The 61,059-nt window shown below is 44.3% G+C and overlaps 2 protein-coding genes and 1 non-coding gene across 3 annotated transcripts; 1 reads left to right on the top strand and 2 right to left on the bottom strand.

Moving 5' to 3' along the window:
• Positions 1–1,865: 1,865 nt before the first annotated feature.
• Positions 1,866–3,458, top strand: LOC141581172 (ret finger protein-like 4A). The gene is made up of 2 exons (XM_074385726.1): positions 1,866–2,233; positions 2,731–3,458. The coding sequence occupies exons 1-2, from the start codon at positions 1,900–1,902 to the stop codon at positions 3,309–3,311; spliced, it is 915 nt and encodes a 304-aa protein (XP_074241827.1). The 5' UTR covers positions 1,866–1,899; the 3' UTR covers positions 3,312–3,458.
• Positions 3,459–21,730: 18,272 nt separating this feature from the next.
• NLRP11 (NLR family pyrin domain containing 11) lies at positions 21,731–54,573 on the bottom strand. The gene is made up of 9 exons (XM_003944051.2): positions 54,297–54,573; positions 39,970–41,542; positions 39,053–39,214; positions 36,330–36,497; positions 33,912–34,082; positions 29,196–29,363; positions 26,333–26,503; positions 25,215–25,385; positions 21,731–21,935 (listed from the first exon to the last, which is right to left on the bottom strand). The coding sequence occupies exons 1-9, from the start codon at positions 54,571–54,573 to the stop codon at positions 21,731–21,733; spliced, it is 3,066 nt and encodes a 1,021-aa protein (XP_003944100.1).
• On the bottom strand, positions 48,701–48,863 carry LOC120362917 (U1 spliceosomal RNA). The gene has a single exon (XR_005578707.2). It is a non-coding gene; the product is annotated as a U1 spliceosomal RNA (small nuclear RNA).
• Positions 54,574–61,059: the final 6,486 nt, after the last annotated feature.

The following is a 61,059-nucleotide window of genomic DNA, read 5'->3' as shown; positions in this document are numbered from 1 at the left end:
TTCTCTCCTAAAAAGCCCCTGGCAGCTGGCTCTCACTCCAGATCTGAGCTGTCAGCAGAAGCAGCTGGAGGCCAGCGGAGGAAACTCTGGAAGGTGAGTTCAGTCGTATGAAATTCATTTTTCCAAAGGTTGTAGGAGAGTCTGGGGGAATGGAATACTTTTTTGATTCCACAGGTGTTGTCTGAGGCCAACTCCATCACAGACACACTGTGGTTTTGGGGGAGAATGGGAACACTGCCCTGGTAGCAGTCAGGTAAGTCTTAGATTTTCTTTCTCTCTTTTTTTTTTTTTTTTTTTTTTTTTTTTTTGAGGCGGAGTTTCGCTCTTGTTACCCAGGCTGGAGTGCAATGGCACGATCTCGGCTCACCGCAACCTCCACCTCCTGGGTTCAGGCAATTCTCCTGCCTCAGCCTCCTGAGTAGCTGGGATTACAGGCACGCGCCACCATGCCCAGCTAATGTTTTTGTATTTTTAGTAGAGACAGGGTTTCACCATGTTGACCAGGATGGTCTCGATCTCTCGACCTCCTGATCCACCCGCCTCAGCCTTCCAAAGTGCTGGGATTACAGGCTTGAGCCACCGCGCCTGGCTAAGTCTTACATTTTCAATACCAAGACTAGACAAATGGCAATCTTCATTTTCTTGAATTTCATCAGAATTTGGCAGACTTATGAAAATGTCAAACAGAGGTTCGGTGGCCGGGTTACTCACCGTCAGGTTTTCCTATGAGTTTTGCTTGGTTTTCCTATTCTCCGCTTCCCACAAACCCTGCCAACCACCATTTTTCTGTGATTTTCTGATTCTACAGGATCAGTCAACTCACATTCCACATAACTGACATCATACATGATTTATTTTGCTTGGCCTCACTTATTTCTTTTCACATAATGCCCTCAGCCTTCATCCACATTCGTGCAAATGCCAGGGTTTCCTTCTTTTTTTATGGTTGAATGTTTATTGTATATAGCGTCATTTCCTTACCCAGTTTTCTCCCACAGACACTGGGGCTGTTTGTGAATAATGCTGCAGTCAGCCTAGGGGTGCAGGTATCTCTTTGCCATGCTGACCTTCTTTCTTTCACGTTGTACTTGGTAAAACGGAATCTTCTGCATAGAAAAGAAAACAAACAAACAACTGTGTATATATATATGTGTGTATATATATATATATATATATATATACATATAAAATGGATTAATATCCAAAATATATAAAGAATTTTTTCAAGGCAATAGCAAAAAGAAAAAACCTCCACTAATCTCATTTTTGATGGGCAAAAACTTGAATAGACAACTTATTTGTATTTTGTGTCTTGTCCTCATGGTGTGCTCTTGGGCTTTTTTCACCACATCCAGTTTGCACAGCTGGGGCAGTCGAAGGTCTTCAAATGTACTCCTGCACTGTCCAATAGAAACATAATATAACCCACACATGTTATCGTAAATTTATTTTTTTGGTAGTCACATAAAGTATAATGAAACAAGCCTAATGTAAAATTCATGACTCAAATGGACTCAAAATGTAATCGTTTCAACATGTGAGCAACTTCTCAAGCACATAGTTCACATTCTCTCTTTCTCTGTCTCTCATTCTCTATGTCTTCAAAAATAAAAGTGTATTTTGCTCACGGCACATCTCCGTTTGGATAAGCCCCGGTGCTACCATATCAAACAGCTCAGGTGGAGACCCCTTTACTATTTCAACTCAAAGTCTTTCAGTGAATCATGCCCTTTGTTTCGATGAGTATTACAGATATTAGAAGTTCAGGGCCTCAAGTCATTTACATTTGTATTTATGTTGTGTGTTCGTCACTAGTCGTAGTGATGGTAAGTGTCATACAATAACTCTCTGCATGTAAACACAAAAGGTCCCGAGCACGATCAGCTGCTCATTCAGCTCATGGAAATTCTAATACCACCCTCGATTTCTTTCCTACAGACATTTGCCATGGCTGAACACTTCAAACAAGTAATTAGATGTCCTGTTTGTCTAAATGATCTTGAAGCGCCGGTGCAACTGAAATGTGGATATGCCTGCTGCCTCCAGTGCGTCAATTCACTGCGGAAGGAGCCCCACGGGGAAGGTGTACTATGCCCCTTATGCACTGTGGTGTCTCAGAAGGATGACATCAAGCCCAAGTACAAGCTGAGGGCACTGATTTCCATCATCAAGGAACTAGAGCCCAAGCTGAAATCTATTCTAAGGATGAACCCAAGGATGAAGAAGTTTCAAGGTAAGGAATCGATACGACCTTCCACAACCCATAGAAAGCACTGGAAAAATAACTTTCAAACATTTCTTTAAATATGTGCGTTAGCAGAAGTCTGTCATCTGCAATTTTTATGCTTCACAAACAGCAGTATGGAACTTCACCTTTGGGTACAGATTTTCATGGAACCTGCCAGTTGTACAGTCATTTGGAGAGATAGCGACTGTCTTTCCCTTCATGTATCTTATGTATTCAATGGAGAAAATGCTTATCCAATTATGCCATGACTTCATTCAAAAGGAATTTCTACTATGAATAAGGTGGATATGTTGTAGTTATTATATTCACGCATTCTATACATAAAATTTGACCTCATCCGGCAGCTAAACAGGAACATTTTGATTTGGGAAAGTAGAGTAAAAGAAGCAAAAGTGAGCAGCATATTTAGGTGTTTGCAGTTAAGGGGCAGAGGGAGTCTGTAGTGTGTGTCTTTGCTGAACTACTGGTTCTTCGTTCCACAGTGGAAATGATCTTGGATGTGGACACAGCCAGCAACTATCTTAGCATTTCTGAAGACCTGAGGAGCGTCCGATGTGGGGATTTCAAGCAGAACAGGAAAGAGCAGGCTGAAAGGTTCAGCTCCGCCCTGTGCGTCCTGGGGACCTCTCGCTTCACTTCTGGCCGCCACTACTGGGAGGTGGATGTGGGCACCAGCAAAATATGGGATGTGGGCATTTGCAAGGAGTCTGTGAATCGACAGGGGGACGTTGTACTTACTTCAAAACGCGGCTTCTGGACTGTGGGTTGCAGAAGAAGACAGATCTTTGCCGCCAGCACCACGCCTTTGACTTTTCTCTGGGTGAGCCCCCAGTTGCACAGAGTGGGGATTTACCTGGATGTGGGTATGCAGTCCGTTTCCTTTTATAATGTTAGCGATGGGTGCCATATCTACACATTCAACGACATTCCTGTTGTCGAGCCTCTGCGTCCATTTTTTTCTCATAAACGTGAAACTCAAGATGATCAGAGCTCCCTGAGTATCTGTCCTGTGATCAATCCAGACACGGCCAGTCCCTCAGTTTCTTCTGGGGAAAGGAAATAAACAATTGGACATAATCATCGACAGCAAGTTTCTGTGCGCCTGTAGCCAGAGCTAAGAACATTTCTGCCAGATACACATAGGTACCAAGGGAGAGAAGGGAAACATCAGTCATTTTGTAAACCACGAACAGAAAGCAATTATATTAATTAGGGGAAAATTACATTTTATGTATACAGTTTGTCATGTGTTCTTTGGGGCTTATGTTTATTCTTTTGTTCAATAAATATTTTGAAATTTCAAATTCATTTGTCAATATTTTCTATTTTCTGCAAGATCAATGTACTATGTGTTATGGAAGTAATTAACTAAATAATAATTCGAATGTGAGCCAACAGAGTATTTTTCAAATGGCAAGAACTTATTTGAATACAGTAAAGTTATATATATATGTCTATATATACAGTTTAACCCAACAAATAAACACTCACATTCAAGTGTACACTGAGTGTTTTTCAGAGTAGATATGTGGGGTCATAGACAAAACTCAATATTAAAATTGAAATAATATACATCCCATTTTCTAATAGCAACAGATAAGTTAGAAATCAGTAATGGGAAGAAATTCATGAATCCTTTAAATCCATGGAAATTAACCCTTTTAAATAAACCCTGATCAAATATTAAATTACACTGGAAATTACAACTATCCTGAACTGAATTAAAGTAAAATTCACAAAATGTGTAGATGCAGTTGAAGCTTAGTGAGAAACTTGCACTAATAAAAACTTTAATCAAATAGAAAGAAAATACCGTAATCAGTGACCTTTACTTCCATTTTGTCACTTAAGAGCAATTCAGCTGCAAAGTAGACAGAAAGAAATAATAAAGACCATGGTGGCAATCGATAAAATAGGAAATGGCCATGTATGATACAAAATCAACGGTATACTAAATAATTTACATATAACTTAAAATTATATACATATATATATGTATTCAATTTAGCCCAACAACTGAACACACACATTCAAAGGCACATTGAGTGTGTCAGAGTGGACATATGTGGTCTTAGAGAAAACCCATTAATTTTAAAATTGAAATAATATACACCCTGTTTCTAATGGCAAAAGAGCTGAATAACAGATCAGTACCAAGAAGCCATAGATACGTAACTTTTCACATCTATGGAAATTAACCACTTCTAAATAAAATTGTGATCAAATATGAAATTACAATGGAAATTACAACTATCCTGAGGTTAAAAAAAAGCACAAAATTTGTAGATGCAGTTGAAGATTTGTGAGAAACTTATACCAATAAAAACTCAAATAGGAAGAAAATATCATAATCAGTGATCTCAACGTGCACTTGAAGTTAAATAAGAGCGATTCAACTGAAAAGTAAATGGAAAGAAACAATACAGACTGTAGTGGCAATCAATAAGATGAAAAATGGCCATATATTATACAAAACCAAAGGCATACAATTTTTTTTCTTTCACATCTTTATTTATACTGAAAGAGAGTAAGAAGTTAAAGGAAAATGAAATGAAACGAGGCAGTAGAGAGGGAGCCAGGGAAAAAGCCAGAGAGGCAGACAGATAAAGAGAATGATGGACACAGAGATAAGAGGGAGGAAGACACGATTTCCTGAAGTATGAGGAAGGTAATAAGCATCGTCACCTCAGAGTGTGCAGATGTGAAAGGCTGGACATCGTGGTCCTCAACAATCATACATTTTCTAGCTCAAAATGTCTATAGAGCTGAGCTCGGGAAACCTCACCTGATGCATGATGTAAACTTTTCTTTCGCTACTTTCAAGATTCTTTCTTCAATTTTGGCCTTGATTAGTTTAGCCATGTAATGTCCAGATATCATTTGCTTAGCATTTATTCTATTTAGCATTTTTTTAGCTCTAAAATCAATAGGTTATTTTTTTTGAGATGTTTTCAGCGCCTTTTCTTTACTTTTTCTGCCCTTTTCCTTTCTCGATTCCTTCTTAGACTCCAATTACATGTAAGTTGTTATACTTGATAATATCCCTCAGACTCCTCTTAACTGCAATCTTTGTGGCTATTTTTAAAAAATTGTGTCCTCATTGTTCAGCACCCGCCTATGAGTGAGAACATGCGGTGTTTGATTTTCTGCTCTTGTGTCAGTTTGCTGAGAATGGTGGTTTCCAGGTTCATCCATGTCCCTACGAAGGACACGAACTCATCGTTTTTTGATGGCAGGGGAGCACTACACACTGGGGTCCGTTGGGGGGAAATGGGGAAGGGATGGGGGGGTGGGGAGGTGGGGAGAGATAGCATGGGGAGAAATGCCAGATGTAGGTGAGGGGAAGGAAGGCAGCAAACCACACTGCCATGTGTGTACCTATGCAACCATCTTGCACGTTCTTCATATGTACCCCAAAACCTAAAATGCAATTAAAAAAAAAAGCTCATAAAAGAAAAAAAAAAAGAAAAACTCAAAAAAAAATTGTGTTAAAATACCTAAAAGTGATCATCTTAATCATTTTCAAGTATGCAAGTCAATGGCATTAATTACACCCTTACTGCTTTGTAACCAGCACCATTTACCTCCAGAAACGTTTTCACCTTGCAAAACTGCAGTGTACACCTATTAAACAAAAACTCCCCATTTCCCAATTCCCCCAACCTTACAACCACCATTGCACTTGACTATCACAGACACCTCACATCAGTGAAATCAAATGTCATTTTCTCTCCTTGCACTGGCTTATTTCACTTAGCATAACCTCCTTAAGATTCACCCATGTTTACAAGTGACATCAGAGAAGTACAAATAATCAGAAGACACAAGTGTGAACCATGAAATGCAAATAAATTGGGTAATCATACTAATTGTAAGAAATGTAATAAATACAGATGTTAAGAAGAATCAGAGCTTTCAATTTTAAGTTAAATCACATGCATTATATGATTCAATTAATTTCATTTTTATATGATGATATATACCGACCTCATAATTTTATCATCTTCTGTATTTATGGCCCAATAATGCCTTCCTGCCAATTCTCCTAAACGGCTGAATTTATGAGCCAAGAGCCATGTCACGTAATCTGCAGATTTTCTGACAGTTACATAGTAATTCTTCAGGAAACTGGTAGATTACTTGCGGCCAAACGGGCTTGGTGGTGTCTTATATTTGGCTTTAGAATTTGGCCTTTCTATTTCCTTCTGCAGAAGTGTAAATTAATTTTTCTTAAATAAACATTTAATTGGTTGCATAAAAAACTGGGTAATCTAGTGGGCCCCCTCTCTGTGACAGAGCTGTTCTTTCCTTTTGCCTATTAAACTCCTGCCCCAATCCCACCGTGTGTGTGTCCACATCCTTGATGTCCTCGGCTGTGAGACCAAGAACCTTGGTATTTACCCCCGACAGCGAGGCCATGTTACGACGGCAAGCCAGGCAGGGTCCTGAAAGCTCAGGGTGGAACAGGGAGAAGTTGTCATGAACGTCAGGATAGGCTGGGAAAGGGGACTGGAGACACAGGTCCTTGGTCAAATAACGTATTTCTCAGATACTAAGAAAAAGGGAAGGAAAAATCAAGGAAGCTACAGAAGAAACAGTATCTTTTTTTTTTTTTAGATGGAGTCTCCTATGTTGCCCAGGCTGGGGTGCAGAGGCGTGATCTAGGCTCACTGCAACCTCCACCTCCCGGGTTGAAGTGCCTCTCCCACCTAGGCCACCTGAGTAGCTGGGCTTACAGACACCCACCATTACGCCCGGCTAATTTTTGTATTTTTAGTAGAAACTGGGTTTCACCGTGGTGGCCAGGCTGACCCTGAGCTCCTGACCTCAGGTGATCTGCCCGCCTCGGCCCTCCCAAGTGTGAGATTACTCCCTGGACAGTCCCCACCAATATTCGTCCCTCCCACAGGGCAGAACAGGGAGCTCAGACCACTGTGCACTTCATGGAGCAGCCCATTGCCTGAGGCAGCAGAGAGCTTCTCCCAGTAAACAAGGATCAAGTGTGCACCCAGCTCCATTGGCCATGGCTGGCTCTTACCCATAAGCACATCAGACGGCACAGCCTGACATAAAACCTGTTGGCAGAACATAGCGCTACAGGAACAAACCCAGAAGACCCTGCCTGGCCAGGCAGGGAGGCTCACGCCTATAATCCCAGGACTTTGGGAGGAGAGCGGGGCGGATCATCTGAGGTCAGGAGTTCGAGACCAGCCTGGTCAACATGGCGAAACCCCATCTGTACTCAAAGTACAAAGAAATTAGCTGGGTATGGTGGCGCACACCTGTAATCCCAGCTACCCAGGAGGCTCACACTGGAGAGTCATTTTCACCCAGGAGGCTGAGGTTGCAAGGCACTGAGCCCAGATCGTGCCACTGCATGCTGCATCCCAGCCTGGGAGACAGAGCAAAGCTGTCTCAAAGCAAAAAGCAAAACAAACAGAAAAAACAAAACATAGGAACGAAATAGCAACACACGTTACCACAAAAACACACTTAAGTGCGTAGGCCACAGGCCCTGTAAAGCTACTAACAATAAAAGTTATGGCACAACCAGCTAGCAACTTTACAATAGGATCAAAACCTCGCATATTGATATTAACCTTAAAGGGTCTAAAAGTTCCACTTAAAAGACATACAGTGGAAAGGTGGACTAAAAAAAAAGACCCATCAATCTGCTGTCTTCAAGAGACCTAAATCACACAATGTCACCCATAGGTTTAAAGTAAAGGATTGGAGGAAGATGTATCATGCAACCAGAAATCACAAAAGAGCAGGAATCACTATTCTTATATCAGGTAAAACAGACTTTAAACCAACAATACTAAGAAAATAAAGGAACAAAGAAGAGCATTCCACAATGACAAGGGCTCAATCCAACGCAGAGACTTAAATATCCTAATATATACGCACCCAACATCAGAGCACCCAGATCCTCAAGTACTTCTAGATCTATGAAAACACTCGGACATCCACACGATAACAGTGAGGGACTTCAACACCCCACTGAGTGTTGGACAGATCATGAGTGCACAAAACTGTTAAATTCTGGACTTAAATTCAGCACTTAATCAATTGGACCTAATAGACATGTACGGGGTACTGCACTCACCAACACAGGAATATACATTCTTCTACCTGTACATGAAACATACCCTAATAGCAACCACATACTTGATGATAAAGCAAGTCTCCATTATTCAAAAACGTAGAAATTATACCAATCGCACTTTCAGACCCCAGTGGGAGGTAAATAGAAATCAATACCAAGAATATTTCTCAAAACCAGACAATTACATGGAATTAAATAACTTGCTCCTGAATGACTTTGGAGCAAATAATGAAATTAGGACAGAAATAAAATTATTTGAAATACATGAAAATGAAGACAGAACATATCAGAATATCTGGGATGCAGCAAAAGCAGTGTCCAGAGGCAAGTTGATAGCACCAACTGCCTACACTAAAAAGGAAGATCTCAAACTCATGATCTAACAGCACACCTGGAAAAACTAGAAAAACAAAAACAAACTAACGCCAATGCTAATTGGAAAAAAAAAAACCTGAAATCAGAGCAGTACTGAATGAAATTGAGGCCCAAAGATCCATACAAGAATCAATGACACCAAAAGCTAGTTCTTAGAAAGGCTAAGCAGAATCAACAGACTGCTAGCTACACTGAAAAGAAAAAGAGAGATGATCCAAATAAGCACAATCAGAAATGATAAAGGTGACGTTACAATCACTCCCACAGAAATACAGAAGATCCTCAGAAAATATCATTAACAACTCTGTGCACACAAACTAGAAAATCCAGAGGAAATGCCTATATTCCATAAACACACAACATACCAAGATTGAATCGGGAAGATACTGAAACCCTGAAGAAACCAATACCGAGTTCTGAAATTAAACGAGTAATTTTTAAAAACCTACCAACCAGAAAGAGCTCTGGATCAGATGGATTCACAGCTGAATTCTACCAGACATACAATCAAAAGCTGGTACCAATTCTACTGAAACTATTCCAGAAAAACAAAGAACAAAAAATGATGGGAAAGAACTCTTTCCTAACTCATTCTACAAAGACAGCATCGCCCTGATTCCAAAGCCTGGCAAGAACACAGTAAAAAAAAAAAAAAAAAAAAGGGAAACTAAAGGGCAATATCACTGATGAATTCACACACAAAAATCCTCAACAAAAGACTAGCAACCGAATCCAGCAGCACATCCAAAAGTTAATTCACCAAGACCAAGTCGGCTGTATTCCTGGGATGCAAGTTTGGTTCAACATGTACAAATCAATAAATGTGCTTCACCACATGAATGGAATTAAAAGCAAAGACCATATGATCGTCTCAATAGATGCAGAAAAAGATTTCAATAGCGTGGTGGCTCATGCCTGTAATCCTAGCACTTTGGGAGGCCGAGGAGGGTGGATCACCTGAGGTCAGGAGTTCAAGACCAGCCTGGCCATCATGGTGAAACCCGTCTCTACTAAAAATACAAAATTAGCCAGGCATGGTGGTGCATGCCTGTAATCCCAGCTACTCAGGAGAATTGCTTGAACCCAGGAGGTACAGGTTGTGGTGAGCCGAGATCGCGCCATTGCACTCCAGCCCGGGCAACAAGAGTGAAACTCCGTCTCAAAAACAACAACAACAACAAAAAAAAAAACAAAACCCAAAACCAAAAACACTAACATCCCTTCATGATAAAACCCTCAACAAACTAGACATAGACATAGAAGGAACACAACTCAAAATAATAAGGTACATCTATGACAAACCCACCCCACATCACACTGAGTGGGCAAAAGCTGAAAGCATTCTTATTAAGAACTGGAATAGGCTGGGCGCAGTGGCTCATTCCTGTAATCTCAACACTTTGGGAGGCTCAGGTAGGCAGATTGCTTGAGTATAGGAGTTCAAGATCAGCCTGGGAAACATGGCAAAACCCCATCTCTACCAAAAATATAAAAATTAGCCAGGCATGGTGCCACAGGCCTGTAGTTCCAGCTACTTGGGGGACGGAGGTGGGGGGACTACTTGAGCCCAGCAAGTTGAGGCTGCAATCAGTCATGTTTGAAGCCTGGGTGACAAAGTGAGACCTCCTCACCAACAAAAAAAGAAAAAAGAAAATGGGAACGAGACAAGGATGCCCAATCTCAGCACTCCTATTCAACGTAGTACTGAAATTCGAGCCACAGCAATCAGGGAAGAGAAAGAAAGAAAAGCGTCCAAATAGGAAAAGAAGTCAGATTCTCTCTCCTCAATGACATAATTCTATACATAGAACACCCTAAAGACTCTGCTAAGAGGTTCGCAAGATTGACAAATGACTTCAGCAGAGTTTCAGGATACAACCTCAATGTACAAAAATCAGTAGCATTTCTACACATAAATAATGTACAAGCCAAGAGCCAGATCAAGAATGCAATCCATTAGAGAAATGCAAATCAAAACCACATTGAGATACCATCTCACACCAGTTAGAATGGCGATCATTAAAAAATTCTGGAGACAACAGATGCTGGAGAGGTTGTGGAGAAATAGGAACACTTTTACACTGTTGGTGGGAGTGTAAATTAATTCAACCATTGTGGAAGACAGTGTGGCGATTCCTCAATGACCTAAAAATAGAAATCCCATTTGATCCAGCAATCCCATTACTGGGTATATATCCAAAGGATTATAAATCATTCTACTGTAAGGACACATGCACACGAATGTTCATTGCAGCACTGTTCACAATAGCAAAGACCTGGAACCAACCCAAATGCCCATCAATGATAGACTGGATAGGGAAAATGTGGTACATATACACCATGGAATATTATGCAGCCATCAAAAATGATGAGTTCATGTCCTTTGTAGGGACATGGATGAACCTGGAAACCATCATTCTCAGCAAACTGACACAAGAGCAGAAAATCAAACACGGCATGTTCTCACTCATAGGCGGGTGTTGAACAATGAGAACACATGGACACGGGGCGGGGAGCACTACACGCTGGGGTCCATTGGGGGGAAATGGGGGAGGGGTGGGGTGGTGGGGAGGTGGGAAGAGATAGCATGGGGAGAAATGACAGATACAGGTGAGGGGAAGGAAGGCAGCAAACCACACTGCCATGTGTGTACCTATGCAACAATCCTGCATGTTCTTCGCATGTACCCCAAAACCTAAAATGCAATAAAAAAAAAAGAAAAAAAAAAGAATGCAATCCCATTTATAATGACCACACATAAAAAATAGAATACCTGGAAATACATCCAGCCAAGGTGAAGGATCTCTACAAAGAAAACTACAACACTCTACTGAAAGAAATCAGAGATGACACAATCAAATGTAAAAACATTCCACGCTCATGGATTGAAAAAAAACAGTATCACTAAAATGGCCAAACTGCTCAAAGCGATTTAGGGATTCAAAGCTATTGCTATCCAACTACCAATGCCGTTTTGCACAGAACTAGAAAAAAACTATTCCAAAATTTATATGCAACCAAAAAGAGCCTGAATAGCCAAAGACATTTTAAGCAAAAACAACAAACTGAAGGCATCACATTACCCAACTTCAAACTATATAATAAGGCTACTATAACCAAAACAGCATGATATTCCTACAAAAAATAGACATATAGACCAATGGAACAGAGAATGCAGAAATAAAGCCACACACCTTCAACTATCTGATCTTCAACAAAATTGACGAAAATAAGCAACAAAGGAAAGGGCACTGTATTCGATAACTAGTGCTGCCATATGCAGAAGAATGAAACCGGACATCTGCCTCTTGACATATATAAATGTTAACTTATGGCAGAATAAAGATTTCAATATAAGATCTCAGAACCCAAGAGGATGAGGCTGCAGTGAGTTATGATAGTGCCACTGCACTCCAGTCTGGGCAACAGAGCAAAACCTTCTCTCGAAAACAAATTAATTGGGCAGGGCATGGTGGCTCACGCCTGTGATCCCAGCACTTTAGGAGGCTAAGGTGGGCAAATCGCTTGAGCCCAGTAGTATGAGACCAGGCTAGGCAACATGGTGAAACCCCGGCTCTAGAAAAAATGTACAAATTAGCGGCGTGTAGTGGCGCACACCTGTAATCCCAGCTACTCGGGAGGCTGAGGCACGAGAATCGCATGAACCTGGAAGGTGGAGGTTGCACTGAGCGAAGATTGTGCCACTGCAGTCCAGCCTTAACAACAGATTGAGACACTGCCTTAAAAAAAGAAAGAAGAAAGAAAGGAAAAAGGAACCAGAACTAACTGCCACAGGGAGCCACCAAGCCACAGAGGTAGACAACGACAGAGAAAGAAAGGAACAAAAGATGTGCGAACAACCAGAAAACAATTAATGAAATCACAGGAGTTAGTCTTTATCTGTCGGTAATAACCTTGAATAGGAATGGACTAAATTCTCTAATTTAAAAAATATAGAGTAGGGCCGGGCGCGGTGGCTCACGCCTGTAATCCCAGCACTTTGGGAGGCCAAGGCGGGTGGATCACGAGGTCGAGAGATCGAGACCATCCTGGTCAACATGGTGAAACCCCGTCTCTACTAAAAATATAAAAATTAGCTGGGCATGGTGGCACGTGCCTGTAATCCCAGCTACTCGGGAGGCTGAGGCAGGAGAATTGCCTGAACCCAGGAGGCAGAGGTTGCGGTGAGCCGAGATCGCGCCATTGCACTCCAGCCTGGGTAACGAGAGCGAAACTCCGTCTCAAAAAAAAAAAAAAAATTATATATATATATAGAGAGAGTAGCTGAACAGATAATAATAATAAAGGCCCAACTATTTACAACCTACAAGACACTCATCTCACCATCAAACACGAAAACAGACTGAGAGCGAAGGCACGAAAAAGTCATTCTATGCAAACAGAAACCAAAAGCAAGCAGGAGCAGCCATACCGTCATCACATAAAACACACTTCAAATAAAAACTGCAAAAGTGACCCCAAAAAAGGTTATAGCCTGGGTGCGGTGGCTCCTGCCTATAATCCCAACACTTTGGGAGGCTAGCTGGGAGGCTAGCTTGATCCCAGGAGTTTCAGACCAGCCTGGAAAACATGGTATAACCCCGCCTCTGCAAAAAAAAAAAAAAAAAAAAATTTAAAAATAGCCACGGATGGTTGCGTGAGCCTATAGTTCCAGCTACGCAGGACATGAGGTGTGTGAATTGCCTGAATAGTGAAAATACTTGGGGGTCCTGTGAGTCTGAAAGTTATCAAGGAAGTTTTTGACTTTTAGGACTTAGAATACAATGATTCTACCTACCTGACTATCACATGATTTGGGCCATTTGTGGTCTATCTTGTAAATATTTTCTTTATGATTTTGCCCAATTTTCTATTTCTTTTTTGGCCTTTTTCACAATTTTAAATAATGGTGGTTCTACCTCCTTATAAATCCTATGAATTGCTTTCCCCTCTCACCTGCCCACATGACAAGGAATGCCTCTTCCCTTCAGGAATAAACGGGGAAAGGCTGGGCGTGGTGGCTCACGTCTGTAATCCCAGCACGTTGGAAGGCTGAGGCGGGTGGATCACTTGACATCAGGGGTTTGAGACCAGGAGGCCAACATGGTAAAACCCAGTAAGTGGGGAAAGCCTGATGGTGCAAAGGAAGACGAGGAAGCAGGGCTGTATGAAAACACAGAAAGCAAATCATACTCTCCCAGTGATGTGCAGATATTACGGAGACATGAGGTCCAAAGTGACATAGAAAGGTGTCAAACGGGATCATTTTCCAAACTATTCAGACCTGGGGCCTAAGTAACCAGAGTTGTGGAAGGAACGTGAAGTCACGGAGAAGAAACGCTGATGCTCTGTTTCAACAGGCTTTCAGCATCAGCGCGATTTTGGAAAAGTGAAAGAGGCTGGGCGTGGGGACTCACGCCTGTCATCTCAGCACTTTGGGAAGCCAAGGTGGCTGGATCACTTGAGGACAGGAGTTCAAGACCAGCCTTGCCAACATGGCGAAACCCTGTTGCTACTAAAGATACAAAAAGTACATGGGCATGGTAGTGGGCATCTGTAATCCCAGCTACTCGGGAGGCTGAGAATCACCTGAACCCAAGAGGCAGAGGTTGCAGTGAGCTGAGATCGCACCACTGCACTCTGGCTGGAGCGATAGAGTGAGATTCTCAAAAATAAGAAAAGTGGGAGCCGGGCACGGTGGCTCACACCTGTAATCCCAGCACTTTGGGAGGCCGAGGCGGGTGGATCACGAGGCCAAGAATCGAGACCATCCTGGTCAACATGGTGAAACCCTGTCTCTACTAAAAATACAAAAAATTAGCCGGGCGCGGTGGCTCACGCCTGTAATCCCAGCACTTCGGGAGGCTGAGGCAGGTGGGTGAATCACCTGAGGTCAGAAGTTCGAAACCAGCCTGGCCAATATAACGAAACACCATCTCTACTAAAAATACAAAAAATTAGTGGGGCATGGTGGTGAGCGTCTGTAGTCCCAGATGCTTCAGAGGCTGAGGAAGGAGAATCGCTTGAACCCGGGAGGTGAAGGTTACTGCACTCCAGCCTGGGCAACAAGAGCAAAACTCCGTCTCAAAAACAAAAAGCATAAATAATTAAAGTGCAGGGTTTGTGTTTCAATTTAAATATCCTAACATCAAAAACTAGGTTCACTGACACACACGTATATGTACAAATGGAAATTTATGGAAAGAAATCATCTATGGTGCATCATGGTATGGTGACATTTGTCTTTTTCAAGTCCTGATGTAGTAGAATAAGTTCGTCTCATTATGTTTCCAAAGAATTGTCAACTTTTCTCTGTGTGCACTGTAGTGTGTGTGTGTGTGTGTGTGTGTGTGTGTGTGTGTGTGTGCATACACATACTATTATCCAAGTTAATGAAAAAAAAATCTATCCTTCTTTAACCTGATGCAGCAAGGACAGAGAGAAAAACTTAGAACTCTAGTTCTAAGATCTTATAAAACTGTGACTTTTCCTGTTTGTTTTTGAGACAGGTCTTACTTGGTCACTCAGGCTGGAGTGCAGTGGTGCAATCTGGGCTCACTGCAACCTCCGCCTCCCAGGTTCAAGTGATTCTCCTGCCTCAGCCTCCCAAGTAGCTGGGATTACAGGTGTGTGCCACTATACCCAGCCCATTTTTTTTGGTATTTTTAGCAGAGATGGGGTTTCACCACATTGACCAGGCTGGTCTCAAACTCCTGACCTCAAATGATCTGCGCACCTCAGCCTCCCAAAGTGCCAGGCTTACAGATGTGAGCCACTGCGCCCAGCCAAGAGCTACTGATTTTTAAAGGTACTTTGTATTCATTCACTCTAAGGAAAAATGCTGAGTTCTGAAAAGTTGACAATTTATCCTATTGCAATTTTAAAGAGTTAGATTATCTTAGGATTTGAGCATGACTGTGCATTTTTCCATTTTGTCTTAATTAATTGCATTCCTCTGACAGGATAATATGAATTCTAAATATGGCGCAGTGCCTCCGATCACTGTCTCCTTCACATCTCTTCCTTCTTCATCTAGAAAGGACATATTTATTTGACACTGATTATGTCACCTCATTGTTGACTAAGACACACATGGCTCCTCAATTGACGGATGGTACACACTGGGGGAGAGTCAGAATAGAAATGAATTTAGGCCAGCATGGTGGCTCACGCCTGTGATCCCAGCACTTTGGGAGGCCAAGGCGGGAGGATCACAAGGTCAGGAGTTTGAGAGCAGCCTGGACAACATGGCAAAACTCCATCTCTACTAAAAATACAAAAATTAGCTGGGCGTGGTGGCACGCGTCTGTAATCCTAACTACTCACGAGGCTAGGGAAAGAGAATCGCTTGAACCCAGGAGGTGGAGGTTGCAGTGAGCCAAGATTGTACCATTGCACTCCAGCCTGGGCAACAAGAGCAAAACTCTGTCTCAGAAAGAAAGAAAGAAGAAAAAAATTAAAAAAAAAAAAAAAGTAGGCCGGGTGTGGTGGCTCATGCCTGTAATCCAAGCACTTTGGGAGGCCAAGGCGGGAGGACCACCTGAGGTCGGGAGTTCAAGACCAGCCTGACCAACATGGTGAAACCCTGTCTTAAAAAAAAAAAAAAGTAAATGGGCCAGGTGCGATGGCTTGTGCCTTTAATCTCAGCACTTTGAGGTCAAAGTAGGAGGATCACTTGAAGCCAGGAGTACCAGACCAGTGTGGGCAACATAGCGAGATTTCCAACTATACCAAAAAATATTTAAATGTGCCGGGAATGGTGGTGTGCACCTGCGGTCCCAGCTACACAGGAGGCTGAGGCAGGAGCATCACTGGAGCCCAGGAGTTCAAGGTTCCAGTAAGCTATGGTGGCACCACTGTACTCCAGCCTGAGTGACACAGCAGACCCTGACTCTCAAAAAGAAAGAGAGAGAGAGAAAGAAAGAAAATAGTCAATGAAAATAAATGCCCCCAAAACAGTCAAATGTGAAATTGGTGTCAGGGGTATGTTTCCAAGTTGAGCCTTTTCTGTGGAATATGATAGGGTCTGTATTTTCAGGTAAAGAAAATGCCAAAATTATTTGCTGAGAGCAAAAGCCAAAAAGAGTGTTCATGGCTTCACTGGAAAAGCTGGATCGTCACTCCCGGCCACCCAGAAATCCTCTCCATGTCTTTTCAGAACAATGTCCTAAGAACCATAGGGGAAGTGGCCATCAAAACCATCTTTCCCTTCCAGCTTGGGGCTGGGACTCTGGCCAATGTCATTCTGTCCTTCTGTCATGTCTCTCCCACCTTGACTGGCCACAGAACGAGGCCCACACACAGGATTCTCGCCCACGTGGCCGTGGCTAATTCCCTGGTTCTTCTCTCCACTGGGATTCCTCACACAGTGGTGTCTTTTGTTCTAGGGAATCCCCTGTCCGGTCTTGAGTGTAAACTCATGCATTACACCCACCTGGTGGCTCGCAGCTCCACCCTGTGCTGCACCTGTGTCCTGAGCACCTATTAGTACCTGTCACTCAGCCCTGGGAGCCCAGGGAGGGTGACGCTCAGAGGAAGAGCCCCCAAGGCCATCGGTCCTTTCTGTTGCACCTGCTGGATGTTCAGCGTCTTGTTGAATGTCTATATTCCTCTGAGAGTCACTGGTCCACAGGACGCAGACGATGATAATGACACCCAAGGCAAAGGGTTCTGCTCACGCTCGAATCACACCGCAGGCCTAATCTTCTTGCGGTCAGCACCCGACGCCGTGTTTATTGGCCTCATGGGCTGGGCCAGTGGCTCCATGATTCTTCTCCTGCAGAGACACAGCCAGAGACTGTGGCATCTTCACACCACCAACCGACGCCACAAACGGCCGCCTGAGACCAGAGCCACCCACACCGTCCTGATGCTGGTGGTCGCCTTTGTCACATTTTACATGCTGAACTCTCTTCTCACTTTTTACATGACTGCATTTTCGGATTATCGTCTAGGGTTGATGCAGGCCTCGGGTGTTTTGGGTTCATGTTTTCCCACTGTTTGCCCCTTACAACTTATCCTGAGGGATCCGAGAATGCCTGGATTCTACTCCCGAATCGTGGGAAATCATGGAGGCTAAAGCTAAATATGGAAGACAGCTTCCACAGTAGCCATAATTACTTTATTACTCTATTCAGGAATCATTTATTGAGTATCTTTTATTTTTTTTTGAGACACAGTCTTGCTCTGTCTCCAGGGTGGAGCACAGTGGCGTGATCTCAGCTCACCGCAACCTCCACCTCCTGGGTTCAAGCGATTCTCCTGACTCAGCCACCCGAATAGCTGGGATTACAGGCAGGCACCACCAGATCCAGCTAACTTTTTTGTATTGTTAGTAGAGATGGGGTTTCACTATGTTGCCCAGGGTGGTCTCAATCTCCTGACCTTGTGATCTACCCGCTTCAGCCTCCCAAAGTGCTGGGAATACAGGCATGAGCCACCGTGCCCGGTCGAGTATCTTTTTTTTTTTTTTCCATAAACCCCACAATGATCTTGGAAATTCATTGTGATATTTGTGCTACGTGGCAGACGGGACTCCTCTAACCTGCTGAATGTGTTACTTGATTAACTCCTTCAGCATAAATTCTTGTCTCGTCTTTCTTCCTTCAAAGTGCCCGCCTTTTGGGCTCTGCCAGAGGCTATGATTCACTGTAGTTAAAAATTGATTTATACAAAAAGAAATTTTTTTTTTTTTTGAGACAGAGTCTGCCTGTTGCCCAAGCTGGCGTGCAGTGGCCTGACCTTGGCCCACTGCGACCTCCGCCTTCCAAGTACAAGCCATTCTCCTGCCTCAACTTCCCAAGTAGCTGGGATTACAGGTACACAGCACCACGCCCAGCTACTTTTTGTATTTTTAGGAGAGATGGGATTTTGCCGTGTTGGTCAGGCTGGTCTCCAATCCCTGACCTTGTGATCCACCCATCTCAGCCTGCCAAAGCCCTGGGATGACAGGTATGAGCCACTGCATCCAGCCAGAAGACTCTTAAAGTAGGCAAGTGCCAGTGAGACGGGCCAGGAAAGCCTCATTACCATGGCCTCGCAGAAGGCAGCTGGGCCACTGTGTCCAAAGTTCCAACTAGAAAAAAATATCAGCCGTGCACGGTGGTGCGCGCCTGGAATCCCAGCACTTTGGGAGGCCTAGGTGGGTGGATCAAGAGGTGAGGGGTTCAGTACCAGCGTGGCCAGTATGGTGAAACCCCCTCTCTAGTAATAATACAAAAATTAGCCGGGCGTGGTGGCAGGCGCCTATAGTCTCAGCTACTCAGGAGGCTGAGGCAAGAGAATCGCTTGAACCCAGAAGGTGGAATTTGCAGTGAGCTGAGATTGTGCCACTGCACTCCAGCCTGGGTGACAGAGCAAGACTCCATCTCAAAAAAAACAAAAACAAACAAACAAACATATATATTATAATACCCAAAGTCAGTCCCGTGAGGGTTCTGGGTAACCTCATTGCTCTTCTCTTCCCCTTGATGGGAGAATTCCTAACCCAAGAAATGATCCTAAGTGCTTTCCCTGGTGAAGCATATTTGGGGAATTTCTCTGGAGGCCAATCTAACCCTGGAGGGTGTCCCTTTCCACAACTCTGGCCGTCTGGTGCTGCAGAAAGACCGCAAGCACTGTCACAAGAGGGCGGCTCACGCCTGAAATCCCAGCACTTCAGGAGACCACAGCGGGAGGACAGCTTGAGCCCAGGAGTTCGAGACCAGCCTGGACAACATAGCAAGACCCCTCTATCTGTATTAAAAATGTGTTAAAGTAGCTGTAGCTGGAGGGAGGAGAGGCGAGTCAAGGCGGGCTCCATGGGAAGCAGCGGTCACCTGCACAGAGGCAGCGCCTTCATCCAGGCACCTGAGCTCCTGGGACCCCCCTCAAGTCCTGTGCCCTGTGGGAGTGGCTGCTACCTGGGACTGCCCAGCCTCGTTGGTCCTGTCTGCACTGCTGCCTGACTTGCACCTCCAGCCACCTCTGTGATGAAGTCCAAGCCCAGCCAGGCGGGGCCTGTGACGCTGAGGGCATCACCAAGCCGGCGGGGGACTTGTGTTTCCAGGGAGCTGGCGCACTCACTGGGCATGTGCAGGGGTAGAAACCTGCAATCCCAGCAGTGTGGGAGGCAGTGGCGAAAAGATCGCTAGAGTCCAGGAGTTCAAGACCAGCCTGGGCAACATAGGGAGATTCCCCGTATCTACAAAAAACAAAATTTAAAAAATAGCTGGGCATGGTGGTGAGTGCCTGTGATCTCAACTACTGTGGAGGCTGAGTTGAGGATCACTTGGGCCAGGGAGGTCGAGGCTGCAGTGAGCCGTGATTGCACCACTGCACTCCAGCCTGGGTGACAGAGTAAGACCCTATATCAAAAGAAGAAAAGAAAAGAAAGAAAATAATGGCCGGGCACGGTGGCTCACGCCTCCAATTCTAGCACTTTGAGAGGCTAAGGTGGTGAATCACCTGAGGTCAGGAGTTCGAGACCAGCCTGGACAACATGGTGAAACCCCACCTCTACTAAAAATACAAAAATTAGCCGGGCATGATGGTGGGCACCTGTAATTCCAGCCACTCAGGAGGCCGAGGCATGAGAATCACTTGAACCCGGGAGGCAGAGGTTGCAGTGAGCCGAGATCGTGCCATTGCACTACAGCCTGGGTGACAAAGCTCAAAAATAAATCAATCAATAAAAAAAATAATAAACCTCTTTTCTTCATAAATTATCCAGTCTCAGGTATTTCTTTGGAGCAGTCCAAGAGTGGACTAACACACAGACTGTCTGAACTTGCTATGCAGGGTTTCCAAACAATTTATATGCTTTTCAGATGCTTCCAAATCTCCTTTAAAAAAAAGAAAAAAGAAAGAAAGAAAAAAAAGACTGAGCTCGGTGGCTCACACCTGTAATCCTAGCACTTTGGGAGGCCGAGGCAGGTGGATTATCTGAGTTCAGGAATTCGAGATCAGCCTGACCAAAATGGAGAAATGCCATCTCTACTAAAAATACAAAATTAGCTGGGCATGGTGGTGCGTGCCTGTAATCCCAGCTACTCGGAAGGCTGAGGAAAGAGAATTGCTTGAACCCTGGAGGCAGAGGTTGCAGTGAGCCGAGATCACACCGCTGCACTCCAGCCTGAGTGACAGAATGATATTCCATCTCAAAACAACAACAACAACAACAAAATATATATATATATATGTACACACACACACACACACACACACACACACATTTATTCAGCACATAAAGACCCTAAAACCTACCCCAACTTGAGTAGGTATCCCCTCAGCTTTGGAGGCCTAGCAGATACAGCAACCAGATGCTGAGCAATGAGGCGCTGTAAATACAACATCACGGTTGGAAACATTATCAAAGGATTCCCAGTTCAACTCCCTCTTCTGAAAGAGGGTAAAAAGGAGAGGCTTTTTCTGAAGCCATACAAATCTGACATTTCTCCACAGCTGAGACAAGGCACCCTTAACCCCATGGAACACACACAGGTTTGTGAGCAGAGCTGGCGAAAAGAGAAGGACACACGAAAACGAAGGCCAGTTACGATGTCAGGTAGATCCGGGATGGACATGGTGCCGCGGGAATGCGAGGTCAGGAGGGAAGACGAAGACTTCGTTTCACAGGATCCCCAGGGATACCTTCTAACAACGCTCCCTAGACCGAACAAAAACAAAAAAAAACACAACAAAAGCAAACGACACACCAAACTCAAAGGATCATAGTTTCTTCAGTGTTACTCCGCAATGCCTGTCGATAAGAGAATCATGCTTCACCCCTTTTTCCAATGCATTTTAACCTTTTATTACTTCATATAATCCTTTTAAGACTCTTGAGAGAGTTGGAATTTTAAGCAGAAAGTGGTTGACTGGATCGAGGTCACGCACACAAATCAAACAGGAAAATCATAACCCTAATTCTCTTGCATTCCAGTCATGGCAGTCATTTATAACAAATACGGTGTATGTAGAACTTGATCAAACGCGTTGCCTAGATGCTGTATTTGACGCTACACGGGTGGAGAAAATTCGGTAAACATGTGCTGTAAAGTAGAATTAGGTGCGATTGAACCTAGCTGAGAAAGCGGCCTCACACCAATTTCTCTGCCTTCCTTTGCAGACCAAGATTCAGACAGAAAGATCAACGTGGGTTTTCTTTCCTTTACAGTTGTCAGCGACTGCTGGATTTCTGTGCTCACGCCACTTAATGGAAGCCTGGAGGAAAACGGAGGGAGAACTGCATTAATGCTATGTGCGTGGTCTCAGCTTTGTTGTGTCAATGACTGATTCCCGATAGGGCGTCCTTTGGGCATCCTTGGGAGTATCTCAAGCCATCTCCGAGGAAACGAAAATCTGCTCAAGACTAAAAACCCTGAGATAGAGATTTCTCTATTAAGTATGAGAATGTAAGGGAAGATTTCCGCCAGGAGAGCTGTCTGCAGTAATACTCGGAGTAGCCAACGTTACTGCCTGCCAGTGTTTACGTGCATGTCACATTATGTCCTCACAATGGCTAATGCCATAGGTTCCAACATGGAGGGTCCAAGTTTCCACCTAGAATACATTTACAGGCTGGATGCAGTGACCCACATCTAATCCCGGAACTCTGGGAGGCTGAGGCAGGCAGATGGCTTGAGCTCAGGAGTTTGAGATCAGCCTGGGCCACATGCCAAAGCCCCATCTCTACCAAAGATACAAAAACTTAGCCAGGTGCGGTGATGGGCGCCTGTGGTCCCAGCTACTTGGGAGGCTGAGGTGGATCACTGGCACCTGAGAGGTCAAGGCTGCAGTGAGCCATGATCATGCCACTGCACTCCAGCCTGAGTGACAGAACGAGACCCTATCTCAAAAAAAAAAAAAAAAAAAAAAATTAGAAAAAGGTGACATAGCTGGAGAGCAGACACCACAGCCCATACTCACATTCATTTCTCCAAATCAAAGAGGGGGATTCAGTCACTTAATTTGTGCCCTCTTTGTATGTGAGTAACCCAATTAGCATGTAGGCACAAATACCTTTGTAACCTGAATTATGGTCATTTCTGCAGTTTACTTTTTTGGAGCATCTATAATACTGAAGAAAAAATATCCCTGGCATCCTGGAGCTCATGTTCTAGTGGAAGGAATTAGATAATGGAATGAATACATTATACATTTGAAGGTGAGAAGAGCCCTGGGGGGAAAAATCAGGGAATAAGCCATTTGGACAATTTGTAATGTTTATGGGGTTTTCTATGCATCTGAAAGTTTGACTCAATATCCACTTATTTATGAAAAAATTATCATTTGGAGATAACAAGGGAAAAATAACTCAGCAGGGTCTCAGCATATTGAGTCTACGATCTCATTCAATCTTTAAGAGTTCTGAGATAATTATCCCCATTTTCCATTTGAGAAAAGCTGGACATGGGTGGGAAATGAGTTTCCCTGCCCGTATTTTATCAATGGGTAACCAGGATGCATATACTCAGTCTCTAATTGAATGCTCAGGAACCTGAATATGATATTCTTTCAAGAAAATAAGGCAAGCCGGGTGCTGTGGCTCATGCCTGGAATCCCAGCACTTGGGGAGGCTGAGGGGGGTGGATCACGAGGTCAGGAGTTGGAGACCAGCCTGGACAACATGGCAAAACCCCACCTCTATTAAAAATACAAAAATTAGCCAGGTGTGGTGGCTCATGTCTGTAGTTCGAGCTACTTGGGAGGCTGAAGCAGGAGAATCACTTGAACCTGGGAGGTGGAGGTTGCAGCCTGGGTGACAGAGTGAGACTCTGCCTCAAAAATAAAATAAAATAAATAAAATAAAATAAAATAGGGCCGGGTGTGGTGGCTTAAGCCTGTAATCCCAGCACTTTGGGAGGCAGAGGTGGGTGGAACACGAGGTCAAGAGATCGAGACCATCCTGGTTAACATGGTGAAACCCCGTCTCTACTAAAAATACAAAAAATTAGCTGGGCATGGTGGCGCGTGTCTGTCATCCCAGCTACTCAGGAGGCTGAGGCAGGAGAATTGCCTGAACCCGGGAGGCGGAGGTTGCGGTGAGCTGCGATCGCGCCATCGCACTCCAGCCTGGGTAACAAGGGCGAAACTCCGTCTCAAAATAAAATAAAATAAAATAAATAAGGCAAGTCGAAACGAATGCTAGATATCACCAGACGTGTCTACATATGTGGAAAGTGTGAGCGGAAACTGTGGCAGGCAGCTTCTAAATGGCCTTCCAACAATCCTCACCTCGTGCCAGTCACACCCTTGTATCATCTTCCCTTCCAGTGCAGGGAGGACCTGTGATTTGCTTTGAGACAGTCTCACTCCGTCGTCCAGGCCGGAGTACAGTGGTGCAATCTTGGCTCACTGCAAACTCTGCCTCCCGGGTTCAAGCAATTCTCCTGCCTCAGCCTCCCAAAGTGCTGGGATTACAGTCATGACTCATAGTACCTGGCCAAATTTGCTTCTAACTAATAGGCAAAGATGATGAGTTGTCACCTTTTTGGTAAGCCCACATAGAATTGTTACTTCTGGGCCAGAAGTAACAATTTTTTTTTCTTAAAAAAAAAAAATTGTTATTTCTGCCTTGCGAACAAACTCACTCTATTGCCTTGCAGAACTTGACAGAGTTACCATCGGAGCGTTGCAGAGCGAGCCTTTTCAGTGCATCGTTGCTGGTAACTGAGGGTCTCTTCCAGCCGTCAGCTGTCAACGTACTAAGACTCTTAGCCCGACAGCCCTGCAGGAACTGAGTTCTGCCAACGACCACATGATCTGAGAAGCAGACCGATTTTTCTTTCCCTGATGAACCTTCAGATTTGACCCTAGCCTTGGATGACATCTTGGGCGCAGCCTCATCAGAGATCCTGAGGACGACCGAAGCCGGGATTGGAGCCCTGACGCTCACAGAGACTGTGAGGTGATGTGTCATTTCATCCCCAGGTTGGTGGGAACATACATGGACCAGTCAGCTAACACAGAAAGGGAGAGAGCCTTTGCTTTATGAGAAGAATTGAATGGATTTGGAAACATGAAACAGCAGAGTGAGAACTGCCCATTTTTCTTCTCTGGGAATGAGGGGCCCATCCAAATGGAGGAAAGAAAATATTCAAACATAGAACCCTTTATGCCATGGCAAGTATAACATCAATTGTCACCTTTTACTCACCACTGAGTACACACTCCGCTTTAAGAACTAGGCATACATTTTCCATCTCCCAAGAGGAAACACTTTTTTTTCATCATCTCATAGGTCCTAGACCAGGCGTCCCCAAACTTTTTACACAGGGGGCCAGTTCACTGTCCCTCAGACCGTTGGAGGGTCGCCACATACTGTGCTCCTCTCACTGATCACCAATGAAAGAGGTGCCCCTTCCTGAAGTGCGGGGGGGGGGGGGCGGATAAATGGCCTCGGGGGCCGCATGCGGCCCACGGGCCGTACTTTGGGGACGCCTGTCCTAGACCATCTCAACACAGAACTTTTCCCATCACCAAAGAAAATAAGCAACTTACCCAACTATCTCTAGTGTACAATTTGGGTGCATCAGGCTCTCCAGAAGTTTTACAATTCCTTCGTCGCTGAAGCTATTTCGAAGCACGTTGAGTCTTTTTAGTGTCGTGTTGGTGGTAAAAACAGAGGCAAGAGCATCACAGCAGGCACTGGTTAACATGCAGTCTTCTAGCCTATAACAAAGACGCACAGGTGAGGAAAGATGGCAGATGAGACGGGTGAGAAGTGGATTCCACTAGATCCCTCCCTTACAAGTTTTGGGCTAAAGAACTTAGTATGCAGTAGAGCCCTCTTTCCCAGATGGACCTGGTAAAAACCCATCTCTACCAAAAACGCAAAAGTTAGCCGGGCGTGGTGGCGCATGCCTGTAGTCCCAGCTACTCGGGAAGCTGAGGCAGGAGAACTGCTTGAACCCTGGAGATGGAGTTTGCAGTGAGCCAAGATTGTGCCACTGCGCTCCAGCCTGGGCGACAGAGTGAGACTGTCTCAAAAAAAGTGAAGCAAATCACAGGTCTTGCCTACACTCAAGGAGATACACAGGAGTGGGATTGGCACAGTCACACTGTTGAAAGCCATTGAGAAGCTGCCTACCACAGTTTCCATTCATACTGCCCACATATGTAGACACGGGTGGTGATATCTAGCATTCCGTTTCTGCCTACCTTACTTTCTTTTCTTTTTTCTTTTTTTTTTTGGAGACGGAGTTTCACTCTTGTTACCCAGGCTGGAGTGCAATGGCGCGATCTCGGCTCACCGCAACCTCCGCCTCCTGGGTTCAGGCAATTCTCCTGCCTCAGCCTCCTGAGTAGCTGGGATTACAGGCACGCGCCACCATGCCCAGCTAATGTTTTGTTTTTTTAGTAGAGATGGGGTTTCACCAGGTTGACCAGGATGGTCTCGATCTCTTGACCTCGTGATCCACCCGCCTCCGCCTCCCAAAGTGCTGGGATTACAGGCATGAGCCACCGCGCCCGGCCTCTACCTGCCTTATTTTCTTAAAGGAAAATCATATTCTGTTTCCTAACCATTCCGTCCGAGTTATTTCCAGATCCACTTCCTCTTGTGCTTTTCTTCAGCTTTTCCTCGCAGAAAACAGGGAGCTTTCTCCCCAGGCACCTACCCAATATTCACCAACTTGCAGGACGGCAGTTTCAAAGCATTGCATATCAGCCGCATCCCTGTATCTCCTATGTGGTTGCTCCCAAGCTCCAGGCTCTTCAGGTTTCTACTAGCAGCAATAACTACGGCAATAAATTCACAGATCTCGGTGGTAAGGAAACAGCCAAACAGCCTGTAAAAGAGGAACATGAGGTAGAGTCATGGCCACCTACCTCCAGGGATTTATACCACAAAGGGTTAAGCGTTCTTGGACCCGGCTTGTGATGTCTGTGAATCAGGGACTTGTTACAGAGCCAAGAGCAGCGTTAACATCCACAGGTCACTTACAACATACCAGGGCATTATTCAAAACCCCTAGTGCACCTTCAACTCACAATGATCACAAGGCTCTCATCCTGGTTTTACAAACGAGGAAACTGAGGCCAGAATGTTTTGAGCATTTTCGTCCCAGGAAGTCACATTTCCAACCTATGCCCTTTGTGATCCCGAGCTTGAATTCTGAAGAGTTATGTCAGGCAACCTCCTCTGACATTCGTATTTCTACCTTTCAGTTCTCCTGTCAAAATCCAACACTGAGAAGAGCTAAATACGTCTTCATAAAGAGAATTTTACCAAACGGTCCTTCCTCTCAAAGCAAGCAAAGTACTTACGACTGTCCCTCTCCCTTGTGACCTGCCAGCCATACTCCCTCATGGTCCACGCCTACAATCCTACTTCACTGCCTCACCACACTGGCCCTCAGGCTGGTTCTTGAGCATAGCTGGCCGTTTCTACGTCAACAGCTCTGCACCAACTCTTCGTTCTGCTTGGACGCCCCACTCTAGCGATCTGTATGACTCCGTCCACACCCTTCTCCAAGTCTCTGCTCAAATGTCCCCTTGTCAGTGAGGTGACAGTGACCTTGCTTAGATACGGCCACATCCCACCAGGAGCACTCCCGATTATGTACCCTGACTTAGTACTGAACACAAAGTTTCCACAACACTTTTTACTGCCTGATACAGGAGGTGACGGCCTTTTTCTATAAAGGGCCAGAAAATGGTTTAGGCTTCATGGGCCATGGAGCCTCTGTCTCAACGACTCAACTTTGCCATTGCAGCACAAACGCATTCATGAAACACATGTAGATGAATGGCTATGTTCCAGTAAAATCTTTATAAAAACAGGTAGAGGGCCAGGTTTGGCCTTTGGGCAATATGGTTTGCTGACCTCCAGTCTAACAATATACAAATTACTTATGTCTTATTTCCTAAAGCAATAGAGAATCCTATTTTTCATTTAGTAGTTACAAAGCTGGGTGTGGCGGTACACGCCTGTAATCCTAGCTACACAGGAGGCTGAGACAGAAGGATCACGTGAGCCCAGGAATTTGAGACTGGTGTGGACAATATAGCGAAATCGTGTCTGTTAAAATAGGTAACATCCCGCATGCCCATGAAGCCGATAGGGCATGCGGGGTTTCACATGCCCTGTGGGAGCTCACAGAGGGGGTCTCTATCCAGTTTTGGGTCGGTAACAGACAAAAAGCACAGTTACACTTATGATAATGCTTGAAGGATGATAAGAGAATGGGTTTGGAGTCTGCAGCAAGCTTCAAACTATGCTCTGAGAGCCCAATCTAGGCAACTATGTTTTTGTAAACAACGTTTTATTGGAACATAGCCACACACATTTGTTGACATTTTTTCAAGGCCTCTCTTGAGCTATGGTAGAGTTAAATAGTTATGTCAGGGCCACTGTAAGCCACAAAGCCCAGAGTATTTACTGTCTAGCCCTTTAGAGAAAAAGCTTTCTGACCCCTATTCTACAGTAAGAGTGAACTTATCTCAACCTACTAAGCACAAACTAAGGGCTGTGGAAAAAAAAGGCAGGGTGGGTTATGATGTTATTTTCCCAAAGGCAGTTTTGTAGAAACTGCCATGCCAAAGGAAGCAAGATTCTAGAAGGAAAAGATATCCCCAGAATTTCCTATTTTACCTGCCCATGTGGACCAAATTACATGGTAACATGGATTTAGTTTATAACTACAAGGCAGAAACAAACTTAAAATCAGATACCATACGGCTGAGCACACGCTTACACGGTCTCATAAGCACCTTGGCTCAGGAGCTCACAGGCCACAGTCTTGCTATTTTATGAAGAGGAGATGCTTTTAGGGCATGCGTTTCTCCTATTTCTGAGCCAAAGACAGTTGAGGTAGAACATTTTCAAAAAAACAGTTCAAATTCAACAACTCCGAGGAATTTTTTAAACAATTTTTTTTTTAGGTAAGCGGGAACTCATCAGTTCTGAGAAAAATACAAGAAGTCTGATCACTCGGCATCACTGATGAGGGACACTTGATGTGTGCTGCGGTGGCTTGTGACGTATTTCCTCCTGGAGGTTCGTTCAGAGGCCACTTCATCACGCCTAGGTCAGGTGTCTTTGGCCGGTACCAGTGGCTTGGATGTGGCCGCCTCCCGCAATGCATCCCTTTCCCAACAAAAAGATGCCCCCATGATTGCCCACCCCAGAAGATGTTCTCTGCCTCAGAAACTGTAAGCCGGGCCAGGGCAGGATCTTTGGGTCCCTTCTCCTGCGGCATTTCCCACGCTATGTCCACCTGGGGGCAGGGACAGGGGCCCCGTCCAGGCACCCTTCTCTGTGTGATAAGGATCTGAGGGATTTTGTAAAACTCTGCTCTTTCTGAGCTAAAAGGTTTCGCTAAGGAATTTTACCGTGCTTTCATACCGCCTGGTTTTGGGAGACCACAGGTTCCCATACCCCTATCACCCACGATGCCACCATTAGAGTCTTATTTCTGTCGCCAACTCCACCACCCAAGCCCTCACACAGGCATCCAGGAGAACTGCGGGAAGACTTACTGCAGCTCCTCTAAACGACAGGAAAATACCAAGGGAAATAGCATAATTACTGCTCCATGGTTTTTTAAGTGATTCACACTCAGGTCTAGTTCTTTGAGACTTGGGCTGAGCAGAAGAGCTTTTCCAAGGAAGCTGCAGCAACTTGCAGTGAGACAGCAGAAGACTAACCTGCCACACACACAGAAAGAAGAGCAAATCAGTAACAGTGTGAGCGCCGGAGAGGGGACACGCGAGACCACCCACCCACGTCCGCGAGCACCTCTGCACCTTCTACTGCCATTGCCCGAGTTCTCCACCGATGACTTTATTTGGAAAAGGAGAATGAAAAGACCCCGAGTAGTACAGAGGGTGAGCTACAGAATGGATATTGCAGAACAGGGAGTGAGAAAAATCAAACTCCCACCAACAGAATCATCTCACGGAAGTAACTGCTGGAATTCGGTTCCCCCATTGCTTAATAAAGTCTATATGGTTAAACTGAATCCTAAGATTTTCAGTTTAAAAACTCATTTCAAAAGGGTTGCTTTGTTATTTGTAAGTGAATAAAGGAACTGTTGAAATTTTTCCTTTTTTTTTTCTGATAGGGGATTTCGCTCGTTGCCCAGGCTGGAGTGCAGTGGCGGGATCTCTGCTCACTGCAACCTCCGCCTCCCGGGTTCGAGCGATCCTCCTGCTTCAGCCTCCCGAGCAGCTGGGATTACAGGCATGTGCCACCACACCCGGCTAATTTTTCTATTTTTTGTAGAGACAGGGTTTCACCGTGTTGGCCAGGCTGGTGCCAAACTCCTGACCTCAGGTGATCTGCCCGCCTCGGCTTCCCCAAATATTGGGATTACAGGCGTGAGCCACTGTGCCCGGAAGCAGATTTTTTAAACTAAGAAACAGACGGCACACCAGACACTCTTTTATCAGCCAATTTTGCGGCATCCCGTTTAGTCTGTCCACGTTTAGCTTCTTGGCAATATTTGGAAGTTTACTCAATCCTAATCTGGATTTCCAGTCTCTCTTTTTTTCCCCACTATTTATTTTTAAATAATTTTTTAAATAACAGAGGTGGGGTCTCACTGTGTTGCCCAGGCTGGTCTCGAACTCTTGGGTTCAAGTGATCTGCCTGCCTTGGCTTACCAAAGTGCCAGAATTACAGGCCTGAGCCACTGCACCAACCAAATCTCTATTTTTTTTTTTTAACCTGTTTTCTATTTGCCCTAAGAATACTGCACTGGCAGTGAGCTGCACTTTTTTACTTGACAGGTTAAAAAGTTGGAAATAAAAATGTGGCATATATACACCATGGAATATTATGCAGCCATCAAAAACGATGAGTTCGTGTCCTTTGTAGGGACATGGATGAACCTGGAAACCATCATTCTCAGCAAACTGACACAAGAGCAGAAAATCAAACACCACATGTTCTCACTCATAGGCGGGTGCTGAACAATGAGAACATATGGACACAGGGAGGGGAGCATCACACATGGGGTCTGTTGGGGGGAAAAGGGGGAGGGACAGGAGAGTGGGGAGTTGGGGAGGGAGAGCATGGGGAGATATGCCAGATATAGGTGAAGGGGAGGAAGGCAGCAAATCACACTACCGTGTGTGTACCTATGCAACAATCTTGCGTGTTCTTCACATGTACCCCAAAACCTAAAATGCAATTTAAAAAAATAGTTTAAAAAAAAAGTTGGAAATAAGCTGGGCTCAGTAGCTCATGCCTGTAATAACAGCACTTTGGGAGGGGGAGGCAGGAGGATCACCTGAGGTCAAGAGTTCAAGACCAGCCTAGTTAATATGGTGAACCCCCATCTCTGTTAAAAATACAAAAATTGGCCAGGTGTGGTGGTGTGTGCCTGAAATCCCAGGTACTCAGGGAAGGCCGAGGCAGGAGAACGGCTTGAACCCAGGAGGCGGAGGTTGCAGTGAGCCAAGATCATGCCATTGCACTCTAGCCTGGGTGACAAAGTGAGACTCTGTCTCAAAGAAAAGTTAGAAATAACCAATTTATTGATTGCAAACACTGAATCTTGGCTCAGGTATGGGAAAAGGATAAAGTAGACCAGGGCTCATCACAGACCAAACCTGGACCCTGCCTGCTTTTGCATAGCTGCAAGCTTAGAATGGTTTTTGTGCTTTAAAATTATTGCAAGAGGTCTATGTAATGATGTTAATTTGGCTTTGGCAAGTGAAACGGGGCGTGCTTTCCTCTGTATGCTAACGCGTGCTTGTGATGTTAAATTATACGCATGAGTAAAAGCGAAGACTAAGACGCTAGAGAAGCTCCCTGTCCTCGTAGAAACCTCATTTGCTATTTTCCAGCTGTGGGATTTGGTCACGACCATAAATGTGGCCTTTTACAGTCATTTTCCTCAAACTGCTGTGACTTCTCTCACTGTTCTTAGGCTTAGAAATTGCTTGCCTACTTAAGTCACCGAAACAAACATTTTTTTGCTTAGTATATCTGGATTATTTTAAATACAGGTGTGAACTATGAAAAACTCCATGCCAGGGCCGGGCGTGGTGGCTCACGCCTGTAATCCCAGCACTTTGGGAGGCCGAGGCGGGTGGATCACGAGGTCAAGAGATCGAGACCATCCTGGTCAACATGGTGAAACCCCGTCTCTACTGAAAATACTAAAAATTAGCTGGGCTTGGTGGCGCGTGCCTGTAATCCCAGCTACTCAGGAGGCTGAGGCAGGAGAATTGCCTGAACCCAGGAGGCGGAGGTTGCGGTGAGCCGAGATCGCGCCATTGCACTCCAGCCTGGGTAACAAGAGTGAAACTCCGTCTCAAAAAAAAAAAAAAAAAAAAAAAAGAAAAGAAAAACTCCATGCCAACAATCTAAGGTGATAAAAATGTTCTAGAAATTATATGGTAATGGCTATACTACTCTACACATTAAAAAACATTGAAGGTGTACCTTAAGTAGATTAGTTTTCTGATATGTAAATTATACCTGAAACCAGTTTAAAAAATCCAGCAGGAAACAACTTGTAGATATGAGATGAAAAAAATACCTATTTGGAGTCTATTTATTGAACCAATGGTCTGTCCCTTTCTTCGTGATACCTTGTTTTACAACAAAACTGTCTCACGTTGACAGTCACTTATGGGATTCATCTGGATTCCTAGAATAAATGCAATATTGTGCCATATGAAGAGAGGAGTTCAAGGTGTTACCCTGCAAACAAACAGGTGTTTTTATAGAACATATATAAAGAAGCCGGGTATGGTAGCTCACGCCTGTAATCCCAGTGCTTTGGGAGGCCGAGTCGGGTGGATCGCTTGAGGCTGGGAGTTCGAGACCAGCCTGACCAACATGTAGAAACCCTGTCTCCACTAAAAAAACATAATTAGCTGGGTTTGGTGGCACATGCCTGTAATCCCAGATACTCGGGAGGCTGAGGCAGGAGAATGGCTTGAACCCAGGAGGCGGAGTTTGCAGTGAGCTGAGATCGTGCCATTACATCCCAGCCTGGGTGACAAGCGCAAACTCCATCTCAAAAAAAAAAAAAGAGAGATAAAGAACATAGTATCAGTTTGTATTGCTCTGGAATCTAGCGAGTCCTCAAACAGGGGCAAAAGGGGTTAAAAAAATAGGCGAGGGAGAACAAAACAAAATCAGAACAAGAAAAGACGGGCTACTGCATTCTTCCATCTTCGGAAGTTGGAATTGCAGACGGGGGTGGGGGGGCTGTGTCCTCACTCCGTTTTGGTTCCTGACCATGTTTTACACATCTCCACCCTTGGGTTTGTACCTTTATGCCCCACGTTGGCCACATTTTGTGCCATCTTCCATTGTGTTTGCGACACCCCAACCTCCTGAAAGTTGGCCTTTCTAGCAACTTAGGGCAGGGAAGATCTTCCATTCGAGTGACCCACAGGAGGTATAGACACAGGAAAAGCCCATCCTCTACCTTCTTGAAAGGAGACTAAGGGAAAAAAAAAATCCCATTTCAAGGCCGTCTAGCACCAAACCTTTCCTCTGCATTCCTCGTGTTCTCAGTCCATCTCGCCCTGCACGACACCTAGCTGATGTGCTCACTGTAAGAATAATGTATGTTCCCTGCTCTTAGAAAGTCAGTTGCTATGGCCTAGGTGCTGTGTTTGGAATGTTGTGACCACCATTTTTTTTTTTTTTTTTTTTTTTGAGATGGAGTTTCACTCTGCCACCAGGCTGCAGTGCAAGGGCACAATCTCCGTTCACTGCAACCTCCAATTCCCTGGTTCAAGGGATTCTCCTGCCTCAGCCTCCCGAGTAGCTGGGACTACGGGCACATGCTACCACAGCCAGTCAAGTTTTGTATTTTTAGTAGAGACGGAGTTTCACCGTGTTGGCCAGGATAGTCTCAATCTCCCAACCTCGTGATCGTCCACCTCGGCCTCTCAAAGTGCTGGGATTACAGGCATGAGCCACGGTGCCCAGCCATGACCACCATTTTTAACTCTCTTTCCGGAGCTGTAAGTTTGGTACTGTTGTGACCCCACTGTCCAGATTGAGAAATACAAGCGGGGAAAAAAAAAATCCAGATACATTTTTGCCAACGTTTCGCCACTCAGTTGTCAACCCGGAGTATGAACACTGACCTACTGAACTCCAGAGCCCGCCTTCCCACGGCTTGGCTTTGCTGCCCCTTTTCCCACCTCCATTCTCTGATCACGTGCTTAGACCTTCCAGCCAGTCTGAGCTTCTACGTGGTGCGCCCGTCTAAGCCGACTCACACCAGCGAATGCAGCATACAGTCGGGGTGCACCAGGGCTTCGCACAGTGTGTTCACCCCGTCGTTGTGCAGCGGGTTGTTGGATAGGGTCAGTTTTCTCAGGTTGCAGCTGCTGGTGATGAGCAAGGCGATTTCTCTGCAGTCACAGGCTCGCAAGTCGCACTTCATCAGGCTGCAAGAGGAATTCGGAGATGAAAAGAGGCTTCCCGCTTAGGCCATCACCTCTTTTAAATAAGAAAAAAAAAAAAAATCAGACTCAACCAAGTGAGATATCTACTTAAAAAGAAAATGAATAGATCTCTCTACTTTTTATTTTTTGAGACAGAGTTTCGCTCCTGTTGCCCAGGCTGGAGTGCAGTGGTGCAATCTTGGCTCACTGCAACCTTCTGCCTCCCGGGTTCAAGTGATTCTCGTGCCTTAGCCTCCCAAGTAGCTGAGATTACAGACACGTGTCACCACGCTCACCTACATTTTGTATTTTTAGCAGAGATGGGATTTCTCCGTGTTGGTCAGGCTGGTCTCGAACTCCCGACCTCAGATGATCCGCCCGCCTCAGCCTCCCAAAGTGCTGGGATTACAGGCATGAGCCACAGCGCCCAGCCAGATCCCTTCACTTCTAACCTTTCTTTCCCTACACCACCTCTCGGAGTTCTAATCTGGTCAAGGTTATAGATTCAAGAAAGGCTGTGGGAAGGCAGTTTCTTCCCCTTCTGCGTTCATCTCCACGTGCCTTCCAGGGTGACGGTTCCGAACAGTAAGTCAGGTATCAAGCCGCCCGTCTGATCAGGGGATATGGGTACGATCACATTGAGAAACCTGATAACGACCCTTAACTTACCATCATCACATTTACAAGGACTTCTGATGTTTTCTTTCTGCATAGCCTCAGGTTATGGGAGGCTGAGATGGGTGAGCCATTTGAGCTCAAACGTTCAAGACTAGCTTGGTCAACATGGTGAAACCCTGTCTCTACTGAAAACACAAAAATTAGCCATACATGGTGGCGGGCACCTGTAATCCCAGCTACTCAGGAGCTGAGGCAGGAGAATCACTTGAACCCAAGAGGTGGAAGTGGCGGTGAGCCGAGACTGCACCACTGTACTCTAGCCCGAACAAAAAGAGTGAACACAAAAACAATAACAAAACAAAACAAAAACCAGAAAGTGAGGGATGAGGGAGGTCAAGGAGTAGAAAGCTGCTGCTCAAATGGCTAAAGGACCCAGGAGGATTAAAGGGTGGGTAAATTTGCTTACAAGACAAAGTAGCTTGAGAATGCAGGGGGTGCCACTAGAGCATGAGGTACCTGAAGCTGAGAGCACAAGTGAAACGCACTTTTTGGAGATGAGGTGTAGAAAGTGGCATTATCCAATATGGAGTCACTAGCAAAAAGAGCTACTGAGCACTTAAAGCGTGGCTAGTGTGTCTGCAGGAGTGGGTTGTTCGTTTTACTACATTTACACTGGAATTTATTTATGTATTCATTTTTGGAGGTGGAGTTTTGCTCTTCTCGCCAGGCTGGAACGCAGTGGCATGATCTCAGCTCAGGGCAACCTCCATCTCCCAGGTTCAACTGATTCTCTTGCCTCAGCCTTCTGAGTAGCTGGGATTACAAGCACCCGACACCATGCCTGGCCAATTTTTGTATTTTTAGTAGAGGCAGGGTTTCAACATGTTGGCCAGGCTGGTCTCGAACGCCTGACCTCAAGTGATCCACCCCTTAGCCTCCCGAAGTACTGGGATTACAGGCGTGAGCCACCAGGCCTGGTTAGTTTAAATTTAAAGGTTGATTTCAAATTATTGGAAGATTTAAGTATGTTTCTGACCCAGGCACGTGAATTAGTTCTCTCAATTGCAAATTCTATGCAGCCAATATGGAGGTCAACTATTTCGGAGTCAAATGTGCCAGAATGGCGACCTTCTCTGTGAAATACTGGGTTCTAAAGCCTCCACACAACAAAGGAACATAAAAATCACACCAGTAGCTTTTTGTACTAATTACGTATGGATCTAATTTGATATGCTGGGTTAAGATATTGTTAAAGTTAGTTACACTTACTTCCTTTTGCTTTTTAATGTGGCTACTGGAAAATTTCAGTTTGTGGCTTGAATAATCTCCATTGGACAGTGTTTTAGGGTTTCACAAGTCATCTGTACTTCAAGAATGACCAGAGGAATTAGATCATTAGAGAAATGTTAATCAAGGGAGAAGCCATTTTATATAAAACATCAGTGTAGAAATTGAAATCAAAAGGCAGGAATCATGTTGGTGAGGAAGAAATAAACCACGTGCTAAAAATCTCTGAAGAATGAGTGGCATCAAAGGTAGGTAGCAGGTCGTGTTATCCAAAGGGCACCCCTACACACCAACACCAGCCATCTCCCCCATACGCGGTGAGCTCTCAGCCGAGCAGTGACTCACCTCAGATGAGTTATTTGGCATGCGGGCTCAGTCAGGATCTCACGCAGAAGTGAAAACGTGTTTAGGGAAATGGACACACAATTGAGGCTCAGGCAGGTCAGACTCCGGTTAAAAGCCACAGCGCTGAGTAAGTCCTCAAAACCAGTGCCCGTCGAGACATAGGACAATCTGCAGAAGACGAGGTAGTAGGAAGGGGTCAGTAAAGGTCTGAACATCTCCACAATTTCTCCTGCCTGCCTTACTTCATTCTAGAATAAAGATTCTTGGTGTGGATTACGTCCTCACACATTGCTCTCCATCTTACATTTCTAGTCAGGTCCAAAGACTATTGCTAATTCCAAGGTCAGCCTGTTGACCATGAAGTAATCCCTGGGTCTTTATTGTGTGTTCGCCTTACTGATTTTCGTAAGCAGGACTCACGAGTGGGATACAATGAAAATGTACATCCACATGCGTAAATTTAATCATGCTTTTCTATACTGAGAGCAAAAGCCGTAATACGCTGATGGCTGGTACAGCCACAGGAACAAGCACATGTAAATCATTCCGTTTCAGCAGTCCTAGCCAGAGCAACCAGGCAAGAGAAAGGAAGAAATGGCATCCAAATAGGAAGAGCAGAAGTAAAACTACCCCGTTGGCAGATGACGTGATTCCATATCTAGAAAACCCATTAGTCTTGGTCCCAAAGCTTCTTCAGGTGATAAACTACAGAAGTGTCAGGATCCAAAAAGAGAAAAATAAAATCAATGCACAAAAAACACTAGCATTTCAACACAGTAACGACAGTCAAGCTGAGGGCCAAATGAGGAATGTAATCCCATCCACAATTGCCTCACAAAGAATACCGAGGAATACAGCTAACCAGAGAGGTAGAAGATCTCAAAAGAAGAATTACAAAACACTGCTCAAGGAGATCAGAGGACACAAACAAATGGAAAAAAAAATTCCATGCTTATGGATGGAAGAATCAGTATTTTTCAAATGGCCATATTACCCAAAGAAATGTACAGATTTAACCCTATTCCTATCAAATTACCAATGGCATTCTTCACAGAACTAGAAAAAAAAAACTATTTTAAAGTTCACATAGAGCCAAAAGAGAGCCCCAATAGCCAAGGCAATCCTAAGCAAAAAGAACAAAGCTGGAGGCATCACACCACTCAACTTCCAACGATACATAGGCTGTGGTATCCGAAACAGCATGGTACCGGTACACAAACACAGAGACCAGTGGAACAGAATACAGATCCCAGAAGTGAGGGCACACAACGGCAACCATCTGATCTGCAGCAAAGCTGACAAAAATCAGCAATGGAGAAAGGGCTCCCTTTTCAATACATGGCATTGGGATAACCGACTAGTCACATACAGAAGACAAACAACGCCTTCTTCACACCACATACAAAAAACAACTCACATCCTCAGAAGCACCGTCGATCTTCATCTGGAAAACACCAAGAAAGAGCCTCCTCTGAGCTTTCAGATTCTGCCCTTGCTCCCTGATTGGCCATTTTTAAACACAGTATCCAGAATGAGTTTCTTAAAATGCAAGCTATAAATTATGGCATCTCTGCCCCAAACCCCTCAAAACTCCTCACCTCACTCCAGAAAACCCAGTCCCGACGCTGGCTTACAACACCACGATCTTGCCATACACACCTCTGAGCCATTTCCCTGACACCTCTCACACTGGTCTAACCACGTAGGCCTCTGAACACAAAGCCTTTGTTTCACGCGTCTCTCCCATCCCCGGGAACCACCAGCAGTTGTTTCTTTGATTTCTTCTCTCACCTCATTCAAGTCTTTGTTCAAATCCCACTTTCTCTGTGGAACTTATTACCACAGCCTGTACCCTTCCACACCCCCAAATACCCACTCAGGCACCTGTCCCTGCCATTCTTTTCCCCATAGCACTCTTACCCTAAAATACTTTTGAATGCACGCACTTCTTATGCTTTCCTATACTCTGTCTCATCAGATAGCCAAGCAAGGACATTTGTGTTTTTTCCCCTTGGATATATCCCAAGTGCTTAGACTAACATTTCCAAGTAAGCATTCTTCTTGAACGAAAATAAAGCTAACTCCTGGGCTTCCAGAATCCTAAGAACATCATATATGTTGGTGTGTGCTGAATAATTTAGTGACAGTCCCTGTCGAGCTACCGTAAACTCAGATACTCAGATAAATACTGTTTGAGCAAGTGCAGCTGCTTTTCACCTGATTCTAATGCCTCCCTAGGACAGAAACTGCCAGACTCCTACACGGACCCATTTCGGCTTTCTTCCTTAAGATAACTCCAATTGTTACTGTTTCTTCCTGATTGCAAGAGACTATTTTCCCAGTCCCCCTTGGCAGTTATATGAAGCTGTGTGAGGACAAGATAAACAGGCCAATGAGATGCAAGCAGAAGTGATACAAGAAAGAGCTCTGGAAAAGCTCCCTCAAGGAAGCTCCTGAAGCTTAGAGATAAACCTTTCCTTCTTCCTTCTGTTGCTTCCTGCCTTGAAGGCAGCCATGTTGGCTGGGACCCCAGCGTCATCGTGGCCCAAGGTCATCTTTATCACAGATACACTAAAGATGGGAGAGAAGTACAGAAGGAGCCTCGGCCCTGATGAGCCTGACCTGAAAGTGGGTTTTGTATATTGTCTTCTCCCAGAGAAAGAAAGAGAGATCACTGTTCTGCCTGGGGGAACATCGAAGGCAGAGGTTGATATAGTGCTTACCTAAGTGTACGAAGGCGACAGCTAGGATGCTCCAGGGCTCTAGACAGGATCCTTTCTGAAAGGTTATTAAGGTCGCTGTCAAAAAGATGCAGCTCCTGGAGATTCTCCATTGTGCAAGAAAGAGAGCAGATGTCTCTCCAGTAGACAAGGCTCTTCATTTGACTACATGGAAGAAAAATCGAGTTTTCCGATAGAACTGATTCAACTCCAGCAATTTAAGAAACATGTATATTAAAGTATCTTTTGAGAGTGCCTGTGATGTCACTCAGACTTAATACCAGGCAGCAAGAAATAAAGGAGGATCAACCATGAAAACTCAATACTCAGACCCACTGAAATAGTTGGTGACTTCATATTTAGGTAAGATACAGCAGAGTGCAGGGCCCTTAGATGTGAGCTTAAATATTTTAAAGCGTCCTATTAAAAATACGTATCACAAGTTTTGTGCTACCATGAACACTCCTGTAATGTAACGGTGCAAGGTTTATTTCTCTTTAACCTATATAACAGATCTGAAGAAATTAGGTCAAACCACTGGTTCACAACGAGGCACGTCTGCCCTCCAGCAGACATTTGGCTATGTCTGAAGATTTTTGTTGCTGTCACAGCTGGAGAAAAGGAAATGCTACTGGCCAGAGGAGAGACCAGAGATTCTGGTAAGCCACTTACAACACGCAAGATAGACCCTCACCACAAAGAATGGGCTGGCCCAAGGGGTCAGCAGTGCTGAGGTTTAACTCAAACTTTCAGTTTAAACAGAAGCAGGGACACTGAAGTCACTGGTCTGATTAGACGCTAGGTTGGAAACCGAGTTCATTATGGTCCCGAGTTTGTCTTGTTCTGATCAACCAGCTAGAGCTGGGCAGGTCTCAGCAAAACAGGAAAGAGGATTTTTTTTTTTTTTTTTAAAGACTCACCTTGCAGTCGGCCTCACAGTTGGCTCTTGGCTTTCGAACATGCGTTGAACACTCAACTTAAGCGTCTGCATATGACGGCAGTGCTCCAGACAGTATAACGAGACCATCATATCCTGGTAGGTTTGAAGGTAAACGGTAACCTCTTGCAAAGGGTCCACAGTCATTTTAACAAATTCTTCCTCCCGATTCTCAAAGAGACAGTAAAACAAAGACACGTGGTTCGTCAGCTTTTCCGTGCCTTGGCCCAGACGTTTCATGTATGCCACTGAGTACTGCCTGAAGGCATCTACTCTCGGTAGCTGGAAGCCGAGGGATGTCTCGAGAATCTTTCTCCTGTTTTCATTTAGAAGGCCATAAACGAAAGCAAACACTTGACTAAAGTCACGGTATAGTTCTCTCTTCTCTTTATACTCTCTCGTGCCCGAGGGGAGCTGGCAGGGAGGTACTGACATCAGATACGCAACGGCCGCACAGAACTCCTGGAGAATCAAGTGGATGAATTTGCAACGGTTTTGATGAGTGCTGCTTGGCAAGAGAATATTCAAGGTCTGCAACACGGAGACGTCGGCCTCAGTGAGCCCGACGTAGCTGAAGTCTTCCCCACTGAAATTGAGGGTGTTTTTGAACAGTCCTCCCGCAGCCAGCGCACACAGACGTTTGAGGAGGCTTAGGTGATACTGATTGGCAGTAAGTCCAGCCTCTGATGTCAACGCACCAGCAAGGAAGTGGGCATGCACATCCGTGGGAGTCTGGCAGCAGCGTTTGAGATCCTGCTCCTCCTTGACCCTCAGCTGATTCAGGGCAGAGCACGTGATCCAGCATAAGATGGGGACTCCGCACAGAGTCGTAAGCATTTCGTTGTCGTGAACAAGTTGGAGGGCTGCCAAAGCCCTCTGGCGGTCACTAAAGAAAGAGTTAAAATACACCTCCCTCTTCCCATTACAGAGATGCAAGGTGGTGAAGATATCCGTGTTTTTCCAGAACATGTTTATGACATCGTCACTCGTGAACCTGGAGGAGATGAGGAACCAGCAACCCGGAGCCAATTTTCTCTTCAGCAAACTGACCAGGAGAACTGGAATTGGAACTCTCTGGGTGCTGTCACTACACAAAGCGTGTTCGTCGATGTTTAACTGGAATCTTACGTTGTCCAAGTCCTCGAGGATGAAAAGGACTTTCCCAGGATCAGACAGGATGTCTGCGATGGGAGCCTGGCGGTCGGGCCAGTCCTTGGCGATCAGCTCAGCCAAGCTGATGTTAGTCATCTGGTTTATTTCGTGAGCAGTGAGGGGAACAATGTACGAGATCGTGTCGCGCCACATGTCACCGCTGAGCCACCGTGTCACGGCCATTCTTAGAATCATCGTTTTGCCAGAAGCCTTCTCTCCCATCAGGAACACATTGAGATCCGTTGCTGAGTAACGGCTGGTAGGATCATAGGCTAAGTGAATTACGTAGAACACATCCGCTGCCACGTCAGAGAAAAATTTATAATGAAATTCTCCCAAAATGCGGTTTTCCCATTGCAGCGTGAATTTTCTCCTCATGAGAGCTTTGCATGCTTCGCTGTTGCCTGAGCCAGCATGTACAGGGCAGAAAGAAACGCGAAGTTAAAAGTTTAAGATGTAAAATCAGGCTGGGCGCGGTGGCTCAAGCCTGTAATCCCAGCACTTTGGGAGGCCGAGGCGGGTGGATCACGAGGTCAAGAGTTCGAGACCATCCTGGTCAACATGGTGAAACCCCGTCTCTACTAAAAATACAAAACATTAGCTGGGCATGGCGGCGCGTGCCCGTAATCCCAGCTACTCAGGAGGCTGAGGCAGGAGAATTGCCTGAACCCAGGAGGCGGAGGTTGCGGTGAGCCGAGATCGCGCCATTGCACTCCAGCCTGGGTAACAAGAGCAAAACTCCATCTCAAAAAAAAAAAAAAAAAAAAAAAAAAAAAAAAAAAAAAAGATGTAAAATCAGTTTTACCTTATTTTCATGTCTACAGAAAAAGTATGGTAGAAATTTTTACTTACTACTACTCATCACAAAGATATAGGTACAAGGATATTTACTATCGTATTGCTTTATTTGTTTTTGAAACAGTCTCACCCCGTTGCCCAGGCTGGAGTGCAGTGGTGCAGTCTTGGCTCACTGCAGCCTCCACCTCTCGGGTTCAAGCGATTCTCCTGCCTCAGTCTCCCGAGTAGCTAGGATTATAGGTATGCACCACCACGCCCAGCTAATTTTTTATATTTTTAGTAGAGACGGGGTTTCACCATGTTGGCCAGGCTGATCTCAAACTCCTGGCCTCAGGTGATCCACATGCCTTGGCCTCCCAATGTGCTGCGATTCCAGGCATGAGCCACTGCACCCAGCCCATGTTGCTTTAAAGGAAAAAGGTTGAATAAAACCTATTCACCCATACAATGGAACAGACGTCTATTTAAGCATTGCTCGTTATCCTTCAAGGGCATCCCTCTCATTTACTTGGCATCAGGGACATATTTCTTCCTTTTTGGGGTTCCATAGCATTTTACGTAGCCTTCAGTTAGAATGCTTAGTTTCACACCCAGCTTTTCCTTTGAGGGAATTCCTTGAGTTCAGGGATGGTTTCCTGGCATGAATTAACCTCGAAGCGGCTAACCTGTTACATCTTTGCCCATCAGTCATCAGGTGCACATTCATCTCTCCTTCTGTTTTCTGGTTTATGCATATCATTACTTAAATCCTGACCATTTAATGAACTACATAAGATAAATGAAATGATATATGGAATAAAGCTAAAATTTATTGTAGGGGTCTGTTAGAGGGGAATGGGGAGGGACAGTGGTGGGTAGGGAGTTGGGGAGGGATCACATGTGGAGAAATGCCAGATATAGGTGACAGGGAGATGGAGGCAGCAAACCACACTGCCATGTATGTACCTATGCAACAATCCTGCATGATCTGCACATGTACCCCAGAACCTAATGTGCAATAAAATACACTGAAAAAATTTATTGTAGGCTGGGCGCGGTGGCTCAAGCCTGTAATCCCAGCACTTTGGGAGGCTGAGGTGGGTGGATCACAAGGTCAAGAGATCGAGACCATCCTGGTCAACATGGAGAAACCCCATCTCCACTAAAAATACAAAAAATTAGCTGGGCATGGTGGTGTGTGCCTGTAATCCCAGCTACTCAGGAGGCTGAGGCAAGAGAATTGCCTGAACCCAGGAGGCGGAGGTTGCGGTGAGCCGAGATCGCGCCATTGCACTCCAGCCTGGATAACAAGAGCGAAAACTCCATCTAAAAAAAAAAAAAATTATTGTACAGGGAGTTTTATTCCTTGAGAATAGACAAGGTGACACACTGCAAAAACAAAAACAAAACAAAAAATAGTAAGACATAAGTAGAAAGCTATCATAGAGGTATGATACAGAAATGAGCCTAAATAAGTGAATCCCCAGAGGGGAATTACTTCTTCTTTCATGAGCAGATACCTGAAAATGTTTTTATCCCTGGGGCAGGGGCAGGCAGAAGAGGGAGAACGCAGATGGGATAAATAAAAGCTAGCTAATGATTAACAGTAGGGCTGGCGTGCTGGACCTGGATTAACTGGAATGTGACACACCTGCCTGCCCCAGTGGAGATGAGCCTGACACACGCACGGGCCTGATCCCACCCTCAAGACTACATGGCTGCAAAGGCCCGATTTAACACATCTGAACAACCTGGCAGACACAGGGCATTCTCCTTACTGTTTTTATATGCGATGTTCAGCAAACAGTAAAAAATTCAGATTCAAAAAAGCAGAAAACTGTGATGATGATGATGAGTATGGTTCCTGATTATGAATTATGATTCATAATCAGGAAAAGAATCTTTGGAAGATGTCTATTTAGGGTGGGTTTTTTTTGGCCAATTTATTGATTAGGTTATCTATTTTCTTGTTACTGAGTTCCTTACATATTTTGGATATTAGCTCCATATAATACATAGTTTACCAATATATTTTCTCCTAATCCATGGGTCTCTTCACTCATCTCCTTTGCCATACAGAGACGTTCCAGTTTGAGATTTTTATATATATATATGTATACACACACACACATACACACATACACATATACACATACATGCACACACACACACACACATACAGACACACATATATACACACATACACATATACACATACATGCATGCACACACATACACATACACACACACATACAGACACACACATAGACACACATACACACACATATATACACACATACACACATACACATATACACATACGTGTACACATATACACACACATGCATACACACACACACACACATACACACACACGTAAGAGAATAAGTACGAGATAAGGCATTTGTTACCTTCATGTCAACATTGCACATTGGAGCATATCAAAACATCATACTGTCCCCTATAATTATGCAGAGCTATTTGTCAAAAGCAAAATTTAAAAAACGAAAGAGAAGCATATGTACATATGACCCAGCTTTTGCAATTAGAAAGAATTTTCTATGTTTCTTAATCTATTACGTATATATACCCAATATATTATGTATACAGAGTATACGAATCAGATGGACGCTCCCTAACTTAAAATACTCACTCTGCAAAACAAAGAATTCATTGGAATGGCTGATTGGCAGATGGCACACAGCAGAAGAAAGGATGAGGAAACAGCACTGGCCTTACAAACAGAGGAAACACAATCACAAAACCAATCAGGCCATCAGGGAACTGTGATACGACATCCAGGGGCGACTGCAAAATACATGTAATGACAGGTCCAAAAGGAGAGGGGATGAAAAGGTTTTCAGCATCACGAGCCAGAAATGCAGATGAAAATCACAGTGAGATCCTCACGTCACACCTGTTAGGATGGAAATTATCGGGACAACAAAAGGTAAGCGTGGCTGAAGAAGTGGGGAAAAGGGAAGCCCTGTGTATGGTTCGTGGGGCTGTCAATTACAGGAGTCATCATGGAAAATGACGCAGAAGTTCCTCAAACAATTTCAAATACAACTATCCTTTGACCCTGAAGCTCTTTCTTGAGAACACGTTGTGGTCAGAAAAGTCTGTCAAGGACCTTTGTATTTTCTATCAACTTAGTTTAAAACCTTGAGTTTATTCTTTAGTGCATTTCTTCCTTGTCACCGTTTATGATGAGTGAAACCACCACCACCACCACCACCACCAGGATACGTCTTTACTCTTCCCCCAAATCTCCTGATTTTCAAGTTCATAATGTGGATTTTCTACCGTTATTTCAGGCAACAACCCTGCTAAATGTTCCACTTGTTAAGGTTCCTACCTGCAAAAGTCCACTGAAAGTCAAAGGCATGTTGAAAACATATCAAAACGGTAGAGGATGGCCAGGTGCAGAGGCTCACAATAGCAAAGACCTGGAACCAACCCAAATGCCCATTGACGATAGACTGGACAAACATTAATTTTAAACATTAATTTTAAACATAGGAGGGTAAAGTTGGAGAATTCTCCTAGAAAACAGAACAAAAACATACACCATGGAATACTACGCAGCCATAAAAAATGGTGAGTTCATGTCTTTCGTGGCGACATGGATGAATCTGGAAACCATCATTCTCAGCAAACTGACACAAGAACAGAACACCAACCACTGCATGTTCTCACTCACAGGCAGATGTTGAAGAATGAGAACACACGGACACAGGAAAGGGAGCATCACACAATGCAGTCAGTTGGGTGGGGGTCTAGGGGAGGGACATTGGGGAGTGGGGGGATGGGGAGGGATAACATGGGGAGAAATATCAGATATAGGTGATGGGCGGAGGATAAAGGCAACAAACCACCTTGCCATGTGCGTACCTCTGCAACAATCCCGCGTGATCTGCACATGTACCCCAGAACCTAAAGTACAAAAAAAAGTGGGTACAGAAGAAACATACTTCATGATAAAAGCTGACTGACAGACCCACAGCTAGTATCATACCGAATGGTAAAAAGCTGAAAGCCTTTCTTCTAAGATTGAAAACATGACAAGGATAGCCGTCGTCACCACCGTTATTCAATGTAGTACTAGAAGTACTCGCTAGAAAAATCAGACGAGAGAAAGAAATAAAGGGCATCCAAATGGGAACAGGAGAAGCTGAGTTATCCTTGATTACAGGTGATATGATCTTGTATTTGGGCAAAATCGAAACATACCACACACACACACACACACACACACACACACACACACACACACACCCTATGGAACTGATAAACATTCAGTAAAGTTTCAGGATATGTAGAATACACACAAATGCATGTGCGTGCATGTGCGCTCTCTCTCTCACTCTCTCTCTCTCTCTCTCTCTCTCTCTCTCTGCATTTCTCACACACACACCCTATGGAACTGATAAACATTCAGTAAAGTTTCAGGATATGTAGAATACACACAAATGCATGTGCGTGCATGCGCTCGCGCTCTCTCTCTCTCTCTCTCTCTCTCTCTCACTCTCTCTCCCTCTCTCTCTCTCTCTCTGCATTTCTATACACCAAAAGTGAACAACCTGGGAAAAAAAAAATCAAAGTAATCCCATTTACAATAGCTACAAATAAAATTAAATACTTAAAAATTAACTCAACCAAAAAACCGAAAGATCTCTGAGGAAAGCTTATAAAACACCGATGAAAGAAACTGTAGAGGACACTAAGAAGTGGAAAGGTATTCTGTGTTGATGGATTAAAATAACTGAGTGTTAATGTTTAGACTACCCAAAACAATTTACAGATTCAATTCAGTCCCTATCAAAATACCAATGACATTCTTCACTGAAATGGGAAGAATAATTCTAAAATTTATATGGCACCATAAAAGATCCACAATAACCAAAGCTATCCTAAGCTGAAAGAACAAAACTGGAGGAATCACATTACCTGACTTCAAATTATACTATAAAGCTAAAATAAACAAAATGGCATAGTACTGGCATAAAAACAGACACATGTCCTTATAGTAGAACGATTTATAATCTTTTGTCTTTCCTGCCTCTAACTTGCTGGGGACTTCTGTTGCAACCCTTAAGAAACTAAACTGGGTGCTAGGAGCTGCCTTTGTGTATAGAGATGTAGATGGCAGTGTGGTGTTTAAGAGAGCTACCAGGCCATTCTCCCAGGGATGAGGATTTGCAGAGCAATTTACAATCCTTTGGATTATAAATCGTTCTACTATAAGGACACGTGCACACGAATGTTCACTGCAGCACTGTTTACAATAGCAAAGACCTGGAACCAACCCAAATGCCCATCGATGATAGACTGGTCCGGGAAAATGTGGCACATATACACCATGGAATACTATACAGCCATCAAAAACGATGAGTTTGTGTCCTTTGTAGGGACATGGATGAACCTGGAAACCATCATTCTCAGCAAACTGACACAAGAGCAGAAAATCCAACACCACATGTTCTCACTCATAGGCGGGTGATGAACAATGAGAACACATGGACACAGGGAGGGGAGCATCACACACTGGGGTCTGTTGGGGGGAAATAGGGGAGGGACAGTGGCGGGTGGGGAGTTGGGGAGAGAAGGCATGGGGAGAAATGCCAGATATAGGTGATGGGGAAGAAGGCAGCAAATCACACTGCCACGAGTGTATCTGTGCAACAATCTTGCATGTTCTTCACATGTACTCCAAAACCTAAAATGCAATTTAAAAAAATTACACTAAAAAAACCAGACACATAGATGAATGGAACACAATAGAGAACACAGAAAAAAAAAAAAAACCCTACCCATTAACAGTGAACTGATTTGACACAGGTGCCAAGCTAGATATTCATGTGAAGAATGAAATTAGATCCCTATCTCTTGCCATATAAAAAAGTCAGACCAAAATGGATCACAGACTTAAATGTAAGACCTCAAACTATGAAACTATTACAAGAAAACATTGGGCAAACTCTCTGGGACATTGTTCTGGGCAAAAAGTTCTTGAGCAACACCCCACAGCACAGGCAATCAAAGCAAAAATGGACAAATGGGATCACATCAAGCAGCTTCTGCACAGCAAAAGATACAATCAACAAAGTGAAGAGATGACCCATAGATGGGAAAAAAATATCTGCAGACTACCCATCTGAAAGGAGCCGATAACCAGAACATAGAAGGAGCTCAAATAGCTGTATAGGAAAAAGTCTAATAATTTCATCAAAAATGTACAAAAGACTTGAACATCTTTCAAAACAAGATTTACAAGTGGCAGACAGGCATGTGAAAATGTGCTCAACATTATTGATCAGAGACATGCACATCAGAGCTACAGTGAGGTATCATCTCACCCTGGTTAAAATAACTTATATCCAAAAGACACACAATAACGGATGCTGGAGAGGCTGGAGAGAAAAGGGAGACCTCATACACTCTTTTTTTTTTTTTTTGAGACAGAGTTTCGCTCTTGTTACCCAGGCTAGAGTGCAATGGCGCGATCTCGGCTCACCGCAACCTCTGCCTCCTGGGTTCAGGCAATTCTCCTGCCTCAGCCTCCTGAGTAGCTGTGATTACAGGCACACGCCACTATGCCCAGCTAATTTTTTTTTTTTTTGTATTTTTAGTAGAGACGGGGTTTCACCATGTTGACCAGGATGGTCTCGATCTCTTGACCTTGTGATCCACCCGCCTCAACCTCCCAAAGTGCTGGGATTACAGGCTTGAGCCACCGCGCCCGGCTTCTCATACACTCTTAAAAATTTTTATTTTTCTTTATCCAGGGGAAAGCATGAATGCAGTCCCCACTATCACAAATTACGCAGTGGAGTTTGCCACATCTGGGGAAATTGGAGGGGCCAGCACATCTGGGGTGCACTGGATAAGCCTCACTCTGGGAAAACCACCTTCGTGATCACGGTATCTCCCTCGCCAGGTAAGTATGGAACCCTCATATACTCTCAGTGGGAAAGTTAGTAAAACCACTGTGGAGATCAGTTTGGAGGTTCCTCAGAAACCTAAGAATACAGCTACCAGAGGACCCAGCAATCCCACTACTGAGTATATACCCAAAAGAAAGGAAATAAGTCTATCAAAGAGATGTCTGCAGTACCATGTGTGTGGCAGCTGTGTTCACAAAAGCCAAGACTTGGAAGCAAGAAAGTGGGGTACATATAGGCAATGGAGTACTCTTCAGCCATAAGAAGTGTGAGTTCCTGTCATTTACAACAACATAGTCGGAACTGGTGGTCCTTAAATGAAACAAGCCACACACACAAAGACAAACATCACGTGTTTTCACTTATTTGTGGGAACGTAAGACACCACAAAAACAACTGAACGCATGAAGATAGAAGTCTGGTTACCAGAGTCTGGAAGGGTAATAGGGTATGGGATGGGGTGCAGGTGGGGTTGGTTAATGAGTATAAAAAAAAAACCCACCTAGTATTTGATAGCATGGAGTGACATATAGTCAGTAATTATACATCGTAAAATAAAAGTATAATTGGATTGGAACACGAAGGATAAATGCTTGAAAGGGCGAATCCCCCATTTCACATGGTATGATTATTACACATTGCATGCTTGAACATCTCTTGTACTCCATAAATATACATACCTGACATGTACCCACAAAAATTAAAGATCTATAGTATAATTTCTTTCATCTCAGTTGACTTTTAAATTTGAACATTCAAATAAAAATAATTTAGAAGTCACGTTGCCAAACCTACTGCTAGTAATAACCTAGTTGATGTGTAGGAGTTAAACATTAATTCTAGTTACATTTTGAAGGTATGGTTTGAAATGATCTTTTAAAAACAAGATTTGTCATAGATATTTGAGGTTTATAACACGGCGTTACGGGATACGTATAGATCGTGAAAGAGTTACTCCAGTGGGAGAAGTGAATCAGCATTACCGTCCAGTTACTTGTGTGTGTGACTAGAAGAGCTGAAGCACACTTATTTAACAGAAATCCCTGCAGATCTCTGGACTTGTTCATTGCACATATCCGCTGCTTGTTGGAATGACCAGTTTAAGGAACCCTGCTTTCTTGAGTTATTAAAACACTGAGCCTGTATCGCTTGACATGAAAAGGCATATCAAAAGCAGCTCTGCCAAGGTTCTGAATCGATTAAACACAACTGGGGTTCAGACGCCAGTGTGGGTAACTCACTGTCTGTGCCCTTAACCAAGGGAGTGTCTGAGCAGCGTCAAGCAGAGCGCGTTCTTGGGTTTGGCTTCCTTTTCCTGCCACTGACCCTGTCCAGGAAGCAGTTAATAGCAAGTGTTATTTGAAGCACCGGCCCGTCACCATCCACTCTCCACTGGGCTTAGGGCCTCACCCTCAGGTAAATGGAAGCTATCGACCTTTGAGCAAATCGCAGAGGTCAACAGTGGACTCTTCGCCCGAGAAGAGCATCTGCCAGCAGTGGGCGAGGTGGATGTGGCTCCCCGACTCACCGAGGAAAAACAACACACTGGGTTCTCCAACAGGACTTCAATAGCTCACGCCTGCCTTACAGTATCACCTCTTTATCCATTAGAGATTGCTTCTCCCTTCCAAATTGTCCCATCTAGGTATGTTGATGTAACTCATTGGTGAAAACCTTGGACGGGTATCTATGAAAACCGATAAATCGTTACTCCTTCGGAAGCAGCCGCAGAATGGGGATGGCTTAAGATGCTTTTAAGCTTCTATCTGAAAATGCTTATGTGGAAATTCGGTAAATCAAAATGGGCCTGAGTATAGCATAGAGTGTGACTTTTTTTTTTTGGATACAGGTATTGCTTTGTCACCCAGGCTGGAGTGCGGTGGCGTGATCACGTCTCACCGCAGCCTCAGCCTCCAGAGTTCAAGCAATCCTCCCACTTTGGCCTCCCAAGTAGCTGGGATTATAGGCATGTGCCACCATGCCTGGCTAATTTTTGCAATTTTTTTTTTGTAGAGTTGAGGTTTTGCCAAGTTGGCTAGGCTGGTCTCAAACTCCCAGCTTCAAGCAATCCGCCTGCCTCAGCCTCCCAAAGTACAAGCATGCATCACTGCACCTGGCCCAACTTTATTTTTACACATTTGTGTCTGACTGGAAAGTTCCGGAGGGCAATAGCTATTAATGTTGGCTATAGCTCCAGGACATGGGATTCCAGCTGACTTTAGTTTCTTTTTTGTGGTATTCTTTGAATACTGTATGCTGTAGGTATTAGACTTTTTTCTGGTTGTAAATTTGTATGCGAGAAGATGTGAAAAATGAAAAAGCAGCTTTCAGCTTTCGAATAAGGTGGGCGAGTGAGATATGCTAGCCAAATTTCCCTATTGCTCACCTGATTCTGCTTCAAACTCTATGTCTTCTCATTTTCTGCTAGAGGTTTAAATCTGGGACCAAACCTGGACCTGGCTCACGAGATGGTTTTAAGTTTTAAGCCATTTAAACAATGTGAAATAGTTGCCAACAACTAAATGTTAAAGAGGCAGACACTCCAGATCTGGGTTCTCATTGCATCCGAAGGTCAGGTAACACTGGAGTCTCACTACCATGATCAATTAACCAACAGCAGTTTAGCAGATGGTCAATTATTTGTTTTAGGCTATGACTGGAGACAACCTGAAATCTCTTTCTCTATATGACCAGTTCAGGGACAGCAGTAAGTCTGAACATATTGAAGAGGGAGACCCAGGCTTCTCAGATCAACTTCCCCTTTTGACTGTCATGCTGCATTTCAATAGAAGAAAAGGTTGACCCACGAGTGCCTCCAGTTTTACCTTCCTGTAGGTGACAGGCTAGGCCTTGGGGAAAGTTTCCAGAAGGTACTATTTTTACTTAAAACAAGATCAAACCAGAAACCTTTTCACATGTGAGTTTTTTTTTTTTTTTTTTTTTTTGAGGCGGAGTTTCACTCGTTACCCAGGCTGGAGAGCAATGGCGCAATCTCGGCTCACCGCAACCTCCGCCTCCTGGTTTCAGGCAATTCTCCTGCCTCAGCCTCCTGAGTAGTTGGGATTACAGGCACGTGCCACCATGCCCAGCTAACACATGTGAGTCTTAAAACTGTAAACCGGAACCCTTTCATATGTGATTCCTGAAACTGTAAACCAAAACCTTTTCACGTGTGAGTCCTAAATCTATGAACCCAAGATTCTTCCACGTGTAACATCTGAAGTATAAGCCTATATAAAGGCAGAACCTTCCTTTGTTAGAGGAGCTGGGTTTTCGACAAATTACTGCCTGGTCTCCCGGCCGAATAAACTCCTCCCTCCTTTATTCGGTGTTCAAGAGATCTATTTCCCCGCGGCCGCTCCTGCTGCAATATATTTTATCTAGACCTGGCAGCTACTTTGTACATTTTTAGTACCTGTCTGGCTTGTCCCTGTAAGTCTTTCTAGATGCCTAGAAGATAAACAATGGATAGAGCCAGGCACGGTGGCTCATGCCTGTAAGCTCAGCACTTTGGGAGGCTGAGGTGGGCAGATCACCTGAGGTCAGGAGGTCGAGACCAGCCTGGCCAACATAATAAAACCCTGTCTCTACTAAAAATACAAAAAATTAGCCAGGTGTGGTGGCAGGCGCCTGTAGTCCCAGCTACGCAGGAGGCTGAGGCACGAGAATCGCTTGAACCCGGGAGGCAGAGGTTGCAGTGAGATGAGATCGCGCCACTGCACTCCAGCCTGGTGACAGCGTGAGACTGTCTAAAAAATAAAATAAAATAAAGATAGTCACGTGGAGAGAATACAGTCATGCATTCTTGCCTTGTTTCTGGTTCTGCCAGTAAAGCCCCTTCCTCATCCTTCTTTTTTTCTTATCACTAGAGACAAATTAAAAAACATGGCTTCAGGCTGCTCAAGGCCTAAAACAAATAAGGTGAGAGGTGGACAAGGGTCGAGGGTACTTCAGACTCGATTTACGATCTTGGTAAGTTCTCTTAACCCCTCAGGGATTCGGTTTTCCAACGGGAATACGTGATTGTATCTAGGACTGGACACAACCCGAAATCTTTTTCTCCATATGACCAGTTAGGGGACAGTAGTCCCTTCAGCAAGAGGCTGAATGAGCCAGTGCGGATGGTCTGCTTAGGAGGCACCCAGGATGCTAACTCTCCAGGATCTTTACACAGAGCTCCCTACCTTTCTGTGGCTAGATCTTTATCGTTCTAGGACAGAGCTCCATGCTGGGAAATCTGCTCTAGCATAAGTATTTTCTTCGAGTCTAATCCTTTGGCTGGCTAATTTCATATAAACTAGTTAGCCTAAAAGCAGAAAATAAAGGTAGAATCAGAAAGTCATAAGACAGGATGTGACCCACATCCAATCCATCCCCAGTCCTCATGTGACTTCCAGGTCTGAAGACTGGTTCTTTAGGTATGGAAAACTCACATATCAAAACCATGAAGCTAATCGATTCCATCAAAAAGTGGAGCCAGGACGTGAATAGACACTTCTCAAAAGAAGATATACAAATGGCCAATATCCTATAGTCCTTGAGAAGATAAAAATATGAAAAAACGCTCAACATTACTCACGATCAGGGAAATGCATATCAAAACCACAATATGATTCTACCTTACTCCTGCAAGAATGGCCATAATAAAAAATAAAATGTAAAAAGTAAATCTTGGAGTGGATGTGGTAAAAAGGGAACACGTCTACACTGCTAGTGGGAATGTACACCTTGCAAACAGTGTGGAGATTCCTTAAAGAACCAGAAGTAGAACTACCGTTTGATCCAGAAATCCCGCTACTTGGTATCTACCCAGAGGAAAAAGTCATTATACAAAAAAGATACTTGCATACATGTTTATAGTGGCACAATTCACAATTGCAAAAGTATGGAGCCAGCCCAAATGCCCATCAATCGGCAAGTGGATAAAGAAACTGTGACTACACACACACACACACACACACACACACGCACACACACACACACACACGCACGCATGTGTGCACGCACAGGACTACTACTCGGTCATAAAAAGAAACGAAGTAATGGCATATGCAGCAACCTGTGTGAACTGGAGACCATTATTCTAAATGAAATAACTCAGGAATGAAAAACCAAACATTGCGTGTTTTCATACGCGGGAGCTAAGCTGTGAGAATGCAAAGGCATGAGAATGAATCGTTGGACTTCAGGGACTTGGCGGACGGGTGAGAGGGGGTGAGGGGTAAAAGATGACAAACTGAGTACCGTGTACACTGTTCAGGTGGTGAGTGCACCCTAATTTTAGAAACCGCCACTAAAGAAGTTATTCACATAATCCAACACTGCCCGTTTCCCAAAACCCTACCGGAAAACAAATAAACAACAAAACAAAGCCCATCACCAAGCTTCCTGTGAAGTACCCCCGATCTCTACGCACGCTTCTCAGCACCCCACTCACGGTTTCGTCTGTCAGTGATCCTCTGACAAAGACTGTACTTATGCATCCTTTCAAATATGCTAAAGGCCATATTCCACACGTGCTGCCCCTCGTAAGAGATGGCCAGCAAGGCAGGCAGTTGCTCCTTTGGTGTCTCTGAATTAATCTGTGGAATCTTCAGCAGGTTCAAGTCATAAATCATGCGTTGCAGATAATTCTTAAAAATCTGAAATTCCCTGTCACTAAGACTCTCTAGATACCACAGCAGGTCCCAGTCAGTAGAGTCCGGTTCTGCCATCTTACTTCTCCAGGGAAGGCAGACTTCAGAGAAGGGATTTCGAGGAAGAAGAAGGACGAGATCTAAAAAACAGACGGGGAATCAGGCAATCAAACCACACGGTAATGCCAATTCATTCAAAGCTGACATCACAGAAACTTCCCGTGGTGTGACAGAAGCGCCTTTCTGATAGGCCATCAACCACAGGTCTGAACGCTTTATTTCTAGGACAATGACCTTGTGCATTGATCCTGGCCAACTCCTAGGCTCTATTAAGGTAGAGCATCAGTGGTGTTAGAAGGGAATGTTCTTCTTGTGAAAGTCATCCCTGATTAGCAAATGGCATATAGATTGGGAGTTGGGTGTCATACAGGAACTTTGGAGGGAAACAGTTTCTTTTGAAAGTGAGTGTCACCCCTGGACTGACTGGAAATCTACTCTTAGGGTCTCTTACAAGATATGCTGTTGTATATGAAACTCCTCTATGATAAAAGAATCTGTATGGCAACTGGCAGTATTTACAACGACTATACTCCTTGAAGGTATGTCATTGATACCTGTAAGGACTCTCTACAGCAGGTGTCCCCAAACTACGGCCCGTGGGCCGCATGCGGCCCCGAGGCCATTTATCCAGCCCCCCGCCGCACTTCAGGAAGGGGCACCTCTTTCATTGGTGGTCAGTGAGAGGAGCACAGTATGTGGCGGCCCTCCAACGGTCTGAGGGACAGTGAACTGGCCCCCTGTGTAAAAAGTCTGGGGACGCCTGCTCTATGGGATATCTATAAGGCCTCCTATGAAGATACAACCATTATCATAATAAGCAAATAGGCTGTGTGTGGTCTTGTATGCTGCTGAAAAGAAATCTAAGTTATGATGTACTCTATTCTGTCCCATTACTAGATAAATGAGCCCAGGGCAGCCCCTAGGTGAGTTGTTCATTCTAGGCTGAAATCTGTTAGTGCATAAAGCCCACTGGCTTCAAACTCAAGTTTTTTATGCATCCAATTGTTTTAAACACAGACCAGATGAGCAGATTTGTAGCCACGTAGAGCCCGCCTGCTTTGCATAGCTCACGAAACTGCTCCCAACAGGTGCCAGCTGCAAGCTTCTCTGCCCTTTGGAGCTCCTGGACGCAGGAGGTCTGCCTCCCCACTGTGCTGAGTGGTATCGCCTACAGACATGTAGGTCGCCTGTCCAATTCTACCTCACCTCTGCAGGGGTTCCCCATCTTCCTCTCCTTTTGAGTAGGGACCCATACACTGTAGCCCCGGGACAGGCTCCTGCTGTGAAGGACGTGCCCCACACGCAAACCTGTGAATATGTCACCCCAAAAAGGCATGTGCATACCTGCCACCTCTCAGTTCTCTTTTCGCTTGACCAGTTTCCAAACCCCTTGAGCCTCCTATACGTGTGAGTTTCAACGTCAGTCTAATCCTGATATCCTAAGAAGTCAAGATTGCAGAGTTGTGTCTGAAGAATCCATCCCAGAGCCTTGACCCAACACAGTCAAGGCACTCACTTAGATTTTTCTTTTTTTTGAAACAGAGTTTCACTCTCTTTGCCCATTAGAGTGTAATGGCTCGATCTCAGCTGACTGCAACCTCTGTCTCCTGGGTTCAAGTGATTCTCCTGCCTCAGCCTCCCGAGTAATTGGGATTACAGGTACATGCCGCCACACCCAACTGATTTATTTATTTTTAATAGAGATGGGGTTTCACCGTGTTGGCCAGGCTGGTCTTGATCTCCTCACCTCAGGTGATCCACCCACCTTGGCCTCCCAAAGTGTTGGGATTACAGGCGTGAGCCACCGTGCCCAGCCCACTCACTCAGATTTTATCACAATGAGGGAGAAAGAAGATCGGATCAGACATGAGTGGACTGGATTGGCAACATCTCCGTGGTTTTATGTCAAATGCTTTGACACAGAGAACAAAGGATCAATAGTGCCTTTGGGGGAGTAAATGAATGTTGGAGAATGGCAGGTATCTGCTGGAAGCTAAACTGCTTAATCTCCAACCATGAAATAAACCTAACTAGATACTCAACTGTAACTGGCTGTCGGGCATAAAGAAACCAGCAGTGAAGCTGGTAAGATGAACCAAATACCAGACAGAGTCTTTCTAAGGTACGACTGGGACTTAATATTTAAGCAATATTTAATCATGCCCTTGTCTTGAGATTTTTCTGATTTCATACTACTATATAGGATAATTTAAGGAATGTTCCATAAGCTTTATGTTTAGTGACTCGGGGGCTTTGTGTATCTGACCTTTGAAGAATAATATGTAGACAGAAGCAAGGGATGAAGGTAACATACAAGAGATAAGATTTTAAAGTTATCACTGATTTAAGAACTCTAGGCCAGTGCAGCGGCTCACACCTGTAATCCCAGCACTTTAGGAGGCCGAGGTGGGTGGATCACGAGGTCAAGAGATAGAGACCAGCCTGACCAACATGGTGAAACCCCCCTCACCTAAAAATACAAAAATTAGTTGGGCATGGTGGCATGCACCTGTAGTCCCAGCTACTTCGGAGGCTGAGGCAGGAGAATTGCTTGAACCCAGGAGGTGGAGGTTGCAGAGATCCAAGATGGCTCCACTGCACTCCAGCCTGACAACAGAGTGAGACTCTGCCTAAAAAAAAAAAAAAAAGCATCGCAATGTGGTCAGATGAGTGCATGAAATGTTGGTATAAAAAAATGTTTTGTCTTTTGGGAAAAGTAAGTAATAAGAGTTTTTAATACACATATACTTACTGACTCAACATTGCATTTTTTTTTTTTTTTTTTTTTTTTTGAGGAGCGTATGAAGCAGAGTCACTAGGCATAAAGCTTACGGAATACTCCTTAAATTATCCTACTTAATACTATAAAATCAGAAACACCTGAAGCCTGACAAGGGCACGATTAAATATTTCTAGTGCATTATCATATATTATTAACCCACTTAAAAATCATACTTTAAAGAACACAAGAAAACGCTCATATAACAGTGTTTAGGGAAATATGAGCTGTTTGAGTCTAAAGGGAACTCCATTTTTTGCTGTTGTTGTTGTTGAGACAGAGTTTCACTCTTGTTGCCCAGACTGGAGTGAAAAGGCACAATCTCAGCTCACAACAACCTCCGCCTCCCAGGTTCAAGGGATTCTCCTGCTTTGGCCTCCCAAGTAGCTGGGATTACAGGCATGCACCACCAATGCCTGGCTAATTTTTGTTTTTTGTTTTTTTTTTAAAAGTACAGATGGGGTTTCTCCATGTTGGTCTGGCTGGTCTCGAACTCCCAACCTCATGTAATCTGCCCACCTCAGCCTCCCAAACTGCTGGGATTACAGACGTGAGCCATGGAGCCTGGCGGTAACTCCACTTTCTTAGACAAATGTATTAGAGGGAGAAATACAGCTGACTCCTGGACCCAGAAGTCAGTGGTGCCAGCCCCCAGGCAGTCAAAAACTCATGTATACCTTCTGACTTCCCCAACACTTAACTACTTATAGCTTAATATTGGCCAAAAGCCTTATCAATAAACAGTCAATTAATACATAAGTAGACTAACATCTATATTGTATGCATTGTATGCAACATATCTTTCATTTTCTAAATATTTCTAGACTGCCTGGTTCATCTACAAGCTCATACATCTCCCCCCAACTTTTCCAATAAATGTATTTTTGAAACTTCACGTAAGTGGACCAGTGCAGTTCAAACCTGTGTTGTTCAAGGGTCCACTGTAAATCTGTTACACACAGTCGTGTAACACAAGTGTTTTCTTCTTTTAAATCTTGGATCTAGGTGTTTTTCCCCCGCTACGGGAACAATTTGATTAGGGATTAGTAAGTTAAACCTCACCAAGTCCAACCCTTTCCCAAATTCCCAGACTCTTCCCTCTGACTTCTGTTTCACCACTGCCTTTCCTTGAGCCCTCTCCTTGTAACTGATACTTATTCTAAGAGGCTTCTGAGTTCAGGAGTCAAGTTTATTTCCTTCTAGTGTTATGTTTCTCTAAGAAAGTGTGGATACTTGTAGACTCAGACAGTTCATATTTCCCTAAACACTGTTGTACGAGCTGTGTTCTTTAAGGTATGGTTTTTTAAGTGGGTTGATAATAATGCAGCAGAAATAGGTAATCATGCTCTTCTCAGTCTTTAGGTGTTTTATACTATTAGTAGGATAATTCAAGGAATATTCCATAAGCTTTATGCCTAGTGACTCTGCTTCAGAGCTTCCTTAAAAATAAATGTGGCCGGGCATGGTGGCTCATGCCTGCAATCCCAGCACTTTGGGAGGCTGAGGTGGGAGGATCACACGAGATCGGGAGTTTGAGACCAGCCTGACCAACATGGAACAACCCCGTCTTTACTGAAAAATACAAAAGTAGCTGGACATGAGGCGCACACCTATAATCCCAGCTATTGGGAGGCTGAGGCAGGAGAATCTCTTGAACCTGGTAGGCAAAGGTTGCAGTGAGCCAAGATCACACTGCTGCACTCCAGCCTTGCTGACAGAGCGAGATAATACATACAATTTTACGTGTCAACTAAGTTTGCAAAAAAAAAAAAAAAAAAGGACGACACAGGTTTACCCATGTACATTCGGAAAAGGTAAAACAGCTTGGCTTGCCCATGGTAACTTCAGTCATTTTATTGCCCACCAAATTATTTCCAGCTTCTAACCAGAGAGAAAGCTAGAGAACCGATGTGACAATGTAATAAAAAAAAGACTTTAAAATCCAAAGCAGCAAATCGGCCAGAAAGGTAACTCACCAACGCCGACGCCAGGGCTCCCCAGCTGGTCTAAAGCAAGCAAGCCCGGAAGTGGGAAGAAAAAGGCTGTGCCTGCCCCGTGATGAGCCAGCTGATGCCCCTCTCTATTGGCTAAGGTGGGTTCTTGATAACCTTCGCCATGGAAGGGAAATACTGATGCACCTGTGTGTTTCTTCCCACATGCCCCTGGTGTCTTTCTCCACCCAGGACTAAACAGGGTCTGCTGATCAGAAGACGGTCCAGACCCGGTTTATGATGTTGGAGCTCATGGGGCATCTAACCAAGAACCTCCAAAACAATTGATTTGGGCAGTGCCAGAAGGCAATAACTTCTCTACCAATAACCTCAATTTCGGATAACCATCTATACCATAAGCTCCATACGGGGAATATGCCGTTTAGTCTACACCATTACCTGGCGAGGATCCTTTCAAACCTGAGGAAAGTCACAAATATATGTGGAATGAATGCAACCAAAGGCATGTTTAACAGGTGATAGAATTTGCAGAGACACTCCCTAGATCCTCCACCCAGGGGTCCCTGCTTGACTACCTACTGGAATCACCTGGAGACCTTTAACGCTGACTGATGACTCACTCCCATGCGCAGGTATCTGCTTTAGTCACGAGGGAGTATGCTCTGGGTAGCACCGATAAATTTAACTCCTCATATTGAAGAGATTAAAGAAAAATAGGGGCATCTTAAGAGGTGCAAGAGGGGAAATATAAAAAAGTCTACATGTAGTCATGCTTTTAGATGTATCTTTGTAAATTAGGAAATAAAGGAATTTCCTTCACCCAGTAAAGGGTTCCAAAAAAGCAAAAGCAACCAAAAATCTCATAATGGATGGGAAAATGATGAAAGAATACCCTTGACAATAAGACAGAACAGACAAGGCCTCCATCACCACTATTATTTCAACATAGTAAAGCAATTCATTGGGACAAGAAAAGCGATCCATCTGAAAGAAAGAGGCAGAATTGTCAAATTTGAGATAATTTGAATATCCGTGCAAACTCTCTACCCTTAATTCTATTGATAAATTGTTAGGATTCAAAGCAACTTTGGTGAATATAAATCAACATAAATATCTGATTGTATTTCTCTGAAAAAAAAAAAAAAAAAACAACTAATTGGAATTTAAATTTTAAAGGATGCCTGTGCCGTTCCAAGAAAAATATAAACTAGAAATAATTCTTATAAGAGAATGTAAACCTTATTGAATGTGATATACCGTTTTACATAAACGATCCTTAAAAATGAAGGATAACATTACATTCTCGTACAGGAATTATTACGATTATGCCGATGTTAATAAGCTCCCAAATAGACCTTTATATTCAGTGAAATGCCAATAAAATCCCAATAGAAATTTTTGTATCAAAATGTAATTCCGAAATGTATGTGGAAAACAGAAGGGTCTACTACAAGCCAAGAGACTCCCGAAGGTCACAGGTAGGTGGAGGTAGGAATGATGATTGAACTGGACCAACCCTCTGAAGATTTAATTAAAAAGCTATGATAATTAAGACGTGTTGGCACACGGATGAACAAGTCAATCAGTGACACACAGTCAATCTGCACAGAATGCAGAAACAAATGTAGGTAAACATGAAAAGGTAGTTTATAACAGATTGCTGGGCAGCGGAGTTGTTGAACGATTCATTAAATGGAGCTGGTGCCATTTGCATTTAAATGGGAAAAAAAATGGATCCCTTCTCCCTGCCTTAGAGAAAAGTAATTACCAGTG

This window comes from Saimiri boliviensis, chromosome 14, assembly GCF_048565385.1.
Source record: "Saimiri boliviensis isolate mSaiBol1 chromosome 14, mSaiBol1.pri, whole genome shotgun sequence".
NCBI lineage: Eukaryota > Metazoa > Chordata > Mammalia > Primates > Cebidae > Saimiri > Saimiri boliviensis.
Note: the sequence above shows the minus strand (reverse complement) of the source record. Positions and strands in the feature narration are given on the sequence as shown.

Coding starts and splice junctions, on each gene's coding strand:
- LOC141581172 (XM_074385726.1), top strand. CDS start 1,900: ATGGAAATTCTAATACCACCCTCGATTTCTTTCCTACAGACATTTGCC. Junction 2,234..2,730: donor AAGGATGAAGAAGTTTCAAG/GTAAGGAATCGA, acceptor TTCGTTCCACAG/TGGAAATGATCTTGGATGTG.
- NLRP11 (XM_003944051.2), bottom strand. CDS start 54,573: ATGGCAGAACCGGACTCTACTGACTGGGACCTGCTGTGGTATCTAGAG. Junction 29,364..33,911: donor TGTATGCTGCATTCGCTGGT/GTGAGTCGGCTT, acceptor TGTGTGTGGCAG/GTTAGTCTTCTGCTGTCTCA. Junction 21,936..25,214: donor TGTACACTAGAGATAGTTGG/GTAAGTTGCTTA, acceptor GTTTTCCTCCAG/GCTTCCATTAAGTGGCGTGA.